Source organism: Triticum urartu, chromosome 3A, assembly GCF_056163025.1.
Source record: "Triticum urartu cultivar PI428250 chromosome 3A, HENAU_Tu73, whole genome shotgun sequence".
Taxonomy (NCBI): domain Eukaryota; kingdom Viridiplantae; phylum Streptophyta; class Magnoliopsida; order Poales; family Poaceae; genus Triticum; species Triticum urartu.
The window spans coordinates 661,103,829-661,175,917 of NC_141875.1; positions in this window are offsets into that span (position 1 = coordinate 661,103,829).

The window sequence follows — 72,089 nt, forward strand, 5'->3', positions numbered from 1 at the left end:
ACATAGAGTCGGTTACAATGGTAGGAGATCTTGAATATCCGCATCGCCAAGCTTGCCTTCCATGCCAAGGAAAGTCCCATCCGGACACGGGACGAAGTCTTCAATCTTGTATCTTCATAGTCCAGCAGTCCGGCTGAAGGTATAGTCCGGCTATCCGAACACCCCCTAATCCAGGACTCCCTCAGTAGCCCCTGAACCAGGCTTCAATGACGACAAGTCCGGCGCGCAAAATTGTCTTCGGCATTGCAAGGCGGGTTCCTCCTCCAAGTCCTTCATAGAAGATTGTAATCACCAAGATTAGTGTCCGGCTCTGCAAAATAAGTATCACATATTGCCATAGAGAGAATAATATTAACACAAATCAAATCTGCTGACGTATTCCGCAGTGCGCCAACACACTACTGCCAAGTCCTTCCAATTGTTTTTACTTTTTCACCTCAGCATGTTTTGCGAGGCGGTTTCCTTGGCACGTCTTGTCAAAGCAGAGATCGTGTACCCCCCTTTTACAGGATTCTCATCAATACGAACGTGGGTAACCCAACCGCGCCACTTATCACGGCGCTTGGGAGGCAAGCGAGTTTTACTAGGCAGGTGGGACGCACAGACGCGTCCACCTATATAAGGGGACAAGGATCCACCTTTTTGCCTACGCCTTCTTCCTCCTCTGCCTACCCATCTCCTGCGCACCTGAGCTCCAGCGCCCCAGCCCGCACTTCCCACCTCAACCTTCTCCAGCAATGTCCGGAGCGGGAGGCAAGTGGATGGTCTCCTCCGTCACGGAGGGTAAAGTAAAAAAGCTAAGGAAGGCCAGATACCTGTCCAAGGACATCGCGCACCGGCTTCCCGAAGAGGGGTAGCTTATCCCCACCCCAAGGCCCCATGAGAGGGTCGTGTTTCTCCCCCACTTCCTCCGCGGACTGGGTTTTCCGCTCCATCCATTTGTCCGGGGGCTTATGTTCTACTACGGCCTGGATTTCCACGATCTGGCTCCGAACTTCATCCTCAACATCTCGGCGTTTATCGTCGTGTGCGAGGCCTTTCTCCGCGTCCGCCCCCATTTCGGCCTCTGGCTCAAGACCTTCAACGTCAAGCCCAAGGTGGTGCGCAGCAGCCAGGCGGAGTGCGGAGGCGCTATGGCGGGCAAGATGGCCAACGTCCTATGGTTCGAGGGCTCTTTCGTGGAGACCCTAAAGGGATGGCAAGCCGGGTGGTTTTATATCACCGAGCCACGCGATCTGGAATGGACCGCAGCCCCCGAGTTCCGATCCGGACCCCCCACGCGGCTTATGTCCTGGAAAGAGACGGGCATGTCATGGGGTGACGAAAAAGAGGTGACCGGATTGCAAACATGCATCCATTCCCTGGTGAACAAGCCAGTCCGGCTTGTTAATATAATCCAGGTTATGCTCATCCGCCGGATCCTCCCGTGCCAACAACGGGATTTTAATCTGTGGGAGTTCGACCCGGCGCAGCACCAAACCCTCAACAGGCTTTTCGACACGACGTATGAAGACGCCTGGAAGGTGCTATTCAAGGGCGCCGAGGCTCCCGCATCCGCTTCCGAGGACCGCGGATACAGCTCGCAGCGTCACGCTAGCAAGGTATGCCATCTACACCCTTCACAGGATGTTAAGCCTTTTTTCATAGTTTGACACTATGCGGGATCTGAACTCCCCTACCTTTGATAGGCTTGGCAGGCGATAGCCGAGCCGATTAACTGTCCGGCTCCGCTGCCCGAAGATCCAGCCCTAGCTTTACTGGTGAAGCTGCTGGCCCCGGCGCCTTATGTGGTGCCGGAGAAGAAGGCCAAGAAGAAGAAGACCACGGGGACTCGAAAGAGTGCCCGCAACGTGGTGGTGTCAGACTCATCATCTGACGAGTCCGAGGCGCCCTCCTCCCGCGAGAACGAGGAGGAGGAAGAAGAAAACTCTCCCTCTCCAGTGGAGGGAGGAGAGAAGAGGAAGGCCACCCCAACGGGAGAGGCCGAGGGGTCTAGGAAAAGGAAGACCCCTCCGCCGGACTACGCCCCTGATGCCGAAGAGGGCGAAGAGGAGTGGCCGGACAGGGCCAAGCGTCCGGCAAAATCGTAAGTTCGGGTATCAGAGTAACTCATGATGTTCCTTTATTGTGCAGCTTTCCCTAATGTCGAATGTAATCATGCAGCCCGCCCCGGGCCGCACTCAACGAGTCGTCGAGCGGCTCCCTGGATTCATCGGACGTGAACTCTGTTCCGCCCGCTGTCTCCCCCCGCACTGCGGATGACGCCGAAGTGGCGTCGCAACGAGCTCCAGGGCAGGAGGAGGTGGTCCTGGAGGAGCCGCAAGGCGACCTACCGGACCCCAGGAGTGAAGGGGACAAGACCCCCCAGGGCTCCAAGTCTGGCTTTAAGCCGAACACCGTGCCGGAATCTTCAACAATTAAGGACCGCGGCAGGCGAACTCCTTCCAAGAGGAGCAAGCCTTCTGAGCCAGCAGCCTCCGTCCAACCGGAGGCGCCGGACAATCTGCTGGAGGTGCTTGAAGGCGCCTCCATCGATGAGGAGCACCGTACTATTATGAGTACGGTGATCCAGAAGGTTCAGTCCGCCAAGAGCGGGCTGAGTGAAGCTTGCGCTAGCCTCCTAACAGGCTTTGAGGTAAGTAAAAATATGTAAAAATATTACCGCATAGACAGTAGCCCCTGATGCTCTCTTTGGCGTTCGGAAAGAAAAGCCGAATAGAGGATCTATTAAATTTCGCAGGAGTCTCATAATGAAGGGTCAAAATGCGTATGCAGGCTTCGCTGCTAGCCACCGCCGCACTGACTGCGGAGGTGGATGCCCTGAAACAGGGACTCGAGCGGTCCGAGCAAGAGCTCGGCCTGGCCAAGCAGCAGCTCGAGGAGAAAGAAGGTAAAGAATACCTTATAAAAAAGTGCCTATAGAGAGGCGTGATTGCAAAAAAAAATAACAGGATTGAACTGCTTATTGTAGGGGCCACGACTGAGGTGGCGACCCTCAAGCAGGCGCTGTCCGAGGCCGAAAAGAAAACGGCCGCGGAACGCACTGAGCGAGAAAAACTTGGGTCTCAGGTCGGCGAGATGCAGCAAGAGCTTCAGGCTCTCATGAAAAAACATGAGAGTTTGGAGCTTGAGTCGAAGGCCCAAGCGTCCGAGCTCGCGACGGCCCTTGAGACTACCAAGTCTGCGAAGGCCGAAGCCCAAAAGGCCCTCCGAGAGTTGGAGGATGTGAAAAAGATAGCAGCGGGTCAGGCATTCTTTATGCAAAGAAGAAATATAAAAGTAAACTACTTGTTACTTACCCGAATCCGGAGTTCTCTAGGGGCATACGCAGATCTTCCCCGCAGCGTATCCGATGCCACCGCATTCTACCGAGCTGAAGAGGGCAACTCGACGGAGAAGGTGTTCTGGTCTCAGTATGCTGAGGCCAGACACCCTGTGCCCTTGAGCGACCAGCTGAAACAGCTGGTAGAACTCCACAAGGCGGCCGAACAAGCCATGAAGGGCTTCATAGTTCGGCTGTGGCCCGGAGAGGCCCTGCCTGGGAGCTACTTCAGGCTGGTGCGGCGGCTGGTGGAGGCCTGTCCAAGGCTCGAGGTCATCAAGCGCTCTGTCTACATCGAAGGTGCCTATAGGGCCCTTGCCCGTGTAAGGGTGCACTGGGGTAAGCTGGACGGTGAGAAGCTTGTGACGGACGGGCCGCCGCCGGGGAAGGAGCATCGCAAGCCGGAGAACTACTATTAGGATGTTCTTGCGGGTGCCCGCCTTGTGGCGGATGAGTGCACCAAGGATGTGATTTTTGAATGAATTCGCTCGTGTTTATCCTGTGCGCTGAAAACTTGTTCATATGCGCTAAGCAATGCTTATTGAATTTAAAATATTATTTTCTGTGCGGCCGTTTATCGAAAATTGAGAGATGGCCAGTCGTCGGCTTCTGCCCCCATGCCACTAGTGCTGGGGTGATCGGTGATAAACCTGGGCGCTCTTGTTCCCATGCTTGGGTCCTTCAAGGGAGGCGCTCAGCACGACGAACCAGGCAATCGGACTATAATCCTTGAACACTCTCACGTAGCCATAGAACTTTATAATTTTAAATTTCGGCGAAGCCCCTAGTTCGGAAGACCGAGTTCGGGGCGCTATCCACGCCTTGGCTGGGGTTATCCAGCTCCTCGCTCGAAGCGGCATAAGCCTTTAGGGACTCGAAAAACCTCTCGAACAGCGACCGGTCTCTCGCCTCATCATGACAGTCAGTTTTAGCTTTCTCCACTGAGGTGCTTAACCCAGCTCAACCGGGGCACAATCGCAGTGGTTCTCCTAGTGCTACCTTAGCCGATATAGCGGAACGTAAGGCACCAAAACATAGGAGCCGGGCAAACCCAACTATTGACCCAAATCATGATTTGGAGCCGATGCATATAGTGCTATAAGTTCGGGGTGCCGCACTTGTGAAAGTGTACGGACTTCTCACACCATATTAAAGGGTACTGAAGCCCCTGGCGTACTTTGTCGTACCACCATGTACGGGTGCGACATGTCATTAATGAACATATATATGAAAAGAGTAATGCAAAAAATAGACAAAAAGCTAAGCATTATTTATGGAGAGGCTATTTATCAAAGCCGAACGATACAAATGGTGCGGTAAGCAAAAGATATTGGACTATTCAGTATGTCCTGACTAGGGGCAGGCCGCGGAATTATATATAAAGTAGGTATACCGCTCGTAACAGAGACCACCTGGGAGTTCCATAATGCGGCATTGCTTATCTGCCTCCCTGGATCTTGCATCGTTTGTGCGGCAATCGAATTGCCGAACAGGTCGTCCGAAGTATGGAGTCCTGAAAGTAAGAAAAAATTAAAAAAATCCGGCAGCCCCTAGTACGTTTTAAGCCGTATTTTGGGCGTGCCGTTATTGTGCCCCTTCCCCTGTGCCCATGGTATTTCGTGGGCGTAGTTATGTACGTGAGGTACTGGTTTCGCTAGGTCACGAAAGCTGGGGTTGGGGCCGCATTGCTACGCTTGCTCAGAGTGTGCCAGGCGGTCCTGCTGTAGGTTACTCCGGGCGCCCTTGGCAGTGTCTGGCTTTTTAATGGCCGGATTGGAGAATTGCCTAAGAAGGCTACTTTGTACTTCCGCTGCGAGAGCCGCCGTATGCTCCTTCGTACGGAGGGAGCGTTCGGTGTTTCCGTTGACCGTGATCACTCCTCGAGGGCCTGGCATCTTGAGTTTGAGATATGCGTAGTGCGGCACCGCATTGAATTTTGCAAATGCGGTTCGTCCGAGCAGGGCGTGATAGCCACTGCGAAACGGGACTATATCGAAGATTAACTCTTCGCTTCAGAAATTATCCGGGGATCCGAAGACCACGTCAAGTGTTACTGAGCCTGTACAGTTGGCTTCTACACCTGGTATGACGCCTTTAAAGGTCGTTCTTGTGGGTTTGATCCTTGAGGGATCTATGCCCATTTTCCGCACTGTGTCCTGATAAAGCAGGTTCAGGCTACTGCCGCCGTCCATGAGGACTCTTGTGAGCTGAAATCAGTTGATGATTTGGTCGAGAACCAATGCGGCGAAGCCGCCATGACGGATGCTAGTGGGATGGTCCCTCCGATCAAAAGTGATCGGGCAGGAGGACCATGGGTTGAACTTTGGGGCGACTGGCTCCATCGCGTATACGTCCCATAGCACACGCTTCCGCTCCCGCTTGGGAATGTGGGTTGTGTATATCATGTTCACCATCCGCACTTGTGGGGGAAAGCCCTTCTGTCCATTGTTGTTCGGCGGCTTGGGCTCCTCGTCATCGCTGTGCAGCCCCTTGTCTCTATTTTCGGCTCTTAACTTGCCTGCCTGCTTGAACACCCAACAATCCCTGTTGGTGTGATTGGCTTGCTTTTCGGGGGTGCCATGTATCTAGCACAAGCGATCGAGTATTCGGTCCAAACTGGACGGGCCCTGAGTATTCTTTTTGAATGGCTTTTTCCGCTGACCGGATTTATAGCCTCTGAATCCGGCATTGACTGCCGTGTCTTCATTGCTGTCGCTGTTAACGCGGCGTTTTTGGTTGTTCCGACGTGTCCTGCCGCTTTTGTCCTTGGTATCCGAATTACCAGGGTTCTTTGATAAGTTGTTGCTGTGAGCTAGCCAGCTGTCTTCACCCGCGCAAAAGAGGGTCATGAGTGTCGTGAGGGCTGCCATGGATTTCGGCTTTTCCTGTCCCAGGTGCCGGGCAAGCCACTCGTCGCGGATGTTATGCTTGAAGGCTGCTAGGGCCTCTGTGTCCGGACAGTCGACTATCTGGTTTTTCTTTGTTAGGAACCATGTCCAGAATTGTCTGGCTGATTCTTCTGGCTGCTGAATTATGTGGCTTCAGTCGTCGGCATTCGGCGGTCGCACATAAGTGCCCTGGAAGTTGTCGAGAAATGCAGCTTCCAGGTCCTCCCAAGAACTGATTGAGTCTGCTGGCAAGCTGTTAAGCCAATGTCGGGCCGGTCCTTTAAGTTTGAGCGGCGGGTACTTGATGGTGTGTAGATCATCGCCGCGCACCATGTGGATGTGAAGGAGATAATCCTCAATCCATACCGCCGGGTCTGCGGTGCCATCGTATGATTCGATGTTTATGGGTTTAAAGCCCTGTGGGATTTTATGATCCATTACTTCATTCGTGAAGCATAATGGGTGTGCGGCGCTTCTGTACTGGGCTATATCACGACGTAGCTCGGAAGAGCTATGTCTGTTGTGTTCGGTCCGGCCGGATTTGTTGTATCCGGCGTGAAGATCATTGTCACATGCCATAGGGAGCCTGCGCGATCCGTAGATCGATCGTGTCTGTCTTGCCTTGTCCTCTAGTATGTCTCGCAGGTCGGGCGCATTTTCCCGTGCCTTAGTTGTGCGGCGTCAGGGCGTGGCTTGGGTGGAGGGCTGAGAGGCCTCTCTGTCGCGGCCACGAGGTGGCCGGTCTACCATGTCATGCACAGGTGATGTAGGTGCTTCCTCCTCTGATCGGCGTAGCGGCCTGTGCTTCGGGTAACTCTTGGAGGGGCGTTCGAGTTCATACTCTTCGGCCGCAAGGACTTCAGTCCATCTGTCAGCTAGCAAATCTTGGGCAACTTTAAGCTGTTGCTGCTTTTTCTTGAGGCTGCTTGCCGTGGCTAAAAGCCTGCGTCTAAAACGCTCTTGTTCGGCGGGATCTGATGGTGTGACGAATTCGTCGTCCTCGAGGCTTGCCTCGTCTTCGGAGGGAGGCGTATAGTTATCATCCTCGACCTCTCGGTCTGCCGCTCTCTCATGAGGGCTGGCTTCTCCATCTTCCTGTGCCGAATCTTGCTGGGGTGGGTGTTCTTCGGCGCTATCCGGGGTAGTATTATCTCCCATGCCGGAATCACCGTTTTTGCTTTGGCGGGATTTAGAGCGGCGCCGCTGACGCTGGCGCTTCGGCTATTTCTTGGGGGCGTCATCCCCCATTGTTCCATAGCCATCTCCGTCTTTTGGAGTATCCACCATGTATATGTCGTATGACGAGGTGGCGTTCCAGCGCCCTACAAGTGTTGGTTCCTGTTCGTCTCCTATATCGTCGTCCATGCCGTCAATGTCTTTGGAGCCGAAGTCCAGTATGTCGGTTAAATCGTCGACAGTGGCTACAAAGTGGGTGGTGGGTGGGTTTTGAATTTCCTCACCGTCCGTATCCCACCCTTGCTGACCGTAGTTCGGCCAGGGCTCTCCTGATAAAGAGAGAGAGACTTAAGGGAATTCAGGATGTCGCCAAAAGGCGAATGCTGAAAGATGTCCGCGGCGGTGAACTCCATTACCGGCGCCCAATCGGATTCGATTGGCAAGGGTGCGGGGGGCTTGGAGTTCGGAGAGGAATCCGGCTCCTCGGAGTATCGGGCCACGCGGAGTGCGGGGCTGGAGTTCGGCTCGATCGCCTATGAGATAGCAGCCCCTGAGGCAGCGTCCAACCGCTGATCCTCGATCGGCGCAGTAGGTTCCGAATCAATGGCTGAAACCAATGCGTGTGCGGCCTCCAAGGCACTGTTCGGCAGCAGAGCTATATCATGCCCGTCGAGACAGTGCGGCACTCTTGGCTGTGGCTCGAATCCGTCAAAGATCAAGTCCCCGCGGATGTCAGCCGTGTAGTTTAGGCTTCCAAACCTGACCTGATGGCCAGGGGCGTAGCTTTCGATCTGCTCAAGGTGGGCAAGCGAATTGGCCCGCAGTGCGAAGCCACCGAAGACGAAGATCTGTCCGGGGAGAAAAGTCTCACCCTGGACCGCATCGTTGTTGAAGATCGAAGGAGCCATCGGGCCTAAAGGCGACGACACAGAGGAACTCTCAATGAAAGCACCAATGTCGGTGTCAAAACCGGCAGATCTCGGGTAGGGGGTCCCGAACTGTGCGTCTAGGCCGGATGGTAACAGGAGACAGGGGACACTTTGTTTTACCCAGGTTCGGGCCCTCTCGATGGAGGTAAAACCCTACTCCTGCTAGATTAATATTGATGATATGGGTAGTACAAGAGTAGATCTACCACGAGATCAAGGAGGCTAAACCATATAAGCTAGCCTATGGTATGATTGTTGTGTATGGAGATGATTCTGTCCTACGGACTACAACCCTCCGGTTTATATAGACACCGGATAGGGTTAGGGTTACATAGAGTCGGTTACAATGGTAGGAGATCTTGAATATCCGCATTGCCAAGCTTGCCTTCCACGCCAAGGAAAGTCCCATCCGGACACGGGATGAAGTCTTCAATCTTGTATCTTCATAGTCCAGGAGTCCGGCTGAAGGTATAGTCCGGCTATCCAAACACCCCCTAATCCAGGACTCCCTCAGTGTCAAAACCGGCAGATCTCGGGTAGGGGGTCCCGAACTGTGAGTCTAAGGATCGATGGTAACAGGACATAAGGGACACGATGTTTTACCCAGGTTCGGGCCCTCTTGATGGAGCTAATACCCTATGCCCTGCTTGATTGACTTTGGTGAATATAGGGGTTACAAGAGTTGATCTACCACGAGATCATAATGGCTAAACCCTAATTGTCTAGCATGTATGATTATGATTGTGTCTACGAACTAAACCCTTAGGTTCATATAGATACTGGAGGGGGCTAGGGTTGTACATAGAAAGGAATATTCATATCTGCATGCCAAGCTTGTCTTCCACGCAAAGGAGAGTCCCATCCGGACACAGGGGAAAGTCTTTTATCTTGTAGCTTCACGGCCCATTAGTCCGGCCCAAGTTGCATAGCCCAGATGCCCGAGGAACCTATAATCCAGGACTCCCTCAAACACGTCTATATCCAATAAGAGTACCCAGTGCTCAGTCTCTACATGTCATCCTAGTCTTGGTACTCTTGTGGTTTGCTGTTCTTGCTATGTTTAGTAGATGTATTTGTGTTATCTAACCTTGTTTACTCAGGTTCATCTCTTCCTAAGCCAGCTTAAGACCACAAGGTAAGTATATGCATCACATTCGTGCGCATGATGATCTCTTGCTGATGTACATATTGTTTGCAAGAAGGAATCATGAACATGAAGCTACAATGTCTATATTCACATCATTTGTTCTGATGCATATAGCCAAGATACATGTAACTCACTGCTTCCTCTATTATGATTATGCATTCACATGCTCTTATACTCTATATTTACATGATTGCATACATGTAGGGGGAGCCTATGCATGTTACATGTCTTTCCATATCTTTACTTGCTATTCTCTATATATTTATCTAAAGCTTTGGTGTATCCTGACATCAATTACCAAAAAGGGGGAGCTTGAAAGCGCAAGTGCTCCCTGGGTGGTTTTGGTAATTAATGTCAACATATCTCTTGTTGGACTAATACTCTTATATAGTATATTTCAAATGAGTTCAACAATGGAGTGGCTTGGAAAAGAGGATGTGGAACCCCTTCTAGATGCTAAGGAGAGAAGATTGGCAAAAGCTCAAAAGCTCAAGACTCTGCATTTTCATTTTAGTGATCCAAGATCACATTGAGTCCATAGGAAAGCCAATACTATTAAAAGGGGATGAGGTGTTGCTTAATGGCATGCTTGCTCAAAGTGCTTAGTGATATTCTCCAAAGCCCTCAACCACTTTATCATATCCACATATGTGCCAAACCAAAAGTAAAACTCCGCCCCACCGATTTGATCTATCCGGCGCCACCGAGTTCACTTGACATAGCCGCTTCCAGAAACCCTAATCAATTCGGTCTCACCGAGATGGGATTGCGAACTCTCTGTTTCCCTTCATAACGTTTCGGTCCAACTGAGATGAGCGATCGGTCCCACCGAGTTCACAATACAAACTCTCAGTTTCCCTTTCGTAACGTTTCGGTCTCACCAAAATGAGCAAATCGGTCCCACCGAGTTTTCCTGACCTCTCTGTTTTGCTTATTATCAAAATCGGTCCCACCGAGTTTTTGTAATCGGTCAAACCGAGTTGAGGTTTTACCCTAACCCTAGAACATCGATCCCACCAAATTGATCATATCGGTCCCACTAAAAAACCTAACGTTCACATTTTGAACTGAATCGGTCTGACCGAGTTTTCTGATTCGGTCCCACCGAGTTTGGTAAATTGTGTGTAATGGTTAGATTTTGTGTGAAGGCTATATATACCCCTCCACACTTCCTTCATTATGAAGGAGAGCCATCAAAACGTGCCTACACTTCCAGCATTCATTTTCTGACAGAGAATCACCTACTCATGTGTTGAGACCAAGATATTCCATTCCAACCATATGAATCTTGATCTCTAGACTTTCCCAAGTTGCTTTCCACTCAAATCGTCTTTCCACCAAATCCAAATCTCTGAGATAGAGTTGAGTGTTGGTGAGACTGTCATTTTAAGCACAAGAGCAAGGAGTTCATCATCAACACACCATCTATTACCTTTTGGAGAGTGGTGTCTCCTAGATTGGTTAGGTGTCACTTAGGAGTCTCTGACAAGATTGTGGAGTTGAACCAAGGAGTTTGTACGGGCTTGGAGATCGCCTACTTCGTGAAGATCTACCCTAGTGAGGCAAGTCCTTCGTGGGCGATGGCCATGGTGGGATAGACAAGGTTGCTTCTTCGTGGACCCTTCGTGGGTGGAGCCCTCCGTGGACTCGCGCAACCGTTACCCTTCGTGGGTTGAAGTCTCCATCAACGTGGATGTACGATAGCACCGCCTATCGGAACCACACCAAAAATCTATGTGTCCCCAATTGCGTTTGCACACTCCAATCCCATCCCTTTACTTTCTTGCAACTTGCATGCTTTACTTTCCGCTGCCCATATACTCTTGCCATGCTTGCTTGAAATGTATTGTGAATGTTTAAACTGGTGCTAAATCTCTACCTTAACTTGAAGAAAGTAAAATTTGCTACATTTCTTTGTTAAGAGTCTATTCACCCCCCTCTAGACACCTCCTCTCGATCCTTTCACCATCAGCATTAGTCTTCTTCTTGAAGATCCATTTATTTTCTATGGCTTGCCGATCATCGGGCACGTCAACCAAAGTCCATACTTTGTTCTCATACATGGATCCCATCTCAGATTTCATGGCCTCAAGCCATTTCATGGAATTTGGGCTCATCATCACTTCCTCATAGTTCGTAGGTTCATCATGGTCTAGTAACATGACTTCCAGAACAGGATTACTGTACCACTCTGGTGCGGAACGTACTTTGATTGACCTACGAGGTTCGGTAGTAACTTGATCTGAAGTTTCAGGATCATCATCATTAGCTTCCTCACTAATTGGTGTAGGCATCACTGGAACTGATTTCTGTGATGAACTACTTTCCAATTCGAGAGAAGGTACAACTGCCTCATCAAGTTCTACTTTCCTCCCACTCACTTCTTTCGAGAGAAACTCCTTCTCTAGAATGGATCCATTCTTAGCAACAAATATCTTGCCTTTAGATCTATGATAGAAGGTTTACCCAACAGTTTCTTTTGGGTATCCTATGAAGACACACTTCTCCTATTTGGGTTCGAGCTTGTCAGGCTGAAGCTTTTTCACGTAAGCATTGCAACCCTGAACTTTAAGAAACGACAATTAGGTTTCTTGCCAAACCACAGTTCATACGGTGTCGTCTCAACGGATTTAGATGCTGCCCTATTTAACGTGAATGCAGCTGTCTCTAATGCATAACCCCAAAACGGTAGTGGTAAATCGGTAAGAGACATCATAGATCGTATCATATCTAATAAAAGTACGGTTACGACGTTCAGACACACCATTACGCTGTGGTGTTCCAGGTGGCATGAGTTGCGAAACTATTCCACATTGTTTTAAATGAAGACCAAACTCGTAACTCAAATGTTCACATCCATGATCAGATCGTAGAAACTTTATTTTCTTGTTACAATGATTTTCCACTTCACTCTAAAATTCTTTGAACTTTTCAAATGATTCAGACTTGTGTTTCATTAAGTAGATATACCCATATCTACTCAAATCATGTGTGAAGATTAGAAAATAATGATACCCGCCGCGAGCCTCAGCACTCATTGGACCGCATACATCAGTATGTGTTATTTCCAATAAGTTAGTTGCTCACTCTATTGTTCCGGAGAACGGAGTCTTAGTTATCTTGCCCATGAGGCATGGTTCGCAAGCATCAAGTGATTCATAATCAAGTGATTCCAAAAGCCCATCTGCATGGTGTTTCCTCATGCGCTTTACACCAATATGACCTAAACGGCAGTGCCATAAATAATTGCACTATCATTATTAAATTTGCATCTTTTGGCATCAATATTATGAATATGTGTATCACCACGATCGAGATTCAACAAAAATAGAGCACTCATCAAGGGTGCATGACCACAAAAGATATTACTCATATAAATAGAACAACCATTATTCTCTGATTTAAATGAATAACCGTCTTGCATCAAACAAGATCCAGGTATAATGTTCATGCTCAACGCTGGCACCAATAACAATTATTCAGGTCTAAAACTAATCCCAAAGGTAGATGTAGAGGTAGTGTGCCGACGGCGATTGATACATCTCCAACATATCTATGATTTTTTATTGTTTCATGCTATTATATTATCTGTTTTGGATGTTTAATGGGCTTTAATATACCTTTTTATATTATTTTTGGGACTAACCTATTAACCAAAATCCTAGTGCAAATTGCTGTTTTTTGGGCCTATTTTAGTGTTTCGCAGAAAAGGAATATCAAACGGAATCCAAACGGAATGAAACCTTCGCGAGGATCTTTTTTGGAACAAACGTGATCCAGGAGACTTGGAGTGGACGTCAAGGAAGCAGCGAGGCAGCCACGAGGTAGGAGGGCGCCCCCAGAGGGGCCTGGCACGCCCCCACCCTCGTAGGCCCCTCGCAGCTCCACCGACCTATTTCTTTCACCTATATATACTCATATACCCTGAAACCTTCGGGGAGAGCAACGAAACACCTTTTCCACCGCCGCAACCTTCTGTACCCATGAGATCCCATCTTGGGGCCTTTTCCGGCGATCTGCCGGAGGGGGATTCAATTACGGAGGGCTTCTACATCAACACTATAGCCTCTCCGATGATGTGTGACTAGTTTACCACAGACCTTCGGGTCCATAGTTATTAGCTAGATGGCTTCTTCTCTCTCTTTGGATCTCAATACAAAGTTCTCCTCGATCTTCTTGCATATCTATTCGATGTAACTCTTTTTGAGGTGTGTTTGCCGAGATCTGATGAATTGTGGGTTTATGAACTTGATTAGCTATGAATGTTATTTGATTCTTCTCTGAATTCTTATATGCATGATTTGATATCTTTGCAAGTCTCTTCGAATTATCAGTTTGGTTTGGCCTACTAGATTGATCTTTCTTGCAATGGGAGAAGTGCTTAGCTTTGGGTTCAATCTTGTGGTGCTCAATCCCAGTGACAGAAAGGGAAACGACACGTATTGTATTGTTGCCATCGAGGATAAAAAGATGGGGTTTATATCATATTGCTTGAGTTTATCCCTCTACATCATGTCATCTTGCCTAAAGCGTTACACCGTTCTTATGAACTTAATACTCTAGATGCATGCTGGATAGTGGTCGATGTGTCGACTAATAGTAGTAGAAGCAGAATCATTTTGGTCTACTTGTCACGGACGTGATGCCTATATTCATGATCATTGCCTTAGATATCATCATAATTATGCGCTTTTCTATCAATTGCTCGGCAGTAATTTGTTCACCCACCATAATACATGCTATCTTGAGAGAAGCCACTAGTGAAACCTATGGCCCCCGGGTCTACTTTACATCATATAAGTTTCCAATCTACAATTCTAGTTTACTATCTATTTTGCAATCTTTATTTTCCAATCTATACCACAAAAATACCAAAAATATTGAACTTATTTTCTCTATCAGATCTCACTTTCGTAAGTGACTGTGAAGGGATTGACAACCCCTTTATCACGTTGGTTGCCAGGTTCTTGTTTGTTTGTGCAGGTACTAGGGGACTTGCGTGTAGTCTCCTACTGGATTGATACCTTGGTTCTCAAAAACTGAGGGAAATACTTACGCTACTTTGTTGCATCACCCTTTCCTCTTGAAGGGAAAACCAGCGCATGCTCAAGAGGTAGCAAGAAGGATTTCTGGCACCGTTGCTGGGGAGGTCTACGCCAAGTCAAGACATACCAAGTACCCATCACAAACTCTTATCCCTCGCATTACATTATTTGTCATTTGCCTCTCGTTTTCCTCTCCCCCACTTCACCCTTGCTGTTTTATTCGCCTCTTTTCCGTTCACCCTTTTTCCGTTCGTCTCTTTTCGCTTGCCTCTTGTTTGCTTGTGTGTTGGATTTATTGTTTGTCACGATGTCTCAAGATAATACTAAATTATGTGACTTTACCAATACCAACAACAATGATTTTATTAGCACTCCGATTGCACCTCTTACCGATGCTGAATCTTATGAAATTAATACTGCTTTGCTGAATCTTGTCATGAAAGATCAATTTGCTGGCCTTCCTAGTGAAGATGTCGCTACCCATCTAAATAGCTTTTTTGATTTATGTGATATGCAAAAGAAGAAAGATGTGGATAATGATATTGTTAAATTGATCTATTTCCGTTTTCACTTAGAGATCATGCTAAAACTTGGTTCTCTTCTTTGCCTAAAAATAGTATTGATTCATGGAATAAGTGCAAAGATGCTTTTATCTCTAAGTATTTTCCTCCCGCTAAGATCATCTCTCTTAGAAACGATATTATGAATTTTAAGCAACTTGATCATGAGCATGTTGCACAAGCTTGGGAGAGGATGAAATTAACGATACATAATTGCCCTACACATGGTTTGAATTTATGGATGATTATACATAATTTTTATGCTGGATTGAATTTTGCTTCTAGAAATCTTTTAGATTCGGCCGCGGGAGGCACTTTTATGGAAATCACTTTAGGAGAAGATACTAAACTCCTAGATAATATTATGGTTAATTATTCTCAATGGCACACCAAAAGATCTACTAGCAAAAAGGTTCATGTGATAGAAGAGATTAATGTCTTGAGTGGAAAGATGGATGAACTTATGAAGTTGTTTCCTAATAAGAGTGTTTCTTCTGATCCTAATGATATGCCTTTGTCTACTTTGATTGAGAATAATAATGAATCTATGGATGTGAATTTTGTTGGTAGGAACAACTTTGGTAAGACCGCGTATAGAGGAAACTTTAATTCTAGGTCATTCCCTAGTAATTCTCCTAATAATTATGGTAATTCCTACAAAAACTGTTATGGAAATTTTAATAAGATGCCCTCTGATTTTGAAACTAGTGTTGAAGAATTTATGAATTCTCATAAGAATTTCAATGCTTTGCTTGAAGAAAAATTGCTTAAGATTGATGAATTGGCTAGGAACGTGGATAGAATTTCTCTTGATGTCGATTCTTTGAAACTTAGATCTATTCTACCTAAGCATGATATCAATGAGTCTCTCAAAGCCATGAGAATTTCCATTGATGAGTGCAAAGAAAGAACTGCTAGGATGATTGCTAAGAAAGATTGCTTTGTAAAAGCGTGTTCCTCTAGTTTTCATGATAATAATGATGAAGATCTAAAAGTGATTGGTATGTGTCCTATTAAATCTTTGTTTACCAATATGAATCTTGATAAATATGGGACTGGAGATGAGTCAACTTTAGTTAGAAGGCGTCCCAATGATTCGGAGTTTTTAGATCTTGATGCAAAAATTGGTAAAAGTGGGATTGAAGAGGTCAAAACTTTACATAGCAATGAACCCACTATTTTGGATTTCAAGGAATTTAATTATGATAATTGCTCTTTTATAGATTGTATTTCCTTGTTGCAATCCATGTTAAATTCTCCTCATGCTTATGATCAAAACAAAGCTTTCACTAAACATATCGTTGATGCTTTAATGCAATCTTATGAAGAAAAACTTGAATTAGAAGTTTCTATCCCTAGAAAACTTTATGATGAGTGTGAACCTACTATTAAAATAAAGATTAAATATCATGAATTCTATGCTTTATGTCATTTAGGTGCTAGTGTTTCCACGATTCCAAAACTTTGTGTGATGTGCTAGGTTTCCGTGAATTTGATGATTGTTCTTTAAATTTGCATCTTGCGGATTCCACCATTAAGAAACCTATGGGAAGAATTAATGATGTTCTTATTGTTGCAAATAGGAATTATGTGCCCGTAGATTTTATTGTTCTTGATATAGATTGCAATCCTACTTGTCCTATTATTCTTGGTAGACCTTTCCTTAGAACGATTGGTGCAATCTTTGATATGAAAGAAGGAAATATTAGATTCCAATTTCCATTAAGGGAAGGCATGGAACACTTTCCTAGGTAGAAAATTAAATTACCTTATGAATCTATTATGAGAGCCACTGATGGATTGCATACCAAAGATGGCAATACCTAGATCTATTCTTGCTTTTATGCCTAGCTAGGGGCATTAAACGATAGCGCTTGTTGGGAGGCAACCCAATTTTATTTTTGTTCCTTGCTTTTTGTTCCTGTTTAGTAAGAAATAAATCATCCATCCTCTGTTATGATTGTGTTTTTTATGTTTTAATTAGTGTTTGTGCCAAGTAAAACCTTTAGGATCTTCTTGGATGATTGTTATTTGATCTTGCTAGAAAAAAACAGAAAGTATGTGCTCACGAGAATAATTTTCATTTTTAACCAGAGAGCGATAAAATACTGATTCCAACTGCAGTAGATCAATATACAAATTATTTATAGGTCATCCTAATTGGGTAGAATTTTTGGAGTTACAAAAGTATTCGAAACCTACAGATTACTACAGACTGTTCTGTTTTTGACATATTCTGTTTTTCGTGTGTTGTTTGCTTATTTTGATGAATCTATGGCTAGTATTTGAGTGTATGAACCATAGAGAAGTAGGAATATAGTAGGTTTAACACCAATATAAATAAAGAATGAGTTCATTACAGTACCTTAAGTAGTGATTTGTTTTCTTATACTAACGGAGCTCATGAGATTTTCTGTTGAGTTTTGTGTTGTGAAGTTTTCAAGTTTTTGGGTAAAGATTTGATGGATTTTGGAACAAGGAGTGGCAAGAGCCTAAGCTTGGGGATTCCCAAGGCACCCCAAGGTAAAATCCAAGGACAACCAAAAGCCTAAGCTTGGGGATGCCCCGGAAGGCATCCCCTCTTTCGTCTTCGTCTATCGGTAACTTTACTTGAGGCTATATTTTTATTCACCACATGATATGTGTTTTGCTTGGAGCGTCTTGTATGATTTGAGTCTTTTCTTTTTAGTTTAACACAATCATCCTTGATGTACATACCTTTTGGGAGAGACACACATGAATCAGAATTTATTAGAATACTCTATGTGCGTCACTTATATCTTTTGAGCTAGATAATTTTGCTCTAGTACTTCACTTATATTTTTTAGAGCACGGTGGTGGTTTTATTTTGTAGAAATTATTGATCTCTCGTGCTTTACTTATATTATTTTGAGAGTATTTTAGAACAGCATGGTAATTTGCTTTGGCTATAAAACTAGTCCTAATATGATAGCCATTAAAGATGGGTATGATAAAAACTTTCCTATATAGTGCATTGAAAATTATGATACTTGATAGAGGTTTTGAGATATAAAGGTGGTAATGTTAGAGTCATGATAGTTTGGTAATTGTGAAATTGAGAAATACTTGTGTTAAAGTTGGCAAGTCCCGTAGCATGCACGTATTAGTAAACGTTGTGTGACAAATTTGAAGCATGGGGTGTTCTTTGAGTGCTTTCCTTATGAGTGGCAGTCGGGGCCGAGCGATGGTCTTTTCCTACCAATCTATCCCTCTAGGGGCATGCTTAGTAGTACTTTGCTTCGAGGGCTAATAAACTTTTGCAATAAGTATATGAGTTCTTTATGACTAATGTGAGTCCATGGATCATATGCACTCTTACCTTTCCGCAATTTGCTGGCCTCTTCGGTACCGTGCATTGCCCTTTCTCACCTTGAGAGTTGGTGCAAACTTCACCGGTGCGTCCAAACCCCGTGATACGATACACTCTAAGAAAAGAACCGCTATGCTTAGAGCTAAAAGAGAATTTTTAGAAAAAGCGTTTTTCTAGTGATTTCTTTCTCAAAAGTGATGACGACTTAAAATGATTGGTGTTTCTTCTATTAATTCCTTGTTTAGTAAAGTTAATATTGATGAAAGAGGGACTGGAGAAGAGTCAACTTTAGGTAGAAGGCATCTCAATGTTTCGTAGGGTGAAAATCTTGTTGAAAAAATTGATGAAAGTGGGTTTGGAAAGGTCAAAACTTTAGCTAGTGATGTACCCACTCTTTTGGATTACAAATACTTTAATTATGATAGTTGCTCTTTGATTGATTGTATTTATTTGTTGCAATCCATGATAAATTCACCCCATGCTTATGAACAAAATAAAGCTTTTACTAAACATATTGTTGATGCTATGATGAAAGCTCTTGAAGAAAAATTGGAATTAGAAGTTTCAAGTCCTAGAAAATTGCATGATGAATGGGAACCTACTATCAAAGTCAAGATTAAAAATTATGAGTGCTTTTCTTTGTGTGACTTGGGTGCTAGTGTTTCTACAATTCCGAAATCTTTATGTGATGTGCTTGGTCTTACTAATCTTGAAGAATGTTCTTTGAATTTGCACTTGGCGGATTCTACTATTAAAAGGTCTATGGGAAGAATTAATGATGTTCTTATTATTGCAAATAGGAATTATATGCCCATAGATTTTATTGTTCTTGATATTGATTGCAATCCGTCTTGTCCAATTATTCTTGGTAGACCGTTTTTACGCACTATCAGTGACGTGATAGATATGAAAGAAGGCAATATTAAGTTCCAATTTCCTTTGAGGAAAGGTATGGAACACTTTACTAGAACTAGAATTAAGCCACCTTATGAATCAATCATGAGGGCATCTTACGGATCTTGAACCAAAGATGACAAAACTTAGATCCTTGCTTTATGTCTAGCTAAGGGCGTAGAATTATAGCGCTTGTTGGGAGGCGCCCAATGAATAAATTTTATTTTTGCTTTTTTCTTCCTGTTTTTGTGTGTTAGCACAATTATGCTACTGTTATGATTGTGTTTTTTATGTTTTAATTAGTGTTTGTGCCAAGTAAAGCCTTTAGGATCTTCTTGGGTGATAGTTGTTTGACCTTGCTAAAAAAACAGAAACTTTCACGCTCACGAAATTAGTGTTCGTTTCTTACCAGAGAGCGATAAAATACACATTCCACTTGCAGTATATCAATATACAGATTGCTCACGTTGTCCTAATTTTTCAGAATTTTTGGAGTTACACAAGTATTCGAAATAGTCAAATTGCTACAGACTGTTCTGTTTTCATAGATTCTGTTTTCTTTGTGTTGTTTGCTTATTTTGATGGATCTATCGTTTTCTTTGATGAGTTTTTGCTATAGAAAAGTTGGAATATAGTACATATAATACAAAAACAAAATATGAATTGGTTTGATACAACACTTATAGTAGTGATTTATTATTCTTATACTAACGGATCTCACGAAGGTTTTGTTGAGTTTTGTGTGATTGAAGTTTACAAGTTTTGGGTTATCTTACGATGGATGAAGGAAGGATGGAAGAGCCTGGCCCGGCATCCCAAGATATTATCCAAAAATAAGCAACAACCTAAGCTAGGGGATGCCCCAAGTGGCATCCTCACTTTCTTCCAACGATCATCGGTATTTTACTTGAAACTATATTTTTATTCGTCACATGATATGTGTTTTGCATGGAGCGTCTTGTATGATATGAGTCTTTGCTTGTGTTTATTATGTGTTTTAAGTCATCAATCCTTGCTGGACACACCTATTTGAGAGAGCCAAAATTATGTCATGATTTGTTAAAATTGCTCTCTATGCTTCACTTAAATTTTTATGAGCAATGGACTTGCTCTAGTGCTTCACTTATATCTTTTTGAGCACGGTGTGCTTTAGTATTTTTGAAGAAATGATCTCTTGATTCACTTAGATTTATTTGAGAGTTAGTAAAATTTTCAAGAAATTCTCTCTTGCTTCACTTAAATTAGTTTGAGAGAAATAAAATTTTATTATGCTCATGATCTTCACTTATATTTGTTGGAGCTTGTCAAAAGAAATACATGAAAATTAGTCCCAAAGTGATAGATATCCATGAAGGATAATAAAAACTTTCGTGAACATCATTGGACAAAATAAACTTGATTCTTAGTAATAGTTTTGAGACATGATGATGTGATATGTGAGTTATGTTGGTGAGTAATTATGCTTTAGTAAGAATATTGGTGTTAAGGTTTGTCATTCCCTATGCAAGTACGAAAGTCAATAGTCATGCAATGAAATTACATCCTACTTGTGGTGCATTATTCGGTGTTATTTATGCTTAATGCTTGCTTATGAGATTAGTCGTTTCTTAGTTGGTCGCTTCCCAATCTTTTGCTAGCCTTCATTTTGCACTGAGTATGATCACTACTTGTGCATCCAAAAACCTTTAACCCAGTTTTGCCACATGAGTCCACTATATCTACCTATATGCGGTATTCTTTTGCCGTTCGAAGCAAATTTGCATGCGCCATCTCTAATTTTCAAAATAAACTTCTCTTTTGTGTGCTTGTTTCGCTCACGGAGCGGTGAGGGTGGCTAATATTTTCCATGCTAGATGTGTTATTCTCAAGATGAGTGTTTATTCACTTGTCATTGCACGAGAGTAAGGCAAAGGTATTAGGGATGCCAGTCCCGAAATGCAAAAGAAATGAATTTACTTTATGTTGTCAAATAATAAATTTCTTGGAAAGTGTTGGTATGGAGGGCAACCGTGGATACGGCTAGCCATGGAAAGTGAAAGTATGGTGGAAAAAGGAATAAACTTTATTTTCTAGGGAACCGCCTATGATATATGTATGCATGGAAAGTATTGGGAACTCTAAGTCGTTTTCGTTGGTGGGATGGATACACCTCTCAAAATGTCTTTATCTCTAAGTTTTTCGCTTTGAGCTCTGGCACCTCTACAAATCCCCACTTCCCTCTGCGAAGGGCATTTCTTTTACTTTATGGAATTTTTATTTTGAGTCTCCATCTTCTCTTATAAAAGCACCAACTAGGAGGCAATATGATCGTACTTAATTATTGGGTGTAGCTAATATTCGAGTGTGTTTCATGAATGGATCAATGGTTGAGCATGATGGGCTAGGGATAACTTATTTTAGCATTGATATTTTGAAAGACATGGTTGCTTGTTGATATGCTTGAGTATCTAAATTATCATGTAAAAACTAGACTATTGCTTTGAACAACTAAAAGTCCAAATGTCCACGCTATAAAGAAAAGAATATGATATGACATGATAGGCAGCATTCCACATCAAAAATTATGTTTTTATCACTTACCTACTCGAGGACGAGTAGGAGTTAAGCTTGGGGATGCTGATACGTCTCCAACGTATCTATAATTTTTGATTGTTCCATGATGTTATATTATCAATCTTGGATGTTTTATAATCATTGTATAGTCATTTTATATCATTTTTAGGTACTAACCTATTGACATAGTGCCATTTGCCAGTTCCTGTTTTTCCATGTTTTCTACATCACAGAAAATCAATATCAGACGGAGTCCAAATGCCACAAAACTTTACAGAGAATTTTTATGGGCCAAAAGGAACATGGTGGGCCCTGGCTGCGCCTAGGGGGTGCCCCAAGGGGGGCACAACCCACCAAGGCGCTCCAGGAGGCCCAGGCGCGCCCTGGTGGGTTGTGCCCACCTCGGGTGCCCCCCGGACCGCCTCTTTGCTCTATAAATACCCCAAAAATTCCAGAACCCTAGGGGAGTCGACGAAATATTCATCCAGCCGCCGCAGAGTCCAGAACCACCAAATCCAACCTAGACACCATCTCGGATGGGGTTCACCACCTCCATTGGTGCCTCTCCGATGATGCATGAGTAGTTCTTTGTAGACCTTCAGGTCCATAGTTAGTATCTAGATGGCTTCATCTCTCACTCTTGATTCTCAATACAATGGTCTCTTGGAGAACCATATGATGTAACTCTTTTGCGGTGTGTTTGCTGGGATAACTTTGAGTTTATGATCAGATCTATCTTTTTGTATCCATGAAAGTTATTTGAGTTTCTTTGATCTCTTATATGGATGATTGCTTATAGCCTCGTATTTCTTCTCCGATATTTGGGTTTTTGTCGTGGAATTGACACGGCAGATGTCCTAGAGAAAGGACTTAGTCATAGGGCCATCGCACTAGGAAACTTAAAGGGGTTAATCGGGACAAAGGACACACGGGAGAGTTTTTATACTAGTTCGGCCCCTTACGATGAAGGTAAAAGCCTACGTCTAGTTGGGATTGGTATTGCTGAGGTTTTGATCTCCAAGAGGCTCAACTCGCCGGCTTGGTTATCGACTTGGTTGTTTCTTGTCCTAAACCGCCACCGGGTCGTCCCCTTATCTACACGTGTTGACGCCTGGTGGCCTACAGAGTCCCGGCCGGCTCATAATCGTGTCCGGCTCGGTGACTTCCTTTACATGCCTTTCTTTACAAGTCTTTCCTTACATACGGCGGTTTACAGTATCAGGCCTTAAGTCGGCCCCAGGCCTTTGGGCCTTCTATGCGTTTAGTAATACTATCATCTTGAATGTTTATCGGGCTTCTTATGTAACCCACCATTAGGGCCGACCCGGCCCCTCCTGGGCGGGTCATACTGGTAGTAATATCCCCAACATTAGGCCCCAGGTTGACTTTGAACTTTGTTCTTTGTCAATCTTCAATACTTAGATGGAATTCATCCTCTATCTGAAAACTTCTGTAACCCGCCGTGACGTCATCTTCTGAAAACACAAAAAACTTTCATGACATCATCTTCCAACGGATCTTTTTATTTTTTAATGCCTTCCGAGAATCGAGGCGTCTGTTTAGTTGGATAATCATTATTCGGGTCTCCGTGATTTTCGTGCCCGCCTGTTCGCGTACTCCCTTATAAATAGGCACGACCTAGGTCTTTTTCATTCTCCCCCTTCGGCCGTCTTCCTCCTCTCACTGTTTCGCTGCTACTCGAGCTCTGCCGCCGCCGCCGCAGATCTCCTCGTCTTCTCCACCTCAGGCCGCTGCATCGACCGGATTTGACCATAGAAACGCGACGAACCTCCGCAGTAGCCCTGCATCTGTAAGTCCCTTTCCTTCTCTGCCTTAGATCTGCATTACGGCTTCTCGAGTTCGTCAGTGTTCGTCGCTGCCTGTTACAGACTCTTGATAGATTTCACCTCCGATGCCCTTTCCTGATCGTCAGATAATGTAGAACTGCTGCGGTAGCTGTCTTGCATTCATTTTTGATAGCAGTAGATCCCTTTTTCCTATATAGATGCTTTGTTAGCTGATAAACTCATATGTACTGGACTTTTAGGTCTAGAATATTTTCTTTTTGGGACAGCCTTTTGATCCAAAATAATGATGATAGCTTGGTGAAACTTGTTTACGCCAACACTTAGCTGAATCTGCTTTCTGAGAAAGTCTGTAGTCATGGCGGCTTACCACTCTGGCTTTCTTTTCCTTATATGTCATTAGCCCTTAGTTTAAGCCGCCGTTACTTGTTTTATATCTTCAACCTTTTGCCGTAAATTGAACCGGCATGTTGTTTCTCCTTTTCCAGTCCCTTGCACATCATGCTGTCAAAGACACCAACCATCTGCAATTGGGTCCCCTCAACCATAACTGAGGAGCGTCTGAAAGAGTTCTTCCTCATTGGGTTTCTGCGAACATCATGTCTTATCGTGCTCCTGACCCGGAAGAAGAACGACCCAATCCAAAAGATGGCGAAGTGATCGTCTTTACTGATTACCACCCTACGCATTAGTATTAGCAACAAACTCATCAGCCTTACGTTTATTACCTCCCTGATTCGCCGGGTTATGCTGGTGACCCTTTCCATTGCCGTTCTTCTTTCCCTTCGTTGCCTTTTCTTCGTCAGACACCGGGTCCTTGGTGGTATCAGAGTCGGCATACTTGACAAGAGCTGCCATCAACGTTCCCATGTCATTACAGTCACGTTTAAGCCGCCCCAACTTCTGCTTCAGAGGTTCAAAACGGCATTTTTTCTCCAACATCAAAACTGCTGAGCCGGCATCCATCTTATCAGATGAATGTATTATCTCCTTGACCAGGCGCACCCAATGGGTTGTAGATTCACCATCCTCTTGCTCGCAATTGGCCAGGTCCACAATCGACATTGGCTGCTTACACGTGTCCTTGAAGTTCTGGATGAACCGTGCTTTCAACTCCGCCCATGATCCGATAGAATTGGGTGGCAATCCCTTCAACCAAGTCCGAGCCGTTCCATCCAACATCATGGTAAAATACTTGGCCATTGCAGCATCGCTAACCTCCAACAGCTCCATAGCCATCTCGTAACTCTCAATCCAAGCCCCCGGCTGTAGATCAGCCGTGTAATTAGGCACCTTACGAGGCCCCTTGAAATCCTTAGGCAACCGCTTATTGCGTATGGCTGGGACCAGGCAAGGTACGCCTCCGGTTCTTGTGGCCACTCCTGCCTCAACCGAGGTTGCTGGATAAGCCGGAAAGGCTTGGTGAGCCGCCTGCTCTGCCGCCCATTCCGCTTCCTGACGAATCCTCTCTTGATCCACCAAGTTAAGGGCTCCAGCCCGCACCGGCTCATGCCTATATGGCCGGTTGTGGCGTTGAGCATTACTTGACATCTCTGCGGACTCCATGTGCCTACTGTAACTTGGGCTCCGACTTGGGCGAGGAGTTGAATGAATCGTGTCTCGACTGTAGGAGTATGCGTCCTGCTGGGCCAAAGCTGTCTGAAGCAGTTCTCTTACCCTTCAGGTTTCAATTGCTGCTGGCGAGTCGCCTTCCATTAGGAGAGCTGCCAAACGAGCCGACGCCGCGATGGGATTTTCCATAGGGTTGGAGAAGTGACCCGGAGGTGTCGATACATAACGAGGAGGAGTTGTATTCATGCAAGGTGGCTCCGTGGTGCGTGGCTGAACTGGTGCACCGGGTGTCGTGACCCGGTTTGCCTCTGGCAGGTTGCTCCCCCCAGCCCCGGGTGTATGGAACAGGTTCCTTGGATCCAGCGTTAGAGGCAGACGTGACTGAGTTTTCTGATGCCTCCTCCTCATGACCTCGTGTGACGCATTAAGATCCACCGAGAGCCGGAAAGTTTCTGCTTAAAGCTGCTGAGCACGAGCATCCAGAGCTGCTCGTTCTGCTGCCATCCGGGTTTCCTCCGTGGCCAGATTTTCTTTAGCTTGCACCATATCCTCCCGCACGTGTGCCACTTCCGCGTCGTGCTGGGCTTTATCTGCCGGTTCTACCACAGCGGTTAACAGAGTCGTCAGTTTATCCATGAGGTCCATTAGAACCTGAGCCGGGGGCGTGCGGGGTCTCCTGACCCGGCTGCTGCCGATCCGGTAGCTGCTGCTGCCGCTGCGGTGGAGTTTTGTCTGGGCTGCGTCCCCGCCATGAAGACTCCGACCCAATTCGGCGGCTCAAGGGGGTCCGGAATACTGTTGCCATCGGAACAGCCCCCGAGCATGCCGTGTTGCAGTTGGTACAACGAGTCCGTCTCACCTGTTGATGATGCAGTATCAGAGCAGATGGCCATCTCCCCGCCTTCCATCGATCCTTCGGAGTATTCACCGCCATGGATGCAGCCGACGAAGGCATGTTTCATGACAGATTGAACACGGGCGGACCCGGCGCGCTGAGCCGTTTCGATGAGGTTGATGTGGATGTCCGGCTCAGGGCCTGACTCGCCGATCCGGCCGATGAAGACGTGAATTCCGCCGAAGGGGACCCGGTACCCGTACTTGATCGAGCCGGCCTCGGGGCCCCAGCCTTCGTCGTCGATGTAGAGTTTGCCGCGACGACTCTTGGTCATCCGGCGCACAGCGTATCCCTTGAGCCCTTCAAAGTTGCCCTTCAAGAACTCAAATCCACCGTGCGCTGGCCCCACGATGGGCGCCAACTGTCGTGGAGTTGACACAGCAGATGTCCTAGAGCAAGGACTTAGTCGTAGGGCCATCGCACTAGGAAACTTAAAGGGGTTAATCGGGACAAAGGACACACGGAGAGTTTTTATACTAGTTCGGCCCCTTACAATGAAGGTAAAAGCCTACGTCTAGTTGGGATTGGTATTGCTGAGGTTTCGATCTCCAAGAGGCTCAACTCGCCGGCTTGGTTATCGACTTGGTTGTTTCTTGTCCTAAACCGCCACCGGGTCGTCCCCTTATATACACGGGTTGATGCCTGGTGGCCTACAGAGTCCCGGCCGGCTCATAATCGTGTCCGGCTCGGTGAATTCCTTTACATGCCTTTCTTTACAAGTCTTTCCTTACATACGGCGGTTTACAGTATCAGGCCTTAAGTTGGCCCTAGGCCTTTGGGCCTTCTATGCGTTTAGTAATACTATCATCTTGAATGTTTATCGGGCTTCTTATGTAACCCGCCATTAGGGCTGACCCGGCCCCTCCTGGGCGGGTCATACTGGTAGTAATATCCCCAATAGTTTTGTTTGGCCAACTCGATCTATTTATCTTGCAATGGGAAGAGGTGCTTTGTAGTGGGTTCGGTCTTACGGTGCTTGATCCCAGTGACAGAAAGGGAAATGACACGTATGTATCGTTGCTACTAAGGATAAAACGATGGGGTCTATCTCTACATAGATAGATCTTGTCTACATCATGCCATCATTCTTATTGCATTACTCCGTTTCTCCATGAACTTAATACACTAGATGCATGCTGGATAGCGGTCGATGTGTGGAGTAATAGTAGTAGATGCAGACAGGAGTCGGTCTACTAATCTTGGGCGTGATGCCTATATAATGATCATTGCCTGGATATCGTCATAATTATTTGAGGTTCTATCAATTGCCCAACAATAATTTGTTTACCCGCTGTTTGCTATTTTTCTCGAGAGAAGCCACTAGTGAAACCTACGGCCCCCGGGTCTTCTTTCTCATATATTTGCCTTTGCGATCTATTTTTATTTGCTTTTATTTTCAGATCTATTAAACCAAAAACCCAAAAATACTTTGCTGCAATTTATTCATACTTATTTATTTGGCGTTTGATCTATCAATCTACTACAAATTTATCTCATGTCTGTTTGCCTATCTTGAGGTGTCGTACCCCGAAAGGGAATGACAACCCCTTTAACACGTCAGGTTGCGAGGATTTGTTATCTGTGTGCAGGTGATGTTTACGTTGTGTTGCTTGGTTCTCCTACTGATTCGATAATCTTGGTTTAATATCTAAGGGAAATACCTATCTCCTCTGTGCTGCATCATCCCTTCCTCTTTGGGGAAATACCGACATAGCTTCAGGCGACATCAATGTGCAGTTCGATGAAACTAACGGCTCGCAAAGAGAGCACCTACCTCCTGTTCTATATGAAATGTCATCTGAGGAATCCATTAAATTCAAGGCCACTGAGGATGTCATTCCTACCGAAGAATCTACTGAAGAAGTCATTCCAGAACATGAAGAACATCATGCTAGTGCACCTGAGGAAAATGGCTCTAAAGAAAATGCTGAGCCCACTCAACGTCGTCAACCCGCTCATCCTCGCGTTGCTAATGAAGTGCAGATTGAGAGAATCATCAACGACATCAAAGTACCAGGTCCTCTCACACGCTTAAAGGCTTCACATTTAGTCTAACTTTTGTGGGCACTTTGCTTTTGTATCTATCATAGAGCCCACCAAAGTAGATGAGGCATTTCTGGAGCTTGAGTGGATTCAAGCAATGCAAGAGGAATTACATCAATTTGAGCTCAACAATGTGTGGGAACTTTTCAAGCGACCAGACCCACACAAGCACAATATCATCAGCACAAAATGGATCTACCGCAATAAGAAAGATGAAAATGGCCTTGTAGTGAGGAATAAGGCACAGCTAGTAGCTCAAGGCTACACACAAGTTGAAGAAATTGATTTCGATAAAACTTTTGCACCTGTTGCTAGACTTGAGATTCTTCGCATATTTCTTGCTTGTGCTAACCATCATAGTATCGTCTTATATCAAATGGATGTGAAAAATGCATTCCTCAATGGTAAGCTTGAGGAAGAAGTATATGTTGCTCAACCCCTAGGTTTTGAAGATCCAAAGCATCCTGACGTGGCCTCAAGCAGGCCCCTCGGACGTGGTATGATACTTTGAAGGAATTCCTCATGAAGAAAGGCTTCAAACCCGGTTCACCTGACCCAACTCTTTTCACCAAAAACTATGATGATGAATTATTCGTGTGCCAAATCTATGTTGATGATATTATCTCGCACCGCGGCCGTCCTGGCTTTGTGTCTCGTCGGGATCGTAGCCAGCGCCCGATGCACCACCCTCGAAGATGAGGTTTTGCATGTAGTCCTCGTCGACGGCGGACGGCATTTCCTCGAACAGGTTACGGGCGTCCGGGAGCCCGCCGGCCGGCGTCTATCGCGCGCGTTTCCTCGTGCCGTCGGACGTTGAGCCACCGACCACCGGGTGGCGTTGAGGTCGATGGGCGTGGGCGCGGGCGTGGAAGGCGCGACCACGCTCACGTCGGGTGAGCACTCCCCGAAGAGGCGGGAGGCCTGCGGGTAGACGTGGAAGCCGAGGACCGGGTTGCAAGCCGACGCGCGGGGTGAGTCGGGCATCACCATCCGAGGAAAAGCCGACGAGCCGGTGCTGTCCGCGGTGACGGTGGCTTGGAGGACGCTGTGCTGGCTAGGGTTTACCCCTAGCATGTAGAGCGCCTCCCTCGTTGCCGCGGCGACGCGGGCGTTGGTGAACTCCTGCTGCATGGCGGCGACGGCGGCGGCCTGCGCGGTGGCCTCATCCCTCGCGTCCACGGCGTGCCTCCGGCCCTTCCTCTTGGCCGACTCCCTTGCCCACTGTTCGGGCGTCAGCGTCTTCTTCGGCTTGGTCGCGGCGGCGGTCTTGCGCGGGGCACGAGGCTTGCCTTTCCCGGAGGGGACGACGACGCCGGACGAGGCGAGAGAGGCGAGGCCGGCTGCGGCGTCGAGGTCGAGGTCGATGGCATCCTCCATGGCTGGTTTGGGGGCGGGGACGCGCGCGAGCAGGAGCGTTTTTGGGGAAAATGAAGGAAAATGGTGGTGGCTGCCACCGACCGGCGGGCCCGGGAAAAGGAGTAGGCGCGCGCGCGTCCGTCTCGTGTCCGCGCCGACGCAAATCCAGCTCAAAATTAGGCCTGAAATGGATCACCCGCAGACAAAAAACGGGCGCGCGTCCGTTTAAATCGACACGTTGGACTGCAATCTTTGTTTGCGACGATTCAAACGGACGCGGGCGGACGAAATGGATCATCCCGTTAAAGTTGCTCTAACCGCCGGATCGCCCCCATTCCCGGACGCAACCGGCGACCAAGACGACACCGGCGCGTGCCTACCTGCCCGCTTCCCGTAGCGACGGGCGGAAAGGAGAAGATCCGGTGTGGAGCCCGAGGTGGCTTGTAGGGGAGTGTCAGCTTGGAGCACACACAATCTTCAACACGTAGAGTACGGATCTGGTACTGAATTGATTGACGAACTAGGTTAGGTTAGCTGCGGCAGTGGAAAATTACTGACGCCGGAAACTAGCGTAGGGGTGGGTGAGGAGGAGCCGTGAAGGTACAATTGAATGATCGGTGGAGGAAGGCACATGGGCCGGCATGCCTCTGCCGCGGCTTAACTTGGAATCGTTGGATGCATGGAGAGCTGGAGATGCCAACCCATCGGTTTTAGTAGAGTTCCCTGTCAGTCTCAACCCATCGGTTCCATCGGTTTGTTCGGTCAGAGAAGAGAGTGTGCCGGACCAATTAAGCTTCTTTTACACACAAAATAAGATTTTGTTAACGTTTGTCATGTCAAGTCAAACCGTAAGCACGGAAGCACCAGCGTAGGCTAATTCAGCTGTCATTGCATGTTACCTAATCCGAGTATCTTTCAGCCCGACACGCACGCTTAAATTAAGCGCCTCCGCACTTGTGTGTGCCAGTGTCCAAGTGAACCATACACACACATAATTAGCCAATCAGTCGGCGTCTAAACTAATGATGCCGTGGTGATGATGCTAAATCAGTGGAGTATATACGTGCATGTGGTGGCACGCTACTCGAAGCCGCCGGTCGAGCGAAAGGTCAGGGAGGAAAGTTGGTTGACATGGTTTCGTGTGAGATCAGCACCTCCCAGCCTGAGAGAGACATCTTGGGAGCTCAGGCCAACTCCACCGCACGACCTCAAACAAATGTTCGTTTTGTTCAAATTATATCCATTTGGGTAAGATAATAAAGTCGTGTCCGGACAGTTTTTGGATGCGGTGGCCATCCGCCTAATGTGTGGACGCATCCCGGCCACATTCTGTTCACACACACTTTTTTTGCAAGACCATAACTTTTTTTTTCATTATTCATTTTTGGTACATGGGAATATATCTTCAAATTTTGACTAGAAAAGCAAGACAAAAAAACAAGAACCACAAGAATACATTTTAGAAGATATCCAACTTCCGTAACTGCTCCTATAAGTTGGATTAGTGTCTTCTCGATGCATTCATTGTTGATCCGCGGAGGAGCCTCGATCTTGCGTGCTTCTTTCTTCTTCGAGTCTAAAGAAGTAGAGGTTGCTTCTTCGCATCTAGTCTCATGTCTAGCCTCTATTCTAGCAACAAGTGCATTAGTCTCATCTCTAGCCTCTATACTAGTTAAAAGTGCACGAACATGTACTAAATTGCGTCTTATCAATATATTGATGTACTATTCTTCCCAATACCAAAACTTGCATCCATGCTACACAATAAAATGTTAAGTTAGCACAACTAGTCAAATCCAAGAGCACAACCGAAGCTAAAAAGAGCATATACCCCATCGTTTAAGCACATGATGAACACCCATCCGGAATGTTTCGGCGTTGTAGACACGCGGCGCACGAACTTCTTTGGGCAGTGGTCGCTAATGAGTGGCAACGGTGCGCCGACGAGCTTTTGGGCCAGCACCGAGCCCGGCCGAAAGCCATTCGTGTATTTGCCGGCGGACCACCGGCAGTGTAGATCCGAGCGGCTAGAGGAGGAGCCACTACCTGCATGCGGCCTTGCGGCCTTGCCAGGGCCTTCCGGCCCGGTGCCCGGCCAGTCCATGGCGCGGAGCGGCCTCCCACAGCCAGGCGAGTTTAAGACCGACCCGATCCGCCCCAAATCCGGCCGCCGGGTGCGTAAATCAGGTGGCCGTGGTTGGGTAGCTCGGGGGCGCCGAGGGAAAGGGGTTGGGCGAGCGTGCGTCCGAGCTGCACAGCTGCAATGGCAGCGACGGCGGCGGTGAGAGGAAGAGTGGACAAGAGTGGAGGGGGTGCGGCCGAAAGGAGGGAGGGGCGGATAGAAAAAGGCGTCCATGTGCCACCGACGAGCGGGCCAGGGGAGGACACGCGCACACGGTCCGTCCGTCCGCGTGTTGTCCGTTTCATCCCAAAAGCGGCGCAAATTTGGGCCGGGATGGGTCGAAAGCGGATAGAAAACGGATAAAAGTCCGTTTAAGCCCGCACGCTGGGCCGTCTGATTTATCCGTTTTACCTCAAACGGATGCACCCGGACATAATGGGTTGTGCGGTGGAGTTGGCCTCACACACGTCACTGAATTTGAGCTCAGTTATCCGAGGAAGAAAAGAGGAGAACGGATTCCAGTTACCCTTGCAGCATCTCTCGCTACAACAGTCGGGAGTGTGATGTAGAGGTTGCTTGCTTCTTTTTCCAAGACCAAATCCATCCATCAAAGTGTCAACCATGCACTGCACGACAGACACGAGACACGACACGACACGGTCCCTTTCCTTCCCTGGCTGGCCAAGCAAGGCTACGCTACGCATGTCATGCACTGCACGGTCGACCCAAAAAGTCCATCAGGCATGCATGGGCTCGACTCGTTCCCTCCCCTCTCTTCTCGCTTGCAGGTCATCACCATAGGAAATGGGATAATGTTTTTAGGACAGCGAGGGGTGGGGTTGACATACACACGTACGTACGGCACTGCCTTCGACCGGTCCTTGCAGCAACTAACACCACTCGGTTTCATCGCACTACAAGCAACACCACGCACGCTCCCACTACGGACCCCGGAGAATTTGTTACTTGCTCGGGTCATGGGAGCCCTGTAATCTCGCGAAGCAGAGGGGCCCCACGAGGTTTACGAGTGTGATCATTTCGGATGTGCGGTCGCGAAAGCACAAGTACCGTCCAATGATCGGCAAAACCACATCATGAAACTGCATGGACCTCTCTGTTGGGGTCACACGCGCATGTGCTGATCACGAGTCAATGAACCAATGATGAACGCAGAACGCCGATCTACTTTCTTACCAAGTGTCGCAAAGAGTCGGCACGTCCTGAACACAGGTACATGTGAACCCGCTTTTCAAAAATATACTTTAAACGCGTTTTGTAATGTTAAAAAAATAAAAACTAATTTGTGTGCATACATGTTCGCGAAAGTATGTCAGCGACACAATTTTTTTGTGAAAAAAAGTCTCTTTATTTTGTCTCCGCAAAAAAAGATAGATTTCAGTACTTCTAAATAGCGTTCCGTGATACAATGTTTTGTCTTTTTTGCACAGGCCATAAAAAAATTATTTTCTGTGAAACTTTCTGCACATACATAAAATATAGAGACATCCGCACGCACTTTTTTTTCAGAATTTTTTAGCATTTTAAAATATGTTTTTCAAAATGGGTCCATATGTAACTGGGTTCATCCATGCATTTTCCGTGTCGCAACTTTGAACTAGTTATAGTTCAAAGTTCCGACACTTATTTTGGATTGGAGTGGGTAATATTTTAGCTCACGAGCATGTGCAGCTCATATCTGGCTCAAAAATAACTAGGTTTAGTTTAGTTGTGTTTGTACATTAATTGATGAACGAATAAGTGAGCGAGGCTCATCACGTAGCTAGCTAGGGCGTCTGGTGGTGCGACTACGAGCATTTCAGGTGCAAACAGTGCATTTGGCGGAACAGAATCAGTGAAACACAGCAATTGCCCGGTCAGTATACTTGGCCGGCGAGGATGGTTAAATGGAGGCAGCTTTAGAGCATCTATGACCACAGATAGCTATGGGTTGCTAAACGTCGGCGGATGCCCGCAGAGGGTGACCGGTCATACTCCAAATTACACCTCCAACAATCGTAGTTGCTAAATTTTGAATAGCATTTCCATACAAAACCCTGCAACACCAAGATCTACGTCCTCTGTCCTCATAGTCCAAGATGTTGATGAATTTCGTGCCGGAGCCGCTGGCCTTGTGGTCATTGGCGTCCAGGCGCACATCCAGTTCCTTGTTGGAGTCCGTGTTGGCGAAGATCTCATCAAGCTCCGCGGCCTCCAAGAAGATGAAGCGGCGGTTGGCCTCATCTCGCCTTCGATTGGATGGATTCGAGGATGGCTTGCTACTGCTGCTCCTCCTGCTCCATGGTCGCTCCCTCCTCCGGCTCCTCATCCTCCTCTTCCTCTTTCATTTGCGGCGAATCCGGAGGCAGGCCGGCTGCGAACTGAGCGCCGCGCCTGGCCCAGATCTCTTCCAGTTGCTATAGCCGATGCTTCGGTGTTAGCATGGTGTAAGTGGTGATCTGGTGCCTTGGCATGCTAGCGGCGGACGGATTGGAAGTGGCGGTGGAGGAGGGGAGAAAGGGGAAGAAATGCGGCGAGCTAGGGTTGGGATGCGTCCTCTGGGTTAAATAGACGGACCTGGTTCCTTGGAAGGCATGCCGGAGCGGCGCCACCCGGTAACATAAATGCGTCCTCACCGAAGTAATGGCCTTTTATGTTTGTAGACTAACCCGGGTATCCATCACTATCCTCCCAAAGAAAAAAGATGCCAACACCGTCGAGGATTTCAGGCCAATTAGTATCATTCAGAGATTCATGAAAATCGTTTCAAAGAAGAGGAACAAACATTATCTCTAACAACACGCATCCACTTACTCACATTGACACATATCAATCAGCATTTATCAAGAATCGCTCACGCATAGAAACTTTGTCGGTTTTGACAGAACCACTTATCTTTCGCCACAAACATAAGATCCATATGGTCCTACTCAAGGTAGACTAGAATGGAGGAGGGTCGCTCACGCATAGAAACCGCCGTCCCACCTCTGAACGCCGCCGGACTACGTCAACCTCGTCAGCGATGACGACGACAACGGCGGCCATTGATGATGGCGACGGCCACGACATCGACGGGCACGGCAGGAGCGCGCAGGCGGCGGTTTTTTTTTTCTTTTTTCTGTTAATTATGTCTATTTGGACCATGGAACTGGGCCGTTTTGTGGCCGTGATAGTTTTTGTGTTTTTTTAAATCACATCCACCCTGAACATGATTTGGGGTGCGGCCGCATGTTGGGCGCACCGACAACCCAACGGCCCGAAGCGGACATGGGTGAACCCATTGCCGCCCCAAACGGACGATAAGAGCCACTCCAATGGGGCGACCCATTTCGTCCGTCCGCGTCCGTTTGGGTCGGCGCGGACAAAAGTGGCGGCCCAACGCGTCGACCCAAACTTAAATCGTGTCTGCCCGGCGTCCGCGCCGTTCCATTTTCGGCCCAAAATTGCGCCTGGAATGCATTGCTACCTCTTTTAGCACTGCCTTGGTTTTCCCTGAAGAGGAAGAGATGATGCAACAAAGTAACGTAAGTATTTCCCTCAATTTTTGACAACCAAGATATCAATCCAGTAGGAGGCTACGCGCGAGTCCCTCGTACCTGCACAAAACAAATAAATCCTCGCAACCAACGCAAATAGGAGTTGTCAATCCCTATAGAGCTACTTACGAGAGTGAGATCTAATAAATATGATAAATATAATATTTTTATGATAAAGATGCAAAGTAAAATAAAGTCAAAGTAAATAGCAAACTAAATAATTAAGTAGTAGGAGATTGATATGATAAAGATAGACACGGGGGCAATAGGTTTCACTAGTGGCTTCTCTCGAGAACATAAGTATTCTACGATGGGTGAACAAATTACTGTTGAGCAATTGACAGAATTGAGCATAGTTATGAGAATATCTAGGTATGATCATGTATATAGGCATCACGTCCGAGACAAATAGACCGACTCCTGCATGCATCTACTACTATTACTACACTCATCGACCGCTATCCAGCATGCATCTAGAGTATTAAGTTAAAAACAGAGTAACGCCTTAAGTAAGATGACATGATGTAGAGGGATAGACTCATGCAATATGAAGAAAACCCCATCTTGTTATCCTTAATGGCAACAATACAATACGTGCCTTGCTGCCCTTACTGTCACCGGGAAAGGACACCGCAAGATTGAACCCAAAGCTAAGCACTTCTCCCATTGCAAGAAAGATCAATCTAGTAGGCCAAACCAAACTGATAATTCGAAGAGACTTGCAAAGATAACCAATCATACATAAAAGAATTTAGAGAAGATTCAAATATTACTCATAGATAGACTTGATCATAAACCCACAGTTCATCGGTCTCAACAAACACACCGCAAAAAGAAGATTATATCGAATAGATCTCCAAAAGAGAGGGGGAGAACATTGTATTGAGATCTAAAAAGAGATAAGAAGCCATCTAGCTACTAACTATGGACCCGTAGGTCTGAGGTAAACTACTCACACTTCATCGGAAGGGCTATGGTGTTGATGTAGAAGCCCTCCGTGATCGATGCCCCCTCCGGCAGAGCTCCGGAACAGGCCCCAAGATGGGATCTTGTGGATACAGAAAGTTATGGCGGTGAAATTAGGGTTTTGGCTCCGTATCTGATCGTTTGGGGGTACGTGGGTATATATAGGAGGAAGAAGTACGTCGGTGGAGCAACAAGGGGCCCACGAGGGTGGAGGGCGCGCTTGGGGGGGGGGGTAGGCGCGCCCCCTACCTCGTGGCCTCCTGTTACGTGTCTTGACATAGGGTCCAAGTTTCCTGAGTTGTATTTGATGAGAAAATCATGTTCCCGAAGGTTTCATTCCGTTTGGACTCCGTTTGATATTCCTTTTCTTCGAAACCCTAAAACAGGCAAAAAAACAGCAATTCTGGGCTGGGACTCCGGTTAATAGGTTAGTCCCAAAAATAATATAAAAGTGGATAATAAAGTCCAATAATGTCCAAAACAGTAGATAATGTAGCATGGAGCAATCAAAAATTATAGATACGTTGGAGACGTATCAAGCATCCCCAAGCTTAATTCCTGCTTGTCCTCGAGTAGGTAAATGATAAAAACAGAATTTTTGATGCGAAGTGCTACTTGGCATAATTTTAATGTAATTCTTCTTAATTGTGGTATGAATATTCAGATCCAAAAGATTCAAGACAAAAGTTCATATTGACATAAAAATGATAATACTTCAAGCATACTAACTAAGCAATTATGTCTTCTCAAAATAACATGGTCAAAGAAAGTTCATCCCTATAAAATCATATGGTTTAGTCATGTTTCATTTTCGTCACACAAGAATGCTATCATCATGCACAACCCCGATGACAAGCCAAACAATTGTTTCATACTTTATCAATCTCAAACCTATAAACTTTCACGCAATATATGGGCGCGAGCCATGGACATAGCACTATAGGTGAAATAGAATATAATGAGGGGGGTTATGTGGAGAAGACAAAAAGGAGGAAGTCTCACATCAACGAGGCTAATCAATGGGCTATGGAGATGCCCACCAATTGATGTTAATGCAAGGAGTAGGGATTGCCATGCAACGGATGCACTAGAGCTATAAATGTATGAAAGCTCAACAAAAGAAACTAGTGGGTGTGCATCCAACTTGCTTGCTCACGAAGACCTAGGGCACTTGAGGAGGCCCATTGTTGGAATATACAAGCCAAGTTCTATAATGAAAAATTCCCACTAGTATATGAAAGTGATAACATGAGAGACTCTCTACTATGAAGATCATGGTGCTACTTTGAAGCACAAGTGTGGCAAAGGATAGTAACATTGTCCCTTCTCTCTTTTTCTCTCTTTTTTTGGGGCCTTTTCTTTTTTTATGGCCTTTTCTCTTCTTTTTTGTATTCCTCACTTGGGACAATGCTCTAGAAAATGATGATGATCACACTTATATTTATTTACAATTCAATGATTACAACTCGATACTAGAACAAAGATGACTCTATATGAATGCCTCCGGCGGTGTACCGGGATATGCAATGGACCAAGAGTGACATGTATGAAAGAATTATGAATGGTGGCTTTGCCACAAATACTATGTCAACTACATGACCATGCTAAGCAATATGACAATGATGAATGTGTCATGATGAACGGAATGATGGAAAGTTGCATGGCAATATATCTCAGAATGGCTATGAAAATGCCATAATAGGTAGGTATGGTGGCTGTTTTGAGGAAGATATAAGGAGGTTTATGTGTGAAAGAGCGTATCATATCACGGGGTTTGGATGCACCGGCGAAGTTTACGCCAACACTCAATGTGAGAAAGGGCAATGCACGGTATCTAAGAGGCTAGCAAGGATGGAAGGGTGAGAGTGCGTATAATCCATGGACTCAACATTAGTCATAAAGAACTCACATACTTATTGCAAAAATCTACAAGTCATCAAAAACCTCAGTACTACGCGCATGCTCCTAGGGGGATAGATTGGTAGGAAAAGACCATCGCTCGTCCCCGACCGCCACTCATAAGGAAGACAATCAAATAACACCTCATGTTTCAAATTTGTTGCATAACGTTTGCCATACGTGCATGCTACGGGACTTGCAAACCTCAACACAAGTATTTCTCAATTTCATGACTACTCAACTAGCACGACTTTGATATTATTATCTCCATGTCTCAAAACAATCATCAAGCATCAAACTTCTCTTAGTATTCAACACACTCATAAGAAAGTTTTATTATTAATCTTGCATACCAAGCATATTAGAATTTTAAGCAAATTACCATGCTATTAAGACTCTCAAAATAATCTAAGTGAAGAATGAGAGATCAATAGTTTCTATAAAACAAATCCACCACCGTGCTCTAAAAGATATAAGTGAAGCACTAGAGCAAAATTATATAACTCAAAAGATATAAGCGAAGCACATAGAGTATTCTAACAAATTCTAAATCATGTATGGCTCTCTCAAAAGGTGTGTACAGCAAGGATGATTGTGGTAAACTAACAAGAAAAGACTCAAATAATATAAGATGCTCCAAGCAAAACACATATCATGTGGAGAATAAAAATATAGCTCCAAGTAAAGTTACCGATAGAAGTAGACGAAAGAGGGGATGCCTTCCGGGGCATCCCCAAGCTTTGGCTTTTAGGTATCCTTAGATTGTCTTGGGGTGCCATGGGCATCCCCAAGTTTAGGCTCTTGCCACTCCTTGTTCCATAATCCATCAAATCTTTATCCAAAACTTGAAAACTTCACAACACAAAACTTAAAGTAGAAAATCTCGTGAACTCCGTTAGCGAAAGAAAACAAAAGACCACTTTAAGGTACTGTAATGAACTCATTCTTTATTTATATGGGTGTTATATCTACTGTATTCCAACTTCTATATTGTTTATAAACTATTTTACTAGCCATAGATTCATCAAAATAAGCAAACAACACACGAAAAACAGAATTTGTCAAAAGCAGAACAGTCTGTAGTAATCTGTAGCTAGCGCAAGATCTGGAACCCCAAAAATTCTAAAGTAAATTGCTGGACGTGAGGAATTTATCTATTAATCATCTGTAAAAATAATTAACTAAATAGCACTTTCCAAATAAAAATGACAGCAGTTATCATGAGCGCTAAAGTTTCTGTTTTTTACAGCAAGTTCAACAAGACTTTCCCCAAGTTTTCCCAACGGTTCTACTTGGCACAAACACTAATTAAACACAAAAAATACAACCAAAACAGAGGCTAAATAATTTATTTATTACTAAACAGGAGCAAAAAGCAAGGAATAAAAATAAAATTGGGTTGCCTCCCAACAAGCGCTATCGTTTAACGCCCCTAGCTAGGCATAACAAGCAATAATAGATCTAGGTATTGCCATCTTTGGTAGGCAATCCATAAGTGACTCTCATAATAGATTCATAAGGTAATTTAATTTTCTTTCTAGGAAAGTGTTCCATGCCTTTCCTTAATGGAAATTGGAATCTAATATGTCCTTCCTTCATATCAATAATTGCACCAATCCTTCTAAGGAAAGGTCTACCAAAAATAATAGGACATGAAGGATTGCAATCTATGTCAAGAACAATAAAATCTACAGGCACATAATTCCTATTTGCAACAATAAGAACATCATTAATTCTTCCCATAGGTTTCTTAATAGTGGAATCCGCAAGGTGCAAGTTTAGAGAGCAATCATCAAAATCACGGAAACGTTACAAATCACACAAGGTCTTTGGAATCGTGGAAACACTAGCACCGAAATCACATAAAGCATAGCATTCATGATCTTTAATTTTAATTTTAATAGTTGGTTCCCACTCATCATAAAGTTTTCTAGGGATAGAAACTTTCAATTCAAGTTTTTCTTCATAAGATTGCACCAAGGCATCAACGATATGTTTAGTAAACGCTTTATTTTGACTATAAGCGTGAGGAGAATTTAGCACGGATTGCAACAAGGAAATACAATCAATCACAGAGCAATTTTCATAGTTAAATTCCTTGAAATCCATAATAGTGGGTTTAGCAACATCTAGGGTTTTAATTTCTTCAATCCCACTTTTATCAAATTTAGCATCAAGATCAAAAGATTCCGAATTCTTGGAACGCCTTCTTGGTAAAGGTGGATCATATTCAGTCTCATTATTATCAAGATTCATATTGCAAAACAAAGATTTTATAGGGGACACATCAATAACTTTTGATCTTCATCATTATTTTCATAGGAACTAGAAGAACACACTTTTATAAAGGCATCTTTCTTAGCACGCATCCTAGCGGTTCTTTCCTTGCACTCATCAATGGAAATTCTCATGAATTTGAGAGACTCATTGATATCATGCTTAGGTGGAATAGATCTAAGTTTCAAAGAATCAACATCAAGAGCAATTCTATCAACGTTCCTAGCCAAATCATCAATCTTAAGCAGTTTTTCTTCAATCATAGCATTAAAATTCTTTTGCGAAGTAATAAATTCTTTAATATTAGAATCAAAATCAGAGGGCATCTTATTATAATTTCCATAAAAATTGTTGTAGGAATTACCATAATTATTAGAGGGATTACTAGGATAAGGCCTAGGATTGAAATTTCCTTTATGCACGTTGTTACCAAAATTGTTCCTACCAACAAAGTTCACATCCATAGATTCATTATTATTCTCAATCAAAGTAGACAAGGGCATATCATTAGGATCAGAAGAAACACTCTCATTAGCAAATAATTTCATAAGTTCATCCATCTTTCCACTCAAAACATTAATTTCTTCTATCACATGCACCTTTTTATTAGTAGATCTTTCAGTATGCCATTGAGAATAATTAACCATAATATTATCTAGGAGTTTAGTAGCTTCTCCTAAAGTGATTTCCATAAAAGTGCCTCCCGCGGCCGAATTTAAAAAATTTCTAGAAGCAAAATTCAATCCGGCATAATTTTTTTGTATAATCATCCATAAATTTAAACCATGAGTATGGAAATTACGTATCATTAATTTCATTCTCTCCCAAGCTTGTGCAACATGTTCATGATCAAGTTGCTTAAAATTCATAATATCGTTTCTAAGAGAGATGATCTTAGCAGGAGGAAAATACTTAGAGATAAAAAAATCTTTGCACTTGTTCCATGAATCAATACTATTTTTAGGCAAAGACGAAACCAGGCTTTAGCATGATCTCTAAGCGAAAAAGGAAATAGCTTTGATTTAACAATATCATTATCCACATCTTTCTTCTTTTGCATGTCACACAAATCAGCAAAGCTATTTAGATGAGTAGCGGCATTTTCACTAGGAAGGCCGGAGAACGGATCTTTCATGATAAGATTCAGCAAAGCAGCATTAATTTCACAAGATTCAGCATCGGGAAGAGGAGCAATCGGAGTGCTAATAAAATCATTGTTGTTGGTATTGGTGAAGTCACACAATTTAGTATTATCTTGAGCCATCGTGACAATCAAGCAAACTAGCACACAAGCAAACAAAAAGCAAGCAGACGAAAAGAGGCAAATAGAGAGGGAGGATAGAGAGAGAGAGAGAGAGAGCAAATAAAACGGCAAGGGTGAAGTGGGGGGAGAGGAAAACGAGAGGCAAATGGCAAATAATGTAATGCGGGAGATAAGGTATGTGATGGGTACTTGGTATGTTGACTTTTGCGTAGACCTCCCTGGCAACGGCGCCAGAAATCCTTCTTGCTACCTCTTTTAGCACTGCGTTGGATTTTCTCAAAGAGGAAGGGATGATGCAGCAAAGTAGCGTAAGTATTTCCCTCGGTTTTTGAGAACCAAGGTATCAATCCAGTAGGAGGCTACGCGCGAATCCCTTGTACCTGCACAAAACAAATAAATCCTCGCAACCAACGCAAATAGGGGTTGTCAATCCCTATAGGGCTACTTACGAGAGTGAGATCTGATAGATATGATAAAGATAATATTTTTGGTATTTTTATGATAAAGATGCAAAGTAAAATAAAGTCAAAGTAAATAGCAAAGTAAATAACTAAGTAGTAGGAGATTGATATGATAAAGATAGACCCGAGGGCAATAGATTTCACTAGTGGCTTCTCTCGAGAGCATAAGTATTCTACGGTGGGTGAACAAATTACTATTGAGCAATTGACAGAATTGAGCATAGTTATGAGAATATCTAGGTATGATCATGTATATAGGCATCACGTCCGAGACAAGTAGACCGACTCCTGCCTGCATCTACTATTATTACTCCACTCATCGACCGCTATCCAGCATGCATCTAGAGTATTAAGTTAAAAACAGAGTAACACCTTAAGCAAAATGACATGATGTAGAGGGATAGACTCATGCAATATGAAGAAAACCCCATCTTGTTATCCTTGATGGCAACAATACAATACGTGCCTTGCTGCCCTTACTGTCACCGGGAAAGGACACCGCAAGATTGAACCCAAAGCTAAGCACTTCTCCCATTGCAAGAAAGATCAATCTAGTAGGCCAAACCAAACTGATAATTCGAAGAGACTTGCAAAGATAACCAATCATACATAAAACAATTTAGAGAAGATTCAAATATTACTCATAGATAGACTTGATCATAAACCCACAATTCATTGGTCACAACAAACACACCGCAAAAAGAAGATTACATCGAATAGATCTCCACAAGAGAGGGGGAGAACATTGTATTGAAATCTAAAAAGAGAGAAGAAGCCATCTAGCTACTAAATATGGACCCGTAGGTATGAGGTAAACTACTCACACTTCATCGGAAGGGCTATGGTGTTGATGTAGAAGCCCTCCGTGATTGATGCCCCCTCCGGCGGAGCTCCGGAACAGGCCCCAAGATGGGATCTTGTGGATACAGAAAGTTACGGCGGTGAAATTAGGGTTTTGGCTCCGTATCTGATCGTTTGGGGTACGTGGGTATATATAGGAGGAAGAAGTACGTCGGTGGAGCAACAGGGGGCCCACTAGGGTGGAGGGCGCGCCTGGGGGGTAGGCGCGGCCCCCTACCTCGTGGCCTCCTGTTACGTGTCTTGACGTAGGATCCAAGTCTCCTGAGTTGTATTTGATGAGAAAATCACGGTCCTGAAGGTTTCATTCCGTTTGGACTCCGTTTGATATTCCTTTTTTCGAAACCCTTAAACAGGCAAAAAACAGCAATTCTGGGCTGGGCCTCCGGTTAATAGGTTAGCCCCAAAAATAATATAAAAGTGGATAATAAAGCCCAATAATGTCCAAAACAGTAGATAATATAGCATGGAGCAATCAAAAATTATAGATACATTGGAGACGTATGATGCGTCGGCGCGGACGCGTAGCGGACGCACCGCGCGTCTCCTCGCCGTCCGCCGCGTCCCCTCCTGGCGGCCGTCCAACCTCGACGGTCAACATAATTTATGACGACCACCCACCTTGGGCCCACGCGTCAGCGACGGCGATCGTCCTTTTTTAAGTCGGGCGTGCGGCGGGGCCGTCCTCATCCACTGCCAATCGCCCCCCGTCCCCATCTGGCCACCCTTGCCCCACGGCGGCGACAACCCTAGCCACCGCCAGCATGGACTTCTTCTCCGGCATTGGCAGCAGCCGAAAGGGCAAGGCCCCCGCCCGCCATTCCCACTCCCTCCACTCGCTCCCCGGCAGAGGCTGCGCATCAATGTGCCGTTGCACCAGGCCGAGTGGCACTGGCACCACCGCATGCCTCTGCCGTACCCCGACTTGACGCTGTCTCATGACTCGCATTTGGATCCGGAGAGGATCCCAGTGCCGGCGCCGCCGCGGACGGCGAGGGCCCATGTGGAGGAGGTGCTGCGCCGGCGGGCATTGCTAACGCCGAAGCAGCGCGCCGTACCGCACGACGCCATCGACTCGCCCAACTGGGCTCAATGGCTCGCCTTCGAGCACGAGGAGGCGAGGCGACATGGCGTCGACCGCCGCCTGCCGCCGCCCGCGCTCGTCGTCCGCGACGAGGACCAGGAGGCCGAGGCCGCCTACCAGGCGGCCATTAAGGAGAGCGAGGCGGAGGAGCGGTGGAGGGAGGCGGATGAGGCGGCTTTCGAGGCTGCCATGGCCCTTTCCACGGCGGGCAACTGCGTCGTGCCGCCGGTGACCCCGTCGTCCCCGCCCAAAGCCGAGCCGGAGGAGCCGGTCTACCTCGAGCGCTACTCCTGGACCGGAGTAGAGCGCAAGTGGGTCAGCGCTCCACCGGTCTGGCTTGGAGCGACGGAGAAGCAGGAGGCGGCCTACCTCGACCACTAGCGCCGCGTTCGGCTGGCCAAGGAGCGCCGGGAGGGCGAGCGCCTGGAGATGCTCGAGCACAAGGCCGAAGAGGAGGCGCGCCAGGCCCAGGCAGCGGCGGCGCAGCTCGACATCGCCCTCTGGAACACGGCGTTCCCCTGGGCCGGCCCTGCGCCGACGCTGATCGACCTCACCGGCCCCAACGCAGACGCTGCCGCCGACAAGGACGCCTAGAGCAGCGCATCGTTCAATTTTTAGTTTTTTATGTTAATTAATGTAATGTGGACTTTCGCCGGCCTTCGTGGCCGGCTTTTATGTTTAATTAAATGCATTTATTTATTTTTAAAATGCTTGCAAAACTTCTTTTTAGCGCGCCGACGAAATGGGTCGGGCCAGCGTTGGGCGCTTGCATCGACCCAAAAAAAAGCGGACGTTTGTGTCCGCCGGGCTGACCCAAACGAAAAAAAAACGGACAAAAGAGCTCTCCGTTTGGGTTGGCCCGTTGAAGTTGCTCTAACAGGTCAAATCGGACGTCCGTTTGGAGTCGTGTGCTGGAGTTGGCCTTGGCCTAACTGTACCACAACAACAAGGACCATACATACATGCATGAACCAACGGTTTTCTTCCTGATGTTGATGAGAGAACGAATTTGACCGGAGTGAAACTGTGTGCCGTCCAACACTGAACCAAGATGGTACTACTATCTGCCACCTGTGTCTCCGCTCAATGTTCAGACAACGGAACTATCGAAGGCAAGGTACATGAAATTGTACTGTTCATAGATAGCAACCGGCCGGGGCCGTCGGTATCGTGGGACGGAGCCAGCAGTTGAGTCAAAGCGGTATCTAAATGGGACGCAGATAGTACTACAGCCTAGCCTGACGGCGGCAGCGAGCACAGCCGGGTCGGGTCGAGGTTGCCAGCAATTCAAGACAGGGACGACTGAGGGAGCCCGTCTTTTCACGAGTGTCCGCGCGGCAGGCTCATCAATCACCGCCCGGCATCCGTCCGTTCACGCACACGGCTAATTTGGTTGCAGCGGATTCCTCCGGGATCCCTGCCTAAAACCAGGGCATGGAACCCACGGGTCCACTTAGGCCCGGGCAAGATCATCTGTGCATTTGGACGTCCTCCAGACGGGGTAAACTGTCCTCATCCACGCCACTTCCACGGAAAGATAATCCACGCGTCGCCGCATCGGGAAGGAGATCCCTGGCTCTCTCGCGATCGTCCGCCTCCGCCTCTGCTTTTCCTTCCTCTATCGAGCGACCACCTCCACCTTCTCCTGGAGCACACCCACCTGCTGTAGTATCGATCCCTAGCTCTCCCCCTCCCGCTTTCCTTGCTGCCAAACTACCACGACTGGTCTCCCCCAAGGAGAGAAGGGGATCCCCACGTGCTGGTTAAAATTCCCTTTGGGGATTTGCTGCCCTGGGTGATTCTCGCTTGACTACCAAATGAGCCCGAAGCGATTTGATCCTCCTCTCTTGCTTGCAGACGCACTGTCTCAGCTCGCAACGCAACGGTGTCAGGCTCGGCGGGGAAGCTCCGGCTACGGCGTTGGCGTGCACTACTGCAGTGCGCGCGGCTGATCAGTTTGGCATGTGATCCTGACCGCCCGATCGCTTCCGTGCCCGGACGCAACCGGCGACCAGGACGATCGACACCGGCGCGCGCGTGCTTCTCGTACCGACCGACGGAAAGGAGAAGATCCGGTTCCTTGTAGGGAGTGTCAGCTTGGAGCACACACAACTCTCGACACATATGGTGGGTGAGGTGAAGGTACAATTGAATGAACGATGGAGGCAGGCACATGGCTGCTCCAGCTTAACTTGGAATCTTTGGATGCGTGGAGAAATGGAGATGGCAACCCATTGGTTTCAGTAGGGTTCCTCGCGAGTCTCACTCGTATAGTTAACCGGAGTGTCTATCATGGTTTGCTTGGTCAGAGGAGATGGTGTGCCGGACCAATTAAGTTTCTCTTGCACACAGAAGCTTTTCTCAAAGTTTGTCAACTTGCCATCGCCGTAAGCACGCAAGCACTGAGTTAGGCTAATTCAGCTGTCATGCACTATCTTTCCGCCAGACACGCAGATTGAAATTAAGCGCCTCCGCACTTGTGTGTGCTAGCGTCCAAGTGAACCACCACATAGACATAGATAATCAGCCAGTCAACCGGTGTCTATAAGCTAATGATGCCGTGGTGATGATGCTAAACTAGTCCAGTATACGTGCATGCGGTGGCACGCTACTCGAGGCCGCCGATCGACCGAGAGAGATCTTGTGAGATCACCGGCGCGGTCACCTCCCAACTAGTATAGCAGAGAGAGGTCTTGGGAGCTCACGCACGCCACTCCCCATCTGAGTTCAGTTCACCCAGCTCTCTACAACAGAGTGGGGTGGGACGTTGGGTGCTACCGTAGCTGTATGGCAGCAGCTGCTGTTGCTTGCTTCCTTTTCCAAGACCGAATCCATCCATCAAGGTGTCAACCGTGCATGCACGACACACACGACTCGGTTCCTTCCTTTCTCACTCCCTCCCCTTCCCTAGCTGGTCACCCCAAAAGGCCCATCAGTCAGTCATGGGCTCGCTTCCTTCGCCTCTTTTCTCGCTTGCAAGTCACCACCATGACTCGCTCACGGGAAAAGGAATGGTTTCCTAGGACAGCGAGGGGTTGACGGACTCATCGGACACAGGTGTACGTACTACGGCGCTGCGTCCGGCCGCTCCTTTTGCACCAACTGCCTCCACTCTACTCCTAGCTGCTAGCTACCGGTTTCATCGCACAACAAGCAACCTACCCAGGCACAGACGCCACCTCTTCCTCTCCTGTTCTCTTGAATTCAATTCTGTTATTTTACAAGCCTTTCTGTACAAGTCAGTCTGATTTTAAGAACTGAAATCTTTCGAGTTTTTTGCTTGCCATTTGAAGAAAGAAAGTCTCATCTTCGTTGTTGTACCAGCTAAGTCCAAACACAGACAACCAAGTTGCTGGAGGATTACATACTTAAAGAAGTCTCAGTCATGTCATATACTTCTTCTGTCCTAAAATAAATGTCTCAACCTTAATACAACTTTGTACTAGAATTAGTATAAATTTGAGACACTTCTTTTGAGACGGAGGAAGTAACATATAAGAAAGAGAAAACAAATCTTTTACACAGATATCAATGTAAGATCTTACGAGTATAGTGTCGACTAAGATTTAGCAAAACTGTTTTTTTCTTCATGATACCCATAGCTCTTTGCAATCTTACGAAGGGGAGAGACCCTACGAGGTTAATCCGTGATCATTTCGGATGTGAAATAGCAAACGCACGGCTACCATCCAATGATCTGCCAACCATATCATGATGAAACTGCACATATGCATGGACCGCTCCGTTGGGGTCAAGCGCACATGCATGCGCTAATCACCGCAGACAAGTTAGCTAAAGTAGGTTTAGGCGATGATCTTTGTAAGGTTTAGTTTTCTGTACCATCAGATTGCATTCTGGCGACTATTTTGGACAAAATTCCTAGTTACATTTAAGTAATAAAGCGGCGACATTGATCCTAAAAAAACTAATGATGATGGCAGAAAGCCTGTTCACTCAAAATAAACCAAGTTTGGTTTAATATTGTGCATTACTTATTAAGTAAAGAAATTTACTAGCGAACGAGGCTCACCACGTAGGGACCTAGGGTGGCTCGTGCTGTGAGTGTGTGACTACGAGCATTCCAGGTGCACACATTGGCATCAATAATCCTACATCTACGTAAAATCGCTACGAAGACTTACATAACCTGCTTGTTTAATCTTCTCCTCCCCTGATTTTCAGGGGTTGGGTGAGGGAGTCCTGGATTAGGAGGTGTTCGGATAGCCGGACTATACCTTCAGCCGGACTCCTGGACTATGAAAATACAAGATTGAAGACTTCGTTCCGTGTTCGGAAGGGACTTTTCTTGGCGTGGAAGGCAAGCTTGGCGATACGGATATACAGATCTCCTACCATTGTAACCGACTCTATATAACCCTAACCCTAGCCGGTGTCTATATAAACCGGAGAGTTTTAATCCGTAGGACAACATACACATCAACAATCATACCATAGGCTAGCTTCTAGGGTTTAGCCTCTCTGATCTCGTGGTAGATCTACTCTTATACTACCCATATCATCAATATTAATCAAGCAGGACGTAGGGTTTTACCTCCATCGAGAGGGCCCGAACCTGCGTAAAACTTCGTGTCCCTTACCTCCTGTTACCATCCGGCCTAGACGCACAGTTCGGGACCCCCTACCCGAGATCCGCCGGTTTTGACACCGACATTGGTGCTTTCATTGAGAGTTCCTCTGTGTCGTCGCCGTCAGGCTCGATGGCTCCTACGATCTTCAACAACGATGCAGTCCAGGGTGAGACATTCCTCCCCGGACAGATCTTCGTCTTCGGTGGCTTCGCACTGCGGGCCAATTCACTTGGCCATCTGGAGCAGATCGAAGGCTACGCCCCTGGCCGTCAGGTCAGATTCGGAAGTTTAGACTACACGGCTGACATCCGCGGGGACTTGATCTTCGACGGATTCGAGCCACTGCCGAGCGCGCCGCACTGTCCCGGCGAGCATGATCTAGCTCTGCCGCCGAACAGTGCCCTAGAGGCCGCACCCGCATCGGCTTCGATCCTTAATTCGGAGCCAACTGCGCCGATCGAGGATGGGCGGTTGGACGCCGCCTCGGGGGCTGTGTAACGCCCCGAGACCGATGTGCCAGGTGTCCTCCAATTATTCGTTGTTGTTGTGTTGTTATTGCTTGCGTGTCATGCATTGCATATCATGTCATGATGTGCATTTCATTTGCATACATGTTCGTCTCATGCATCCGAGCATTTTCCCCGTTGTCCGTTTTGCAATCCGGCGCTCCTATGTCATCCGGTGTCCCTTTCTACCTCTTTTCATGTGCGGGTGTCAAACATTTTCGGATTGGACCGAGACTTGTCATGCGGCCTTGGTTTACTACCGGTAGACCGCCTATCAAGTTTCGTACCATTTGGACTTCGTTTGATACTCCAACGGTTAACCGAGGGACCGAAAAGGCCTCGTGTGTGTTGCAGCCCAACACCCTTCCAATTTGTCCCAAAACCCACATAAACCCTCTCCATCATCTAGAGCGTTCGATCACGATCGCGTGGCCGAAAACCGCACCTCATTTAGACTCTCCTAGCTCCCTCTACCTATATATATGTGCTCCCCTCTGAAATTCTCGCGCAGACGAAACCCTAGATCCACTTCCTTCACGCCGCCGGACACTTCTCCCACCGGCCGGACATGTCCAGCCGCCGCCGCCACCTCGCTCCGCCCTATCCGATGTCGCCACATCACCCCGCCGCCGCCGCTATCCAATCCCGCTTCGCCACCTGTCTCCGCCGCCTTCTCTCTCCTCGCCTGCGCCGCCGCGGCCCTGCGGGCCCAAGGCCGGCCCGCCCGGCCCGAGCGCGACCGCACGCCTGCCCGCGGCCTCCCGAGGCACGCGCCTCCCGCCGGGGCGCGCCGCCCGGCCGCCTCATTGCCGCTCCGCCGCGGAGCAGCAGCTCCGTCCACCGCCACCGCGACGCCGCTCGTCGGACCACCGCCTCGCCGTCACAAGCCCCGGCGCCGGCGACCTCCTCCGCGCCCGCCGCCGCAGTCCGGCCTCAACTCCGGCACCGACTCCGGCCGCCGTCCACCGCATCGGCCTCCCCGCGCCTCCCCGTGCCGCTCCTGCCTCAACTCCGGTGAAGGCCCGGCCCTGCCTCGATCTGCGTGCGACCGGATCAAAACCCTAGATCTGTTTCTATTGCCAGTTTCTATTGCCCATGTTCATCGTATCATAATTCATCATCCGTAACTCCGATTTGAGCATGTAGCGTATCAAAATGTTCGTGTCAGAGAGTACATCATTTCATCTCATTGCATCATTTTCATTTGAGCTCATCTTGATGTCCGAAATGCTGTTGGAAGAGAGCTATTTGAGCTAATTGTCAGATCTGCTGCACCAAATAGCTATTTGTCATTTTTGCCATGATTAATGTGTGCATGATATGCTCATGAGCTCTACATGTGTTTTGTTATATGCTTTGCCATCTTTACAGAGGTGCTATCCATGTATTTTTGTGACATGTGTGGTGACTAGCATAAGCTTGCAAAGTGGTGCATTCGTTAATGCTGATTTCAGGGACTTAGCAATTCCAGCAAGTCCTTGATCTATTTTTATCAATATGCCATATGTTCATATTGTTTCCTAGTGATCCGTGCCTCTTTTGAGGATGATCAGTAAGGATGAATTGTTAATCTTGTGGTGCTCTATCCTTCCATGTCTTTGTTTGTAATTATGGAGCACCCTAGCTTGAGTCAATCGAGCTCTACTTTTGCTATTTCGTGAATCTGGGCAGATTGTCTACTTATTAGCGATTTTGCCGAGGATGTTGTAGTTGATCCGTGCATGCTATGTTGTTGTTCTTGCCATGTCTAGCTTATATAATGTGTATTCTTGATGGGTTTATGCTTAGGTTTTCATGCCTTGCTCTGTAATGAGTGCATCGAGCTCGTAAACATGCCTACCTGTTAATAGATTTGCATGCTCCAGTTTTTCTCTAAGTCTAAGATCTGATTATGTTTTTGCCATGTTCACATGCTTGCAATTGTATTTTCTGATCCCTTTTGGCTCAAGGTCACTAAGGGACTTTTGTTAAGTGATTTGAGTAGCTTCATTTCATGCCTTGCTTTGCCATGTTAAGTTCCTGTAGCGTATAGTTTTCATGCTCCAAAGTGTGCTACTTGATCTGAAATTCCAGACTTGTGTTAATTTCACCAAGTCTGAAACTTGTTTACCAATTGCACTTTTGCCATGCTTGTTTGAACCTGTTAGTGGATGAATTAGCCGTAGCTCAGTGTTCATCTTTTGTTAAGCATCTTGAGTGGATCTCTGCCATGTATTTTTTTTGCCATGTTTGAGTGTTGTAGCATAATTATCTTGATGCATTTAGATGGCTACTTGCTGATTATCGCAGACCGATGCCATATTTGTTTTGCTTGCCATTTCCAAACCGTGCATCCGATTCCGGCGATCTTTATATCGATTTCAACCGAAATCACCTCACCTTTCTAGTGGCACTCTTTGATTTCCAAGTTGAGGCCAGGTTCAATCATTCATTTGCATATCATGCATATGCATCGCATACCGCATCCCGCATATCATACCATGTTCATGTGTTGGTTGTTTACTATGTTGTGTGTTTCTTTCCGGTGTTTGCTTCTTCGGTTTGGTTCCGATATCGTCGCGTTTATGAGGACCCGTTCGTCTACGTCTGTTTATCTTTTTCATGGACTCGTTCTTCTTCCTTGCGGGATTTCAGGCAAGATGATCATACCCTCGAAATCACTTCTATCTTTGCTTGCCTAGTTGCTCGCTCTTTTGCTATGCCTATGCTACGATTCCTACCACTTGCTTATCATGCCTCCTATATTTTTGAACCAAGCCTCTAACCCACCTTGTCCTAGCAAACCGTTGTTTGGCTATGTTACCGCTTTGCTCAGCCCCTCTTATAGCGTTGTTAGTTGCAGGTGAAGATTGAAGTTTGTTCCTTGTTGGAACATGGAGATGTTGTTCCTTGTTGGAACATGTTTACTTGTTGGGATATCACAATATCTCTTATTTAATTAATGCATCTATATACCTGGTAAGGGGTGGAAGGCTCGGCCTTATGCCTGGTGTTTTGTTCCACTCTTGCCGCCCTAGTTTTCGTCATATCGGTGTTATGTTCCCGGATTTTGCGTTCCTTACGCGGTTGGGCTATTATGGGAACCCCTTGACAGTTCGCCTTGAATAAAAATCCTCCAGCAATGTCCAACCTTGGTTTTACCATTTGCCACCTAGCCTTTTATTTTCCCTTGGGTTCTGCAGACTCAAGGGTCATCTTTTAACCCCCCCCCCCGGGCCAGTGCTTCTCTGAGTGTTGGTCCAAACTAGAGCCCCTTGCAGCGCCACCTCGGGGAAACTCGAGGGCTGGTTTTAGTTGTACGGACTGCTCATCTGAGTGTGCCCTGAGAACAAGATATGTGCAGCTCCTATCGGGATTTGTCGGCACATTCGGGCGGTGTTGCTGGACTTGTTTTACCATTGTCGAGGATGTCTTGTAACCGGGATTCCGAGCCTGATCGGGTCTTCCCGCTACAAGGAATATCCTTCATTGACTGTGAGAGCTTGTGATGGGCTAAGTTGGGACACCCCTGCAGGGATTTGAACTTTCGAAAGCCGTGCCCGCGGTTATGGGCAGATGGGAATTTGTTAACGTCCAGTTGTAGAAAACCTGAAGTTGACCTTAATTAAAATACATCAACCACGTGTGTAACCGTGATGGTCTCTTTCCGGCGGAGTCCGGGAAGTGAACACGGTGTTGGAGTTATGCTTGACGTAGGTTCTTCTAGGATCACTTCTTGATCATACTTTCATCGACCGTGCTTTGCCTTCTCTTCTCGCTCTCTTTTGCGTATGTTAGCCACCATATATGCTAGTCGCTTGCTGCAGCTCCACATATTACCTTACCTTACCCATAAGCTTAAATAGTCTTGATCGCGAGGGTGCGAGATTGCTGAGTCCCTGTGGCTCACAGATACTTCCAAAACCAGCTTGCAGGTGCCGTTGAACCGTGCAGATGACGCAACCAAGCTCAGGAGGAGCTCGATGAAGATCTTGCCCTTTGTGTTGTTTCATTCTAGTTGATCAGTAGTGGAGCCCAGTTGGGGTCGATCGGGGACCGTGTCGCATTTGGGGTTCTTCTTTTATTTTGGCTCCGTAGTCGGGCCCTGATTGTATTTGGATGATGTAATGCTTTATTCATGTAATTGTGTGAAGTGGCGATTGTAAGCCAACTATGTATCTTTTCCCTTATGTATTACATAGGTTGTGTGAAGATTACCTCACTTGCGACATTGCTTTCAATGCGGTTATGCCTCTAAGTCGTGCTTCGACACGTGGGAGATATAGCCGCATCGAGGGTGTTACAGGCTGCGATCCCAGCGGCGATTGAGCCGAACACTAGCCCCGTACTCTGCGAGACTCGTGACTCCAAGGAGCCGTACTCCGAACACTCCGCGCCCGTGCCAATCGAATCCGATTGGGCGCCGATCATGGAGTTCACTGCTGCGGACATCTTTCAGCACTCGCCTTTTGGCGATATTCTGAAGACACTGAAGTCTCTCTCTTTATCAGGAGAGCCCTGGCCGGACTACGGTCAGCAAGGTTGGGATTCGGACGATGAAGAAATTCAAAGACCACCCACCACCCACTTTGTAGCCACTATCGATGACTTAACCGACATGCTCGACTTCGACTCCGAAGACATCGACGGTATGGACGCCGATGAAGGAGATGATGAAGAACCATCGCCTACTAGGCCCTGGAAAGCCACCTCGTCATATGACATATACATGGTGGACACCCCAAAAGAGGGAGATGGCGATGGAATAACGGAGGATGACCCCTCCAAGAAACAGCCTAAGCGCCGACGTCAGCGGCGCCGCTCAAAATCCCGCCAAAACAAACACGGTGATTTCAGCACGGGAGATAATAATACTCCGGAAAGCGCCGAAGAAAACCCCCTCCAGCAAGATTTAGCACAGGAGGATGGAGAAACCAGCCCTCATGAGAGAGCGGCAGACAAAGAGGTCGAGGACGATAATTATATGCCTCCCTCCGAAGACGAGGCAAGCTTCGACGACGACGAATTCGTCGTGCCAGAGGATCCCGTCGAGCAAGAGCGTTTTCAACGCAGGCCTATGGCCACGGCAAGAAGCCTCAAGAAAAAACAGCAACAGCTTAGAGCTGATCAAGATTTGCTAGTTGACAGATGGACTGAAGTCCTTGCGGCTGAAGAGCATAAACTCGAACGCCCCTCCAAGAGCTACCCAAAGCGCAGGTTGCTACCCCAATTAGAGGAGGAAGCACTTGATGCGGCCGACTGGCCACCTCGTGGCCGCGACAGAGAGGCCTCTCGGCCCTCCACTCAAGCCGCACCTCATACCAAGGCATGGGACTATGCGCCGGACTTACGAGATATGTTGGAGGACAAGGCAAGGCAAACAAGATCGATCTACGGATCGCGTGGGCGCCCCACGGCTCGAGACGGCAACCGTCACGCCAGCCACAAATTTGGCAGGGCCGAACACAGTACACAAAGCTCATTGGAGCTACGTCATGATATAGCCAAGTACAGAGGCGCCGCACACCCACTCTGCTTTACAGACGAAATAATGGATCATCAAATCCCCGAGGGTTTCAAACCCGTAAACATAGAATCATATGATGGCACAACAGATCCTGCGATATGGATCGAGGATTATCTCCTTCATATCCACGTGGCCCGCGGCGATGATTTATACGCCATCAAATACCTCCCACTCAAGCTTAAAGGACCAGCTCGGCATTGGCTTAACAGCTTGCCAACAGGATCAATCAGCTGTTGGGAGGACCTGGAAGCCGCATTCCTCGACAATTTCCAGGGCACTTATGTGCGACCCCCAGACGCCGATGACCTAAGTCACGTAATTCAACAGCCAGATGAATCGGCCAGGCAATTCTAGACACGGTTCCTAACAAAGAAAAATCAAATAGTCGATTGTCCGGACGCTGAGGCCCTAGCAGCCTTCAAGCACAATATCCGTGACGAGTGGCTGGCCCGGCACCTTGGACATGAAAACCCGAAATCTATGGCAGCACTCACGACACTCATGACCCGCTTTTGCGCGGGAGAAGACAGCTGGCTTGCTCGTAGCAACAATATAATCAAGAACCCTGGTAATTCGGACACCAGGGACAGTAGTGTCAGGTCGCGTCGCAACAAACAGAAGCGCCGCATTAACGGCGATAATGCAGATGATACGGCAGTTAATGCCGGATTCAGAGGCTCTAAATCCGGTCAGCGGAAAAAGCCATTCAAAAGGAATCCTAGGGGCCCGTCCAGTTTGGACCGAATACTCGACCGCTTATGCCAGATACATGGCACCCCCAAAAAGCCGGCCAATCACACCAACAGGGATTGTTGGGTGTTCAAGCAGGCAGACAAGTTAAACGCCAAAAACCAAGACAAGGGGCTGCATAGTGATACGTCTCCAACGTATCTATAATTTTTGATTGCTCCATGCTACTTTATCTACTGTTTTGGACTATATTGGGCTTTATTTTCCACTTTTATATTATTTTTGGGACTAACCTATTAACCGGAGGCCCAGCCCAGAATTGCTGTTTTTTTTGCCTATTTCAGTATTTCGAGGAAACAGAATATCAAACGGAGTCCAAACGGAATGAAACCTTCGGGAACGTGATCTTCTCACCGAACGTGATCCAGGAGACTTGGACCCTACTCTAAGAAGTTTCCGGGGAGGTCACGAGGGTGGAGGGCGCCCCCCCCCCTGGGCGCGCCCCCTGCCTCATGGGCCCCTCGGAGCTCCACCGACGTGCTCCTTCCTCCTATATATACCTACGTACCCCCATTAGACCAGAGGGGAGCCAAAAACCTAATTCCACCGCCGCAACTTCCTGTATCCACGAGATCCCATCTTGGGGCCTGTTCCGGAGCTCCGCCGGAGAGGGCATCCATCACGGAGGGCTTCTACATCAACACCATAGCCCTTCCGATGAAGTGTGAGTAGTTTACTTCAGACCTTCGGGTCCATAGCTAGTAGCTAGATGGCTTCTTCTCTCTTTTTGGATCTCAATACAATGTTCTCCCCCTCTCTCGTGGAGATCTATTCGATGTAATCTTCTTTTTGCGGTGTGTTTGTTGAGACCGATGAATTGTGGGTTTATGATCCAACTTATCTATGAATAATATTTGAATCTTCTCTAAATTCTTTTATGTATGATTGAGTTATCTTTGCAAGTCTCTTCGAATTATCCGTTTGGTTTGGCCAACTAGATTGGTAGTTCTTGCAATGGGAGAAGTGCTTAGCTTTGGGTTCAGTCTTGCGGTGTCCTTACTCAGTGACAGAAAGAGTTGCAAGCCACGTATTGTATTGTTGCCATCGAGGATAACAAGATGGGGTATTTATCATATTGCATGAATTTATTCCTCTACATCATGTCATCTTGCTTAAGGCATTACTCTATTTTTAACTTAATACTCTAGATGCATGCTGGATAGCGGTCGATGAGTGGAGTAATAGTAGTAGATGCAGGCAGGAGTCGGTCTACTTGTCACGGACGTGATGCCTATATACATGATCATACCTAGATAACCTCATAACTATGCTAAATTCTATTAATTGCTCAACAGTAATTTGTTCACCCACCGTAGAATATCTATGCTCTTGAGAGAAGCCACTAGTGAAACCTATGGCCCCCGGGTCTATTCTCATCATATCAATCTCCATTACTTTATTTTACTTGTTTTGCTTTTACTTTTCACTTTGCATCTTTATGCCAAAAATACCAAAAATATTATCTCTATCAGATCTCACTCTCGTAAGTGACCGTGAAGGGATTGACAACCCCTAAGCGTTGGTTGCGAGTTGCTACCGTTTTGTGCAGGTACGAGGGACTTGCGCGTGACCTCCTACTGGATTGATACCTTGGTTCTCAAAAACTGAGGGAAATACTTACGCTACTGTGCTGCATCACTCCCTCCTCTTCGGGGAAAACCAACGCTAGCTCGAGATGTAGCAAGAAGGATTTCTGGCGCCGTTGCCGGGGAGGCCTACGCCAAGTCAAGTCAAGATTTACTCTCCCGTCAACGAGCCATTTCTGGCGCCGTTGCCGGGGAAGCCTACGCAAAAGTCAACATACCAAGTACCCATCACAATCTCTATCTCTCGCATTACATTATTTGCCATTTGCCTCTCATTTTCCTCTCCCCCACTTCACCCTTACCGTTTTATTCTCCCTTTCTTTCCCTTTGCCTTTTGTTTGATCGTGTGTTAGTTTTCTTGCTTGTTCATCACGATGGCCTTACCTAATTTTGGTGATCTTCACCTTAAAAGGCTAGAAGATATCGAAAATGATGTCAGGAAGTTTATGGTCTTGCAATTTGAGCATAATAATTTCTTTAAAAACGAGCTTAAGGAACAAAAGAGTTTTATGAGTTATATGAATAAAGAGCTCGATGATATGTCCAAAGAATTTGATGGTGTAAGAGCCCAAATTGCTCATCTTGAAAAAATGACCACTGAAATTTCGGATATGCAAGCCACCTTAGTCAATAAGATGGCCGCTAAACCGAATAACTATGAGAATCAAGATGAAGATCTAAAAGTTATTGATGTGTCCCCTATTAAATCTTTGTTTTGCAATATGAATCTTGATGAATCTGATTATGATCTTCCCTTACCTAGAAGGCGTTCTTAGAATTCTGAGTTTTTAGATCCTGATGATGAAATTGATAAAAAAAGGGATTGAAAGAAATAAAAATCTAGATATTGCTAAACCCACTATTTTGGATCTCAGGGAATTTAACTATGAAAATTGCTCCTTAATTGATTGTATTTCCTTGTTGCAATCCGTGTTAAAATCTCCTCATGCTTATAGTCGAAATAAGGCCTTTACCAAACACATTGTTGACGCCTTAATGCAATCTTATGAAGAAAAGCTTGAGTTGAAAGTTTCTATCCCTAGAAAACTCCATGATGAGTGGGAACCTACAATTAAGATTAAAATTAAAAATTATGAGTTTCATGCTTTGTGTGATTTGGGTGCTAGTGTCTCTACTATCCCCAAAGCTTTGTGTGATTTGCTAGATTTCCGTGACTCTGATGATTGCTCTCTAAACTTGCATCTTGCGGATTCCACTATTAAAAAGCCTATGGGAAGAATTAATGATGTTCTTATTGTTGCAAATAGGAATTATGTGCCCATAGATTTTATCGTTCTTGATATAGATTGCAATCCTTCATGTCCTATTATTCTTGGTAGACCTTTCCTTTGAACGATTGGTGCAATTATTGATATGAAGGAAGGGAATATTAAATTCGAATTTCCCTTAAAGAAGGGCATGGAACACTTTCCTAGAAAGAAAATAATTACCATATGAATCTATCATGAGAGCCACTTATGGATTGCCTACCCAATATGGCAATACCTAGATCTATCCTTGCTTTTATGCCTAGCTAGGGGCGTTAAACGATAGCGCTTGTTGGGAGGCAACCCAATTTTATTTTGTGTTTTTTGTTTTTGGTTCTGTTTAGGAATAAATAATCCATCTACATTCTGTTTAGATGTGGTTTTATCTTTTAATTAGTGTTTGTGCCAAGTTAAACCTATTAGACCTTCTTGGAAGATAGTTATTTGATCTTGCTGTAATTTCCAGAATCTTTGCGCTCAGTGCCAGAATTGTCAAAAATCACCAGAACGTGATAAAATAGTGATTCCAATTGCTGCTGATCAATAAACAAATTGCACAGGTCGTCTAATTTTGGTAGAATTTTTTGGGTTCCAGAAGTTTGCGTTAGTAACAGATTACTACAGACTGTTCTGTTTTTGACAGATTCTGTTTTGCGTGTGTTGTTTGCTTATTTTCATGAATCTATGGCTAGTAAAATAGTTTATAAACCATAGAGAAGTTGGAATACAGTAGGTTTAACACCAATAAAAATAAAGAACAAGTTCACTACAGTACCTTAAAGTAGTCTTTTGTTTTCTTTCTCTAACGGAGCTCACGAGATTTCTATTGAGTTTTGTGTTGTGAAGTTTTCAAGTTTTGGGTGAATTCTTTTGATGGATTATGGAACAAGGAGTGGCAAGAGCCTAAGCTTGGGGATGCCCATGGCACCCCCAAGATAATCCAAGGACACCAAAAAGTCAAAGCTTGGGGATTCCTCGGAAGGCATCCCCTCTTTCGTCCACTTCCATCGGTAATTTACTTGGAGCTATATTTTTATTCACCACATGATATGTGTTTTGCTTGGAGCGTCTTGTGTTATTTGTGTCTTTGCTTGTTAGTCTACCACAATCATCCTTGCTGTACACACCTTTTGAAAGAGCCATGTATGAATTGAAATTTGTTAGAATACTCTATGTGCTTCACTTATATCTTTTGAGCTTGATAGTTTACTCTATGTGCTTCACTTATATCTTTTTGAGCGTGATAATTTTTGCTCTAGTGCTTCACTTAGATCTTTTAGAGCACGGTGGTGGTTTGTTTTAAAGAAACTTGATCTCTCATGCTTCACTTAGATTATTTTGAGAGTCGTTAATAGCATGGTAATTTGCTTAATGTTAATATACTTGGTATTCAAGATATGTGAAACTTTCTTTTTAGTGGGTTGAATACTAAGATAAGTTTGATGCTTGATAATTGTTTTGAGATATGGAGGTGATAATATCATAGTCGTGCTAGTTGAGTAGTTGTGAATTTGATAAATACTTGTGTTGAAGTTAGCAAGTCCCGTAGCATGCACATATGGTTAAAGTTGTGTAACAAATTTGAAGCATGAAGTGTACCTGGCTTGTGCATCCTTATGAGTGGCGGTCGGGGACGAGCGATGGTCTTTTCCTACCAATCTATCCCCCTAGGAGCATGCGCGTAGTACTTGATTTTTGATGACTTCTAAATTTTTGCAATAAGTGTATGAGTTCTTTTGACTAATGTTGAGTCTATGGATTATACGCACTTTTACCTTTCCGCCATTTGCTAGCCTCTTCGGTACCGTGCATTGCCCTTTCTCACATTGAGAGTTGGTGCAAACTTCGCCGGTGCATCCAAACCCCGTGATATGATATGCTCTTTCACACATAAACCTCCCTATATCTTCCTCAAAACAGCCACCATACCTACCTATCATGGCATTTCCATAGCCATTCCGAGATATATTGCCATGCAACTTCCATCATCATCATCATCATCATGACATGCTTTACTTTTGTCATATTGCCATTGCATGATCTTGTAGTTGACATCGTATTTGTGGCAAAGCCACCATGTATTATTTTTCATACATGTCACTCTTGATTCATTGCACCATCCCGGTACACCGCCGGAGGCATTCATATAGAGTCATATCTTGTTCTAGTATCGAGTTGTAATCATTATGTTGTAATCAATAGAAGTGTGATGATCATCATTATTAGAGCATTGCCCAATCAAAAAAAAGAGAAAGGCCAAAAAGAAAAAAAAGAAAGGCCCAAAAAAAAGAAGGAGAAAATAAAAAGGGCAATGCTACTATCTCTTTTTCCACACTTGTGCTTCAAAGTAGCACCTTGTTCTTCATGTAGTGAGTCTCATATATTGTGCTTCAAAGTAGCACCATGATTTTCATATAGTGAGTCTCATAAGTTGTCTTGTTCATGCTAGTGGGAATTTTTCATTATAGAACTTGGCTTGTATATTCCAACGATGGGCTTCCTCAAAATGCCTTAGGTCTTCATGAGCAAGCAAGTTGGATGCACACCCACTAGTTTTCTTTTGTTGAGCATTCTTAGCTCTAGTGCATCTGTTGCATGGCAATCCCTACTCCTTGCATTAACATCAATTGATGGGCATCTCCATAGCTCATTGATTAGCCTCGTTGATGTGAGACTTTCTCCTTTTTTGTCTTCTCCACACAATCCCCATCATCATATTCTATACCACCCATAGTGCTATGTCCATGGCTCGCGCTCATGTATTGCGTGAAGGTTGAAAAAGTTTGAGATTATTTGAGTATGAAACAATTGCTTGGCTTGTCATCGGGGGTATAGAAGTTGGGAACATCTTTGTGTGACGAAAATGAAGCATAGCCTAACTATATGATTTTGTAGGGATGAACTTCCTTTGGCCATGTTATTTTGACATGACATAATTGTTTGATTAGTATGCTCGAAGTATTATCATTTTTATGTCAATATGAACTTTTGTCTTAAACCTTTCGGATCTGAATATTCATACTATGATTAAGAAGATTTACATTGAAATTATGCCAAAGTATCACTCCGCATCAAAAAATTTCTTTTTATCATTTACCTACTCGAGGATGAGCAGGAATTAAGCTTGGGGATGCCTGATACGTCTCCAACGTATCTATAATTTTTGATTGCTCCATGCTACTTTATCTACTGTTTTGGACTATATTGGGCTTTATTTTCCACTTTTATATTATTTTTGGGACTAACCTATTAACCGGAGGCCCAGCCCAGAATTGCTGTTTTTTTTGCCTATTTCAGTATTTCGAGGAAACAGAATATCAAACGGAGTCCAAACGGAATGAAACCTTCGGGAACGTGATCTTCTCACCGAACGTGATCCAGGAGACTTGGACCCTACTCTAAGAAGTTTCCGGGGAGGTCACGAGGGTGGAGGGCGCCCCCCCCCCTGGGCGTGCCCCCTGCCTCATGGGCCCCTCGGAGCTCCACCGACGTGCTCCTTCCTCCTATATATACCTACGTACCCCCATTAGACCAGAGGGGAGCCAAAAACCTAATTCCACCCCGCAACTTCCTGTATCCACGAGATCCCATCTTGGGGCCTGTTCCGGAGCTCCGCCGGAGAGGGCATCCATCACGGAGGGCTTCTACATCAACACCATAGCCCTTTCGATGAAGTGTGAGTAGTTTACTTCAGACCTTCGGGTCCATAGCTAGTAGCTAGATGGCTTCTTCTCTCTTTTTGGATCTCAATACAATGTTCTCCCCCTCTCTCGTGGAGATCTATTCGATGTAATCTTCTTTTTGCAGTGTGTTTGTTGAGACCGATGAATTGTGGGTTTATGATCCAACTTATCTATGAATAATATTTGAATCTTCTCTAAATTCTTTTATGTATGATTGAGTTATCTTTGCAAGTATCTTCGAATTATCCGTTTGGTTTGGCCAACTAGATTGGTAGTTCTTGCAATGGGAGAAGTGCTTAGCTTTGGGTTCAGTCTTGCGGTGTCTTTACTCAGTGATAGAAAGAGTTGCAAGGCACGTATTGTATTGTTGCCATCGAGGATAACAAGATGGGGTATTTATCATATTGCATGAATTTATTCCTCTACATCATGTCATCTTGCTTAAGGCGTTACTCTATTTTTAACTTAATACTCTAGATGCATGCTGGATAGCGGTCGATGAGTGGAGTAATAGTAGTAGATGCAGGCAGGAGTCGGTCTACTTGTCACGGACGTGATGCCTATATACATGATCATACCTAGATAACCTCATAACTATGCTAAATTCTATTAATTGCTCAACAGTAATTTGTTCACCCACCGTAGAATATCTATGCTCTTGAGAGAAGCCACTAGTGAAACCTATGGCCCCCGGGTCTATTCTCATCATATCAATCTCCATTACTTTATTTTACTTGTTTTGCTTTTACTTTTCACTTTGCATCTTTATGCCAAAAATACCAAAAATATTATCTCTATCAGATCTCACTCTCGTAAGTGACCGTGAAGGGATTGACAACCCCTAAGCGTTGGTTGCGAGTTGCTACCGTTTTGTGCAGGTACGAGGGACTTGCGCGTGACCTCCTACTGGATTGATACCTTGGTTCTCAAAAACTGAGGGAAATACTTATGCTACTGTGCTGCATCACCCCCTCCTCTTCGGGGAAAACCAACGCTAGCTCGAGACGTAGCACATAGCGATGACGACGAGGAGCCCCGGCCACCGAACAACAGGGGACAGAAGGGTTTTCCCCCACAAGTGCGGACGGTGAACATGATATACGCAACCCACATCCCCAAGAGGAAGCGGAAGCGCACGTTAAGGGACGTATATGCGATAGAGCCAGTCGCCCCAAAGTTCAACCCATGGTCCTCCTGCCCGATCACCTTTCATCAAAGGGACCACCCCACTAGCACCCGTCACGGCGGCTTCGCCGCATTGGTTCTAGACCCAATTATTGACGGATTTCATCTCGCTAGAGTCCTTATGGACGGCGGCAGCAGCCTGCACCTGCTTTACCAGGATACAGTGCGGAAAACGGGCATAGATCCCTCGAGGATTAAGCCCACCAAAACGACCTTTAAAGGCGTAATACCAGGTGTAGAGGCCAACTGTACAGGCTCAGTCACACTTGAAGTGGTCTTCGGATCTCCGGATAATTTCCGAAGCGAGGAGTTAATCTTCGACATAGTCCCGTTTCGCAGTGGTTATCACGCACTGCTCAGGCGAACCGCATTCGCTAAGTTCAATGCGGTACCGCATTACGCATACCTTAATCTCAAGATGCCAGGCCCTCGAGGAGTAATTACGGTCAATGGAAACACCGAACTCTCCCTCCAAACGGAGGAGCACATGGCGGCCCTTGCAGCGGAAGTACAAAGCAGCCTCTCCAGGCATTTCTCCAGTCCGGCCACTAAACGACCGGACACCGTCAAGCGCGCCCGGAGTAACCTACAACAAGACCGCCTAGCACGATCCGAGCAGGCGTAGAAATGCGGCCCCAACCCCAACCCTCGCAAAAAGGCGACGTCAGTACTTCGCGTACATAACTACGCTCTAGAGATACCATGGGCACAGGGGGAGGGGCACCATCGCGGCACGCCCAAAACACGGGTTAAACCGTACCAGGGGCTGCCGATTTTTTTTAAATTTTTTTTTACTTTCAGGACTCCATTCTTCGGATGGCCTGTTCGGCAGTTCAATTGCCGCACAAACGATGCAAGAACCTGGGAAGCAGACAAGCCACGCCGCATTACGGAACTCCCAGGTGGTCTCTGTCACGAGCAGTATACCTGTTTCGCATATTATTCCGCAGCTTGCCCCTGGAGCAGACATGTTACATAGTCCAACCTTTTGCTTATCGCATTATTTGTATCGTTCTGCTTTGATCTCAGCTCTTTTTAATAAACAATGCATAGCTTTTGTCTATTTTTGCATTACTCTTTTTTTATATTTATATATGTTCCTTAACGACATGTTGCACCCGTACACTTTGGTACGGCCAAAATACGCCAGGGGCTTCAGTACCCCTCAACATGGTGTGAGAAGTCCGAACACTTTAACAAGTGCGGCACCCCGAACTTATAGCATTATATGCATCGGCTCCGAATCATGTCTTGGGTCAATAGTTGGGTTTGCCCGGCTCCTATGTTTTGGTGCCTTACGTTCCGCTATATCGGCTAAGGTAGCACTAGGAGAACCACTGCGTTGTGCCCCGGTTGATCTGGGTCGAGCACCTCACTGGAGAAAGCTAAAACTGACCGTCATGATGAGGCGAGAGCTGGTCGCTGTTTGAGAGGTCTTTTCGAGTCCTTAAAGACTTATGCCGCTTAGGGCGAGGAGCCGGCTCTGTCCGGCCATGGCGTGGATAGCGCCCCGAACTCGGTCTTCCGAATACCAGGGGCTTCGCCGAAATTTAAAATTATAAAATTCTATGGCTAATTGAGAGTGTTCACGCATTATAGTCCGATTGCCTTGTTCGTTGGGCTGAGCGCCTCCCTCAAAGGACCCAAACATGGGAAAAGGAGCCCTCAGGTTTATCCCCGAACACCCCAGCACAGCGGCACGGGGGCAGAAGTCGACGACTCGCCATCTCTCAGAATTGATAAACAGCCGCCCAAAAGGTAATATTTTAAATTCAAACAGCATTGCTTAGCGCATATGAACAAGTTTTCAGCGCACAGGACAAAACGAGCGAGTTTTACTCAAAAATTACATCCATAGAACATTCATCCGCCACAAGGCGGGCACCCTTCAGAACATCCTTATAATAATTTTCGGGTTTGTGATGCTCTTTCCCCGGCGGTGGCCCGTCCTTCACAAGCTTCTCAGCATCCAGCTTGCCCCAGTGCACCTTCGCACGGGCAAGGGCCCTACGGGCACCTTCAATGCAGATGGGGCGCTTGATAACTTCGAGCCTTGGACAGGCCTCCACCAGCCGCCGCACCAGCCCGAAATAGCTCCCAGGCTGAGCCTCTCCAGGCCACAGCCGAACTATGAGGCCCTTCATGGCCTGTTCGGCCGCCTTGTGGAGCTCGACCAGTTGCTTCAACTGGTCGCTCAAGGGCACGGGGTGTCCGGCCTCAGCGTACTGAGACCAGAACACCTTCTCCGTCGAGCTGCCCTCCTCGGCTCGATAGAATGCGGCGGCATCAGATATACTCCGGGGAAGATCTACGAACGCGCCTGGAGAACTCCGGATTCGGGTAAGTAACAAGTAACTCACGCTTATGTGTTTACTTTGCATAAAGAATGCCTTACCCGCCGCTATCTTCTTCACCTCATCCAACTCCTGGAGGGTCTTCTGGGATTCGGCCTTGGCAGACTTGGCACTTTCAGTAGCCGCCGCGAGCTCGGACGCTCGCGTCCTTGAGTCACGCTCCAAACTCTCATGTTTTTCCATGAGAGCCTGGAGCTCTTGCCGCACCTTGCCAACCTCAGCCTCATACTTTTCTCGCTCAGTGCGCTCCGCGGCCGACCTCTTCTCGTCCTCGAGCAGCGCTTGCTTCAGGGTCGCCACCTCAGACGTGGCCCCTACAATAGCCACGATACTCCTGTCATTTTTTGCAATTGCACCTTTTTATACACATTTATACAAGGTATTTCTTACCTTCACTGTCCTCGAGATGCTTCTTGGCATGTCTGAGCTCTTGCTCGGACCGCTCGAGGTCCTGCTTTAGCACGTCCACTTCCGCAGTCAGTGCGGCGGACGCCAGCAGGGAAGCCTGCACACGCATATTGACTTCTTTTTGTTAGACTCCTGTGAATTTTATTTGATCCTCTATTCGGCTTTTCTTCCCGAACGCCAAACAGAGCATCAGGGGCTACTGTCTATGCGGTAATGTTATTTACACATTCTTTACTTACCTCAAAACCTATTAAAAGGCTTGTAAAAGCTTCAGTCAGTCCGCTCTTGGCGGACTGAACCTTCTGGACCACCGCACTCATAATAGTGCGGTGCCCCTCGTCGATGGAGGCGCCTTGGAGCGCCTCCAACAGATTGTCCGGCGCCTCCGGTTGGACGGAGGTCGCCGGCGCGGTGGGCTTGCTCCTCTTCGAAGGAGGTCCCCCGCCGAACTCTGGAACCTTTGAAGGTTCCAGAGCGGTGTCCGGCCTAGGGCCGGACTTGGAGCCCTGGGGGGTTTCGTCCCCTTTACTCCTGGAGTCCGGGAGGTCGCCTTGCGGCGCCTGCAGGACCACCTCCTCCCGGATTGGAACCTGTTGGGACAACACTTCGGTGTCGTCCGTAGGGCGGGGGGAGGAAGCCGTCGGCAGCGAGTTCACGTCCGACGAGTCTAGTGAGCAGCTCGACGACGCGTCGAGCCGGTCTTTGGGTGGGCTGCATAAACATATTCGACATAAGGGAAAGCTGTGCAATAAACGAATACTATGAAATCACTTCGGTATCCGGATACTTACGATTTCGCCAGGGGCTTGGCCCTGGGTGGCCACTCCTCTTCACCGTCGTCGGCGTTGGTGGAGTAGTCCGGAGAAGGGGTTCTCCCCTTCTTGGACCCTTCGGCCTCCCGAGTTGGGGCGGCCTTCCTTTTCTTCCCTTCCCCCGCTGGAGGGGGAGGGGTCTCTTCTTCCTCCTCCTCATCTTCGTGGGAGGAGTGCGTCTTGGATTCGTCGGATGATGAATCTGACACCTCCGGGCGTCGGGCACTCTTTCGAGTCCCCATGGCCTTCTTCTTGGCCTTCTTCTTGGCCTTCTTCTCCGGCACCACATAGGGTGCCGGAACCAGCAGCTTCACCAATTGAGCGTCCGCTGGGCCTTCGGGCAAAGGAGCCGGACAGTTGACCTGTCCGGACGTCACCTGCCAATCCTGTCAAAGGAAAGGGAGCTTAGATACCGCATGGATTCAAACTATGAAACACTGATACCCTGTAAAAGGAAAAAAAATAGCTTACCGCAAGAGCGTGACGCTGTGCACTGAATCCGCGATCCTCAGTAGCGGATGCGGGAGCCACGGCGCCCTTGAAAAGCACCTTCCAGGCATCTTCGTACGTCGTGTCGAAGAGCCTGCTCAAAGTTTGGTGCCGCGCCGGGTCGAACTCCCATAGGTTGAAAGCCCGTTGTTGGCACGGGAGGATCAAGCGGATGAGCATAACCTGGACTAAGTTGACAAGTTTGAGCTTCTTGTCCACCAGGGTTTTGATGCATGTTTGGAGTCCGGTCAGCTCTCCTTTTTTACCCCACGACAGGCCCGTCTCTTTCCAGGACGTGAGCCGCGTTGGGGGTCTGGACCGGAACTCAGGGGGTGCGACCCATTCGGCGTCGCGCGGCTCGGTGATGTAAAACCACCCCGATTGCCACCCCTTCAGGGTCTCCACAAAGGAGCCCTCGAGCCATAGGACGTTGGCCATCTTGCCCACCATGGCGCCTCCGCACTCCGCCTGGTTGCCGCGCACCACCTTCGGCTTGACGTTGAAGGTCTTGAGCCATAGGCCGAAATGGAGGCGGATGTAGAGGAAAGCCTCGCACACGACGCCAGATCGTGGAAATCCAGGCCATAGTAGAACATGAGCCCCCAGAAAAATGGATGGAGAGGAAAACCCAGTCCGCGGAGGAAATGGGGGAGGAACACCACCCTCTCATGGGGCCTTGGGGTGGGGATGAGCTGCCCCTTTTCGGGAAGCCGGTGCACAATGTCGTTAGACAAGTATCCGGCCTTTCTTAGTCTTTTGATGTGTCCCTCCGTGACAGAGGAGACCATCCACTTGCCTCCCGCTCCGGACATGGCTGGAGAAGGTTGAGGTGAGGAGTGCGGACTTGGGCGCTGGAGCTCGAGTGCGCAAGAATGGATAGGCGAAGGAGGAAGAAGGCGTAGGTGAAAAGGTAGATCTTTATCCCCTTATATGGGTGGACGCAACTACATGTCCCCACCAGCCTGGTAAAACTCGCTTATCTCCCAAGCGCCGTAATCAAAGGCGCGGTTGGGTTACCCACGCCCGTATTGATGAGAATCCCGGAATAAGGGGACAAGATCTCTGCTTTAACAAGACGTGCCAAAACCGCCTCGCATAACGCGCTGAGATGGGACAGTAAAACAGTTCGAATAAAAGCTTGGCCGTGGTGCGATGTCACACTACGAAGTGCGTCAGCAGATTAGATTTGTGTAAATATTATTCTCTCTATGGCAATATGTGGAAACTTATTTTGCAGAGCCGGACACTATCTTTTTGTTCAAAATCTTCTATGAAGTACTTGGAGGAGGAACCCGCCTTGCAATGCCGAAGACAATCTGCGTGCCGGACTCATCGTCATTGAAGCCTGGTTCAGGGGCTACTGAGGGAGTCCTGGATTAGGGGGTGTTCGGATAGCCGGACTATACCTTCAGCCGGACTCCTGGACTATGAAGATACAAGATTGAAGACTTTGTCCCGTGTCCGGAAGGGACTTTCCTTGGCGTGGAAGGCAAGCTTGGCGATACGGATATACAGATCTCCTACCATTGTAACCGACTCTATGTAACCCTAACCCTATCCGGTGTCTATATAAACCGGAGGGTTTTAGTCCGTAGGACAACATACACATCAACAATCATACCATAGGCTAGCTTCTAGGGTTTAGCCTCTCTGATCTCGTGGTAGATCTACTCTTGTACTACCCATATCATCAATATTAATCAAGCAGGACGTAGGGTTTTACCTCCATCGAGAGGGCCCGAACCTGGGTAAAACTTCGTGTCCCTTGCCTCCTGTTACCATCCAGCCTAGACGCACAGTTCGGGACCCCCTACCCGAGATCCGCCGGTTTTGACACCGACAGTGGGCCCCTTCCCGCCTAATTATCCACTAATATGGCTCCACGTTGCTATTTACGTAAAGTACGTAACAACTATTACGTAGGTCTAGCATTGCCCCATTGGCATTGGCATGGACTGGAAGGTGCAAACACCAAAGCGGAAAGGAAGCAGTGGAACACAGCAAATCAACCGGCGGCTCAGTATGCTACATCCTCCGTCCGGATTTGTTACGGCTTCGTATATTGGGTCAAATTTTAATCAATTTTAACTAATATAATGTAATTTATATGTCATAAAAGATTATATCATGAAAACCTCTTTCCAATACAAATATAATACTTTGTTTAAATCAACAAAAATTAGTATGGATCGAGGGAGTAGTATTTTGTTGTTGTATCATGTACTTCGTATTTTCTTGGTAATATAGATGGTCAAAGTTTGACTTGAAGAACAAGGGAGGAGCGGCCCGACGGCTAGATGGAGTGGCTGCAGCGCCGACAACAGCTGCAGCAAGTGGGCAGGGGCTCACCGAGATCGGTGGAGAAACAAGAGAGAGAGGACTCGGAGAGTATATGAGGTTTGACGGTGGGGTCAGGTTATTCGCACCAACGAGGCGATGGACATCTCTCACTTCTTACCTAGATTATAGACCAAAGTGGGGTTTACGGACAATTCAAAGAAATAGTGACAGTTGGGGGAGGGGGTAGGAGGGTTGTCCTTTGGAGGATGTAGCTATGGAGCGGAGCGGTTAGGAGGAGAAACTCGAGAGCTTACTCGACACCGCTTAAGTGGGAGGCTCCAATGATGGCCTTGTGTAAGATTGGGCACCATCGCATGGGCCACAGCTAACGTCGCCCTATAGCAGAGACCATGTGCATAGCTCTTGTACTGATCTCACGCTCCCAATCTAGGTTTCCACCTCCGAGTAGTCGTTGCCCTTGCCGCTGGTACCTCTACTGTGACTGAGTTGATGTCGTCGCAGAGTTTCTCCGCCGCCATGGAGCGAGAGGAGAGGAAGGAGGAGAGAGAGAGAGCGTGCGGGGGGGGGACTGAAACGACCGCGTTTGCCTGAGCCGGTGAACGGTCGTCACCCCGTGCGGTCTTGTCCCTACCACGTGGCCTGGTGGGGCTGACTGGTCAAAATCTAGCTAATTATCTTATAGTGTTTTGTTAGAAAGATTATGCCCCAGTAGGCTGCATTATACAGCAAACCACAAATGGGATGGTTTTTAAAAATCCTAACCAAGAATGTGATGGTTTTACACTATTCGTTCTGAGAAAGAGAGAAAGACATGGTGCAAGAAGGGGTAGGAGAGAGATGGACATGTCATATGGATTACGGTGAGTCAATGAATGTAACGGGACTGTCCTTTTTGCAACTGTGCCGGCTTTCCAAAAATATTAGAAGCTAAAGAGTCAGAATTCGATTCCGAGTTTCCGACAAACATAGATTCCAGGTTTATTTTCTCCCAGCGTTACTCCTTAAGAACAAATTTGTGGAGAAGGCCTTCGGACATGACCGTTGGAATGATCTCACGTTGCAGCACCTCATCGAATTCATGGATTTTTGGTTGGAATTGCAAGCAGTTATCCTAAATGTTCACACTAGGGATGCCATTGTTTTGAACAACACGACCTCAGGCGAACACCACCTCCTCAGCATATTTGGTGCAACTTGAAGACTCAAACGCGAACCTCCCTGGAAGCCTATGGTTAGTAAAAATTAGGCACCGCCGAAGCATATATTCTTTGTTTGGCTAGTCATACAAGGTCATTTGTGGACCGCGAACCGACTTCAACGAAGATATTGGCCAAATTGTAGGCTATGTCATGCCTTGCGAGAGGGAACCAGAGACGACAACACATCTTCTTTTCAAGTGTAGATACACAAGACACATTTGGGTCAACATTCAAGGATGGCTCGGGCTAAAACAAGTGAACAATGATGACGGAGCAACTTCAACTCGATAAAGGATTTATGGCACTCCATAAATGTCAGCGAGGTGTCTGCAAGGGACTTGCTTCCCTTGTTATGGTTACATCATGGGAGATTTGGTATGAGAGAAATGTCAGGGTTTTAGAAATTGTGCATCCATGTCGGGCACCGTGTTTAGTAAGATCAAAAGATAGCCTCTATTATGGGAGTAGGCACGGCCAAATACTCAGGATCCGTGATTCCGTGAGAGTAGTTTGTTGTATCTCCAACCATTTGGTCATCTTTTGTGTGTAAACTCGTCTTAATTAATGTGATGTGGCTAAACTTTCGCCTCCATTTTCTCTATTATTAAAAAAATAATAGTGTTTTTTTCTATTAGGCGGAGTGTTTCGTCCAACATTGGATGTATTTTATGATCATTTTTTAAAAACCACCTTAATCCTCTCATCTTTTATTGACTTATCAAATAAACTATATTTTCTTTGGCAAGTGTACCCGAGGATCAAAAGGAGGGAATCTGGGATTCTGGGCTGGAACAGGCCAGAGATGGTCGTTCCTTGCAGGGGAGTGTGAGCTTGGAGCGCACACAACTTTCAACACAGAGTACTGATCTAAGGCCAACTCCACCGCGCGACCCTATCCTATTCGACCCCGTCCGTTTGGGGTAAAAGGGACAAAAAAGGCGGTCCAGCGCGCGGGAGCAAACGGACTTTTGTCCGCTTTGTGTCCGCTTTCGACCCATTCCCGGCCCAAACTTGCGCCGGTTTTGGGGTGAAACGGACACCACGCGGACGGGCGGGACGCCCGCGCTTGTCCTCCCCTGGCCCGCCTGTCGGGGACACTAGCAGTCCCTCCGCTCCCAACGCTTCACCCTCTCTCCCCGCCCCGCCCCGTCGCCGGCGCCGCCGCTATTCTCCGGCCGCCTCCTCACCGCGCAGCCCTCCCCCCCCCCCCCCCCCCGCCGTCCATACCAAACTACGTCTCGACATGGCCGTCACCACGCCCGCGCTTCCGCCGTAGTTTTGGTCGTCGATCGGAGGAGGTTTGGCCGTGGCCGTCCTTGCCGGTGGCAGAGTCGGACACGACTGCCGGCGACGTACCACGGCGGCCGAGGCAGATTCCGACGAGAGCTCCAGAGCGGCCTGTAGCCGGCCGGCAACCACCCTGCTGCGTCGAGGTGATCATCGCGGCCTCTTCGCCACCACGATCGCAAGGTG